The sequence below is a fragment of the Dendropsophus ebraccatus genome, chromosome 10, assembly GCF_027789765.1.
Source record: "Dendropsophus ebraccatus isolate aDenEbr1 chromosome 10, aDenEbr1.pat, whole genome shotgun sequence".
Taxonomy (NCBI): Eukaryota; Metazoa; Chordata; class Amphibia; order Anura; family Hylidae; genus Dendropsophus; species Dendropsophus ebraccatus.
In genome coordinates, this window is record NC_091463.1 from 87,471,090 (window position 1) to 87,534,964 (window position 63,875).

Below are 63,875 nucleotides of genomic sequence, written 5' to 3' on the forward strand. Positions count from 1 at the left end.
ATCCACGTACCTATGTAATGTAGGAAACAGAAAGACACAATGGATGGGGGTCCCCGTCCTATTTATAATGATGAGGGAGTTCTCTGGTACGTATGGACAGCTACTGAATGATACATGTTCCACAGTACATGTTACTACAGCGGTATACCTGTTATTGTCACCAAAATGATAAAGCACATGCAAGACATCTGTACTCAGGATAGACGTGATGCCATGATGAGCGCTGTCAGGCGTCTATATGACGCCTGACAGCGCTCATCGTGGCATCACGTCTATCCGACTTGGTCTCCTGATGATTGATGGGGGTGTAAGAAATGCGTTGAGACCGCACTGCCGCTCGAACCGGAGATGAGTATATTTCATTGATATGTATTCATACATGGAGAGTCTGAGTGGCAGATTTTTTTCTATAAATACTGTTTATTGCGTTGTGTATCATATTTGCAATATGACAGAGACTATTTATATACATCTGTAGCAATTCATTTATTCACACAGTGCATGTGCTTTATCATTTTGGTGACAATAACAGGTATACCGCTGTAGTAACATGTACTGTGGAACATGTATCATTCAGTAGCTGTCCATACGTACCAGAGAACTCCCTCTCCCTTATAGTACCTACCAATGGCGGATTATAATGTGGGCGGTTTGGGCGGCCGCCCGGGGCCCAAGGCTCCGGGGGGGCCCGCGCCGCCCACATTAAGATCTTGCATAGCAGCGCCAGCAGCACATCACTTTCGGGGCCCAATGGGCCCCCGAGTGATGTTCTGCTGTGGCGCGCTGTCGTCGGAGTCCGCCGCGGCACCGCCCCCTCTCTCCTTGCCGTCTTTGCGGTGCCCGTACTTCTCTCCTGGCGGCGTGATGACGTCACATCCTGCGCGCCGCCAAGCAGAGAAGTTCGGGCACCGCGGGGCTGCACTGTGAGCTTCCGGCCTGCTCTCTCTGCCGGAAGCTCACCCTGGCTCCCTGCCGCCCGAATATACCCCCTGCCACCCGGCTGTACCCCTTGCCCCTTAGCTGCTCTCCATGCCGCCCCATCTTCTCCCCCTGCTGCTACCCCCATCATCTTCTCCCCCTGCTGCTACCCCCATCATCTTCTCCCCCTGCTGCTACCCCCATCATCTTCTCCCCCTGCTGCTACCCCATCATCTTCTCTCCCTGCTGATACCCCCATCATCTTCTCCCCCTGCTGCCACCCCCATCATCTTCTCCCCCTGCTGCCACCCCCATCATCTTCTCCCCCTGCTGCTACCCCCATCATCTTCTCCCCCTGCTGCCACCCCCATCATCTTCTCCCCCTGCTGCTACCCCCATCATCTTCTCCCCCTTCTGCTACCCCCATCATCTTCTCCCCCTGCTGATACCCCCATCATCTTCTCCCCCTGCTGATACCCCCATCATCTTCTCCCCCTGCTGCTACCCCATCATCTTCTCCCCTGCTGATACCCCCATCATCTTCTCCCTCTGCTGCTACCCCCATCATCTTCTCCCCCTGCTGCTACCCCCATCATCTTCTCCCCCTGCTGCTACCCCCATCATCTTCTCCCCCTGCTGCTACCCCCATCATCTTCTCCCCCTGCTGATACCCCCATTATCTCCCCCTGCTGCCACCCCCATCATCTTCTCCCCCTGCTGCCACCCCCATCATCTTCTCCCCCTGCTGCCACCCCCATCATCTTCTCCCCCTGCTGCTACCCCCATCATCTTCTCCCCCTGCTGCTACCCCCATCATCTCCCCCTGCTGCCACCCCCATCATATTCTCCCCCTGCTGCCACCCCCATCATCTTCTCCCCCTGCTGATACCCCCATCATCTTCTCCCCCTGCTGATACCCCCATCATCTTCTCCCCCTGCTGCCACCCCATCATCTTCTCCCCCTGCTGCCACCCCCATCATCTTCTCCCCCTGCTGCTACCCCCATCATCTTCTCCCCCTGCTGCTACCCCCATCATCTTCTCCCCCTGCTGCTACCCCCATCATCTTCTCCCCCTGCTGCCACCCCCATCATCTTTTCCCCCTGCTGCTAACCCCATCATCTTCTCCCCCTGCTGCCACCCCCATCATCTACTCCCCCTGCTGCCACCCCCATCATCTTCTCCCCCTGCTGCCACCCCCATCATCTTCTCCCCCTGCTGCTACCCTTCATCATCTGCTGCCACCCCCATCATCTTCTCCCCCTGCTGCTACCCTTCATCATCTTCTCCCCCTGCTGCTACCCTTCATCATCTTCTCCTCCTGCTGCCACCCCCATCATCTTCTCCCCCTGCTGCTACCCCCATCATCTTTTCCCCCTGCTGCTACCCTTCATCATCTTCTCCTCCTGCTGCTACCCTTCATCATCTTCTCCTCCCGCTGCCACCCCCATCATCTTTTCCCCCTGCTGCTACCCCCATCATCTTCTCCCCCTGCTGCTACCCCCATCATGTTCACCCCCTGCTGCTTCCCTGCCTTCCCAGCTTCCCCCCCCCCCCCCCCCCTCCCCGGCCTCATTTGCCCCAGCTTCTCCCCCTGTCGCCCCAGCCGCCTCCCTTCCCCAGTCACCCCCAGCTCCCCGCCTGCAGTTGAGTTGGGGCCGGAGAAGTCTTCATGATGCTGCGCCAAATAGAGAGGAAAGGAAAAAGTGAGCGACGGCAATCGGAGAAGACGTCACCTGTGAGTCATTAGTAACTGCACTGTAATCACTTATAGGCTGGGTTCACACACAGTATATTTCAGTCAGTATTGTGGTCCTCATAGCAACCAAAACCAGGAGTGGATAGAAAACACAGAAAGGCTCTGTTCACACAATGTTGTAATTGAGTGGATGGCCGCCATTTAATGGCAAATATTTGCTGTTATTTTAAAACAATGGCTGTTATATTGAAATAATGGACGTTATTTACTGTTATATGACGGCCATCCACTCAATTACAACATTGTGTCAACAGATCCTTTCTGTGTTTTCCATCCACTCCTGGTTTTGGTTGCTATGAGGACCAGACATGAGGACCAAATACTGCCTGAAATATACATAGTGTGAACCCAGCCCTATAGTGTGCAGAGCCTGTGTACCATTGGGGTCTAAATGGGTCAGTGTTTTGTTTGCGGTAGTGTACTGACACAGCCCCGGGGTCACTACAGTACACTAGCGAAAACTTTTAAACTAGAACCCAACTACAACTGCAGGCACTACAACTCCCAGCATATTATGAGGGCTGCAGACTGTCAGTACATGCTGGGAGTTGTAGTGCATGTAGCTGTTGTAGTTTGGTCCTAGGTGCATTATACACTGGATTCTTTGTGGCATATAAGAATACATAGATCTGTGGGGGCTCAGTGCAGGGAAGTGACCCCAGAACATCACTAATAGGGGATAGAACAAAAACATCCCCCCTATCCCCTATTAGTGATGTTCTGGGGTCACTTCTATATACTGATCCCCCTCAGACCTCTGTATTCTTATATACCCCACACAGCCTGCTGGGGTGGCTGGGGGGGGGGGGGGCCCCAGGTTGGGTGGACAGCCCGGGGCCCAGGGTACATTTAATCCGCCACTGGTACCTACTGTGATACTCCTCACTGTGATATCTTGTCTCTTCCGGGACCGTGGTTATATATCCAATAGATATCTGTGTATACACCCTGTCATTAGTGGATTTAGTCAGTGAGACAGTCCACCACACTAGTATAGAGGTACATACAGGAGTAAGGGCAGGATCCGGTGCGGGGCCGTCCTTTTCAGGACGATAACTCTGCCTAAGGCAGGCAAAGAATAGGACACCAGAGAGAGGGCCAGGTAGTCACACCCACTCTAGACGCCCCACACGTCCATCATTATCTGCCCCGAGTCACTGGCATCATTATAAATAGGACGGGGACCCCCATCCATTGTGTCTTTCTGTTTCCTACATTACATAGGTACGTGGATATGTAAGTCCAGTAATTATACTGGCATAAACGAATCTGGACAGTTGGTACACTAAATTGTGTGCTTTTTTTTCTTTTTTTTCTTTTGTTTTTTTGGGTTTGGTGATGGTTGTTTTTGTGTCACCCCTCACTTTTGATGATCAGTATTTTAATTATTAAATAAACCTTAAGTTTTAGCGTATTCCTTTAGGCAGTGATTAAGATATTTTCCATGGCATCTGCCATACAGTGTGACTTAGCTAGCAGCTGAAGCTGACTGTCAATCAAGTAGGGTAAGGGATAGGAGGGGAAGCGAGGAGGCATTGACACTTACAGCAGTTCAGGGGCATGGGAACGCCTCTTTGACTCTTTACACCAGAGAATAAAAAAGATTTTTCTACATTCTGGAAGCACAAATGGATCTATGAAAGGTACCATGTGCTATCTAACAGTGTCAGCAGTTTGGACCATGAATTACAGCTGAAAACTCCTGCACTTATGTTCCCACAGCGCACAGGACACAGAGTGGTAACGGAAGCTTTCTTAATTTTATCCTTAGCGAGATTTTCTTCAGCTAACCTAATATGTGACATTGTGTATTTGTTAGTTTGGTGTACTGGGCTTAGGACACCATCACTCCAGCCACAGAGCAACAGATGGATATTCATAAGGAGAGGCAGGCTCGCACAATGGATCAGTAGTCCCGCCCCCAGTGCACCAAACCAGATAATTTACATGTTAATTGAACTTAAAGTGTAAAAAAAATGGCAATAAAGTTAAAGGTAGCTTCATTCTCGGTGTTCTTGTCACTTTAAGTGACTTATGTGTAATCATTTCGCCTTTCACCTCAGTTCACAATTAGATAATAAGCAGTGATGAGACTCCACCTCCTCCCTGCAAAGCCTGAGGCTTCATGGGAAATGGGAGTGGCATTAGGAAATCATTACTGGGATTCATTCAAATCAATATGGCTGTCACATTAGTTAAGGCAGATAAGAGCAAACCTCTATATTGCTATAGGGTATAAGCCTTCATTTCATCTCCTTTCATTTATGATTTCTGACAACAACATCCATATTAGTTTTAGTTTAATTCAATAAAACAACATTTTTATTATTGACAAATTCTAAATAATACTGTTAAGACTCGGGCAGTGCGTTCATAGCAGCCAGAATGCTTCTCATGGTTTTGCTATACTCTGCTATTCCTTGTTGTAGCAGTGGCCAGTGTTCTCTCCCTGGCTGATCAGCATAGGTGTTGTGTGTGTTCATTGATTGTTGACTGACAGCTGACTCACCCGCTGGGCAGGACCTGGAGCCTCAGCTCCAATCACGCCAGGGGCTAGGACTACAAGCTCCATAAGTACCATCAAATGTCTCATGATCCTTGCCTGTGATAGAGCCTAGTTCCTAGTGCCTTGATCTAGCGTTACCTGACCTTTGTATTCTGTGGATTGTGACCTTTGGCTTTCGACCTCAACCCCTCTTCTGGATTCTGATTTTGTACTTTAACTTCCTGCATGTTGCCGACTTGGACCTCTGACCCTCCTATTTATTGTGTTTGTACTGTCTTGTTTTGTTTTGTGTTACCACCAACTGTAGTATAGGGAACGTCGCCCAGTTGCCTGCTGCCGCCTAGGGCAGAGTGCGGTAAGTAGGTAGAAACAGCTGGAGTGGGTTCAGTATAAAGGACTGCACTGTCTGTGTCTTTTCATACCAGTTCCTGATAGTACTGCACTGACTGTGTCCCTCCACGCCAGTTCCTGACAAATACGTTGTGATCCACATACAGATAAGAGGGAGGACAGGACTAATTTATTCCTACTGTATATATTTGTAAGACCCCCACTAGCCAAAAGACTGCCAGAAACACATTCTTAGATGCAGGAATTGGTATGTGAACCCGCCATATAACAGATAGAGGAGTCATTCCATCTTTGATCTCTTAGCCTCCGATAAGATTTTAGATCAGCAGGATAGCGCTGCAGATCCACCACTACTAATAGTACAGTGACTATAAGGATGATCAGCAGTAAACAATTAAGAGGCCTCTTCAAACACCTAATTGGTGGGATGCTGGGAGTCAGACCCCTGCCGATCACATACAGGATAGGCCATCGGATTTTAAAGACTGAATAAACCCTTTAACCTGCCCTTAAAGGCTACCTAAAATGTTTCAATGTGACATAACAGACGTTTTGATCGTCTGGGGTCTGGGTGGCTATCACTCAAATTCAGGGCAGAAGTGCTGAGTACTGTGCCCCATTATTTTTGCTTGAATCTCTAAGTAAGTGGTATATAGATTTAAATAGGTGCTTTTGTTTCAACAAACCTTGCATAGATCGATAGTACAAACAAATATATATAAAAAATACTTTTTAATATATCTTATCAGACAAAAATGCTTCATCCTCCTGTTAGTAAGCATCTGCCCTCTTCCTGACAAACTCTCAAAATCAGCTTAGCAACGTCTTTTGTTTTCTAATAATAACTTGTATTCTGTCCCCTGAACTAACTACATGTGTATGGAGGAGGAAGATGATAGAGGGAGTGGAGAAAGAGAGAGAACTAAAAGACAACAGGTCAGAAATAAAAAATCATTACGGGCAGAAGGTGGGGGAAAATAAAGACACTATGCTTACCGCGGCACTGCGGCACTTTGCTCCCGGAACCCGCCGACTGCCATCTTCTCCCTACATCACAACACGGGATACACATCAAAGACTGGTGAGATTTAGCCTGCTCAGCCAATCAGTGTCTGAAGCGGTGTCCCGGCCCACTCTCTGAGTGGCTGAGTGGGCCATCTGTCAGCCATGCCGTGACATAGCCAGTGGGGAGCTCAAAAGACAGACGGTGGGGTCCAGGAGCAGGACGCGGCACTGCGTGGGCACCAGGACAAGTGACTATAACTTACTTATAACTATAACTTACTTCCCAGCTGGACTTCTCCTTTAAGTATAACAAACACTTTAAGCAGTGTTGTTATTATTATTATTATTATTATTATTGTTAGTCATTGTGGTGGTTTACAAGTTTGTATAGAAAAGTAGCTATCATGTAGGTCAATGGGGGATTATCAGGATCTATCAACTTTTTAGGCACTTAAAGGTAAACTGGGGTCGCAGGATAGGGGTACTAGAAGGATAGAGGGGGGTTCACAAGATGACAGTGTCTGGTGATGCTGCACTTACCCCCACCACCACCACCACCCATAGGAAATCACTGCTCCAGTGATTTTCTATGGACATTGGACTCATCTCTTCTAATTTGCATATTGGACGTGCAGACAAGCGGGCCACGATTTCTCTGCAGCGGGATCCGCATAGGATGTGGGAACAGTAGGAGGGGGTAAGTACAAGGGGCTCTATCAGGGGGTTGCGGGAGTTTAGCCCATGGTGTGAGGGTGATAAATTCCCTTTAAGTTATGTTAACCATAAATTCTCACAGTTCGGTCAGGACAGACACTTTATGTGGGGGGGGGGATGGTAAAGAAAGCTCAGGAGGCTAGTCCTAGAGGTGGATATACTGTAGATAGGTCATAAATGTCTCACAATTCACCCATTAATGATCCTTGCAACAGTCATCGAAAAAAAGCTCTAAATGCATGACCATCGAAAAAGCTCTAAGAGCATGACCATTGAAAAAGCTCTAAGAGCATGACCATCGAAAAAGCTCTAAGAGCATGACCAGGGCACTACAAGTATGAGACCTTGTGCTTATCATTACTAATATAACACAGAAAAAGGAAACTAACAGAAGTAAATCCACTGTAACCGCAGGAGAACCATCTATAGATCTACTGAGCTTAACAGGACGTCTTCACAGCGATGGCCAGGAGTACGATCAGGATGATGAAGCAGATGATGCGGGGGATTTCCACTAGGAGGCGCACTGTATAATCGCACTCTGTACAGAGGCGCTCTGTAAAACAAAGACATCATTAGAAAGAAATAGTAATGGAGTATCGGGGTTATGGGTCATATTCAGTAGCGTAATTTGGTGGGGGCCCACTGAAGATTTCGCCAGTTAATGCTGACCGCAAAAGCTATTGCTTTTGCAGACAGACTTAACAAATGTTTATTGGCTGTAGGTGGCCCCTGGCCATCATTTAGTGCTCCAGGGAGGCCCACACGGCTACCGAATGTTTTGTCTGACTATTTAGCTGTATGCGCTTGTATGCGAGGAGAAGATACAGTTGAATGCAGCAGGGTGATTGACAAGGAGAGGAGAGCATTGGCTCTCCACCCTGCCAATCACTGTTGTGGCCAAAAGAGGCTGTTCCCTCCCTTACAGCTGTGGGACATAGATGATGTCACTTGTGTGCTCACAGAGCAGGGAGAGAGTTGACATCAGAAGACTACAGTACTGCAACCGCACAGCAGGTAAGTATGGCTTTTTTCCCCTTAGTTATAGAGGAGGAGACCTATGTGGGTGGGTGGGGCTAACTCCTAGGAAGGATTTCATATATGGGGGTTGGGGTATGGGATGTCCTGGCTAACTTAAAAGGGGATACCTAATTTGGAGGTACAGTACAGTCTACTTACAGTGGTGGTGGTGGTGTCTAACCACCAGGAGCATTACCAGGTAGATTACTGCTGGGAAAGGGGGTGGCCACATGGGGAATACATACCAGGGGGATTACCTAGATGAGATAGTGCTGGAGGGGATTCCTACATGGAGGATACTACATGGAGGTCTAAATACTAGATAGATACGCAAAGGGGTAGCTAACTTCTATATGAGGGCACAGAGGGCCCTAACTAGTACTACATGGAAACAGAGGAAAATAATAACTATATTGGGGCACAGAAGGCCTAACTACAGAGGGACCTCAATACTATATGGGGAAGCACAGGGAGGGTCTATCTTCTATAAGGATGAACAAGGGGGGATAATCTACTATGTTAGGATATAGATGGTGGGCTTTTTACAATATGAGAGCATAGAGGGACCCTGCAAACTATATGAGGGCTAAAATTGGGTCTAAATACTACATGGAGGCATAAATTGGCTGCTTCCATATACCCTGTACACCATGATTATCAGGGCTAATTTCTCCTACATTTTTCATGTATTGTTTCTATGGATTTATAGTAATTATTCCTTTTAGTTATGTTGCAGTCTGGCTTTTTTGTATACAGGTTTTTTAAGTTGCCTTGAACTGCATCGGACTATTTATTATTACCCAGCATTTGTACTATACATTTACTCCGGGCATGTCCAAACTTTTTTCGAAGAGTGCCAAATTTGATGAAGTGAACATGTGCGAGGGCCGACCATTTTACATGCTATATGCTTTATAACACAGGCCGATAATAGCAAGCTGGATACCTGGGGGGCCGTAAAAGTTCGGAACGCGGGCCGCAAATGGCCCTCCGGCCGGACTTTGGACATGCCTGATTTACTCTATTTGTACTCCTTTGGGTGTTGCTAATTTGGTCATTGACCATCAGCTATTGTGTAGTCCTCATGCTGCCCAAAAGATATTAGACAGATAGATATGAAAAAAAGAGATAGAAGAATGGATGGATGGCTAGATAGAAAACAGAAACAGCACCACAGCTTCCTCTATGTTGTTTGTGGTATTACAACTTGTTGTAATCTCTTTTAGTGGAACTGAGCTGCGCTACCACATCCAAGCTTTGGAGGAGAGTGGCGCTGTTTCTGGGAAAAAGGCAGCTATGTTTTAGCAATGCTGGATAACCCCTTTAATTTTTACACGGTTATATATGTGAGATGTAGAAAGTCTTTTCCACTGTTCTCAGTCTCTGTTCACTATGAATAATGTTTTAGAAAATACCCTATATTATTCGGAAATTATTGTCATCTGGTGAGGTTCCTTATGGGTAACATACTGTAATTGGTTGGGGGCCCACTGAGGCTCACTCGCCCCCCCCTAGGCTGAACCCCTAGCTACGCCCCTGGTCATATTGCATCTTAATTATAATATAATATGTACAGATGTAAGAAAAAAGTAAGTGAACCCTTAGGATCCACCTAGATTTCTTAGTTGATCACTAGAGTCGCCTACAGAACTAGATCACCTACATTTCTGAGTTTTGAATAGAAACACTATCAGGCCATGTTCACATGGCGTAAGACACCGGCTGTTCTGTGACCTGGCCGGGTCACGGAATGGCCGGTGTCAGAGAAGATCATCCCGGCCAGTTCTACAGTACCGGCTGGATGATCTTCACTCCTGATGAATGGGGATGCGGGCGCATCTGTGCACGCCTTCATCTCAATTTGGCGCTGCACACAATGGAGCGTGCGGACGGAGCCACTTGCTCCATTGTGTGCACTGCCAGGTTCTCTGCAGCCGCTATTCAATGTCAGTTTTTTGCGACACCGCTAAGGATCCCAACCGGAGTGTATACTGGGGGGGGGGGATGTATCAAGACCAGCGGTCTTATATTAGGCCTCACCCCCTTTCCCCCGACAGGATTCACTAAGAGGCGCACCCATCAGGCGAGCGGGGCATACGACAGGCATACGCCAGGGAGAAGGGGCGAATCTGCACCTTCTCCCTGGCCTACGCCTTGGGGGGACCTTTCATAAATGTTCCCCTATGTGTATACACGCCGGGATTCCATAGACGGCAGCACTACCTAAGTCCCATAGTAATCACAGCCGTTGTTGCAAATTGGCAACAACAGCTGTGATTATTACATAACTTAAATACTGTGAACATAGCCTTAGGGTGGTATTACATGGGCCGATGGGGGCCCGATAATACCTGTAAACTAGCGGTGATCTGCTAGATCGTCGCTCGTTTACTGGACCTATTACACAGCCCGATAATCGTTTAACAAGGGCTACAAGGACATCGTTACCGATGTCCTTGCAGCCCTTGCTTAACTATATACATTACCTATCCACGTTCCAGGGCTGCTGCTGCGGTCCGCTTATCCACGGGTCCTGCGCGCTCTAACTTCAGAATGGCCTGTCAGCTGACCGTGATTGGCCAGGCTCTGAAGCTGGAGCGCGCGGGACCCGGGGAGAAGACCGCAGAAGCAGCCCTGGAGCGTGGATAGGTAATGTATATCGTCAGTCGCCGGCCGCGCACCGCTATTACATGTAGCGATGCGTGGTCGGCGCCCGACGAATATAGGTCAGAACCTATATCAACAATCAGCCGATGATTGTTGTCATCGGCTGAACGTTGTATTTATTACATGGAGCGATAATCGGCCGAATGGGGCCGATGAGGCCGATTATCGTTCAGTGTAATAGTAGCCTTAGACTACATCCAGGTCAGTAAAGTCAGTGGCCCACTGGGATTACATCACAGTTTACGTCGGCAACTTTTTCACAGGTTGTAGATGTATCACGAGGCCAAAATTGGACTATAAATTGGGATTTAGTTTTATTGTGTTTGTTTATAATTGTGACCAGATCACATTTTATTAGTAGTCAATGCAGAAATACAGGGAGTTACTTTTATTTCTCCTCTGAAAGCAAACAGTGAGGAGCAATAGTGGTGCCGGATCTATGAGCGGATACAAGGCTGCGGATATGTCACCCACCCTCGCTGCAAGGGACATGTAGGAAAGAGCAGCGCGGGCACCGCTGCTTAGGGTAGCTTCACACGTACCGTATCGCTGCGTATTTATCATGTGAAAATCAAAACTCACATGTAAAAATCGCACCAAATACGCAGTGTTAAATATGCAGCGATACGGTACGTGTGAAGGCACCCTTACACCGGAAGTGTGGCATAACCAGAGCAATTGTGAGACGTATCAGCATGCGGTGGAGCCAGTTATGGTGCAGTGTGTCATGTTGCACCTGGTAAGTATATATGGTGTATATAAATATATATATATATATATATATATATATATATATACTCATATATATACATATACAGTGGTGCCTTGGATTACGAGCATAATTGGTTCCGGGACCATGCTTGTAATCCAAATCCACTCTTAAACCAAAGCAAATTTTCCCATAAGAAATCATAGAAATGCAGACAATTGGTTCCACACCCCCAAAATCATGATTTATTATTCTGAATAACATGTAAAACAGATGAAACAAACATTCAGAAACAGCAGAATATGTGATATTATAAGTTACTGTACAGTAATGGAGAGGATGGGAAACACAATGGTGGACAGAGACTGCAGGGAGTAGGAAGGAATAAGCAGGGCAGATGTGGGCACATACATGCAGCACTCTCTGTCCGGGGAGAGAGGGGTTACAGCTATGGGGAGATTACCTCCACAGTCCTGTCCTCTGATGTAAGCCCCAGCCTGAAGTGGATCTGCTATGATTTGGAAGGTGAGGGAGACTTTCTGGGTCAGAGTACAGTGCTGTAGACCCCGCTATACAGGACATGCCCCTCCCCCCTCCCCCTCCCACTCAGTACAGGGAGCTCTTATATCAAAACAATGCTCTTTAAGCAAGTTACAATTTTGAAAAACTGTGAGCTCTTAAACCAAAACGCTCTTAAACCAAGTTATTCTTAAACCAAGGTACCACTGTATATATATAGATATACACACACACACAGTGGTATTTTGGTTTAAGAAAAGTACCTTGATTTAAGAGTGTTTTGGTATAAGAGCTCACAGTTTTTCAAAATTGTAACTTGGTTAAAGAGCATTGCTTTGGTTTAAGAGCTCCCTGTACTGGTTGGGAGGGAAGTTTGGGGACGGGCATGGTCTGCATAGCAGGGTCTACAGCTCTGTACTCTGACCCAGGAAGTCTCCCTCACCTCCAAATCAATCACAACAGATCCACTTCAGGCTGGGGCTTACATCAGGGGACAGGACTGTGGAGGTAATGTCTTCATAGCAGTTACCCCTCTCTCCCCGGACAGAGAGCGCTGCTATACTGTGCCCACATCTGCCCTGTTTATTCCATTATGCTCCCTGCAGTCTCTGTCAGCCCTTGTGTTTCCCATCCTCTCCATTCTGGCTATAACCTGCCTGCACTTACACTCAGCTATACACACTGCTGTATAGTTTCTGTCATTGTCCTCCTGCCCAGCTCTGTGATTCTCACTTCCTGATTGGGTAATGCTGAATCTACAAACTGCTGCTGTTTTTTCATTCTTATGCACTTACTATAAATTATACTCCACATGCTGCTTGGCTATACTCTACAGTAACTTCGATCTAATGTGGATTTCTGTTGAGGAGCTGGTTATTATATGTTACATTTAACCCCTTACTGCCATTTATGTAAATTTTAACATGTCCATACGTGTCACAGGTTTAGATTGTGGACTGCAGAACTGAGTAACACAAGAGATCCTCCATTCTGTCTTAGTTACGAGCTATAAACTGCTATTCAAAAACTACCTGCAGGACAGGATCTCGGAGTGACCACCAGTCTGGTTCCCGCTCCAATTCCCATCTCTCCATCAGTTGTCTTTATATGACAGCAGATCCTTCCGGAGTCGTTCTCGGTCACATTGGTGATAGTGATTGCTGTCTTCTGCTCATAGTTGGGTTCTTGCCGGCCGTGTGAGGTCTGGTCAGGATCTAGGGAGGTTATTGTTACTCTGTGTTGGAAACATGGGTGATCCTGGAGTGACACAGTATGATGGCACGGTAGGGTCCATCTCACAGTGTAGCCCTGATACTCAGATGTAAATGAGCAGTTGATGGTCACTGACTCTCCAGCCTCTGTTTGGACCATCTCCGGTTGTGTCACCACCAGATGTTTTTGTCCAATTACTGAAAAACATAAAGCAGCACAAGAATGGTTACACTGAGAAGTGTACAAAGGGGGGGAATTATCAAGACCGGCAAATGGTCTTACATTAAACCGGTAAAAACCGTCCCCTTTTCCCAGGCCGGCTTCGCTTAGAGTCACACACCTCTTTGTAAATCCAGACGGCGGTGCGCCCGAACCTGCGCCCGGCGTACCAAATCTATGCCTGCTTCCAGCAAAGCCAGAAAAAAATTATTTGAGCGATGAAATTCAAAATAAAATGCAATATTTTTATTGGGGGGGGGGGGGGTTGTGTTTATGCCATTCTCCCTATGGTAAAACTGACATGTTATATATGTTCCTCAAGTTGGTACGCTTACAGCGATATGTAACTTGTATAACTTTTATTTTATTTGACGGCTTTTAAAAAATTCAAACCTTTTAAAGAAAACTAAATGTTCCTCAAAATCGCTCCATTCCCATGCTTATAGCGCTTTTATCCTTTGGTCTATGGGGCTGTGTGAGGTGTCATTTTTTGCGCCATGATCTGTGCTTTCTATCGGTACCTTACTTGCATATATGCAACTTTTTGATCACTTTTATGGTGCGTTCACACCTACAGGATCTGCAGCTGATTTTCTGCAGCAGATTTCATTTAAATAACTGAACACAAATCAAATCTGCTGCAGATCCTGTAGGTGTGAACGCACCCTTAAACACAATTTTTCTGGATTTGATGCACATTTTTGCACTTTGGATTTTTTTGCGCTTACACCGTTTACCGAGCGAGAGCAGGCATGTGATAATTTAATAGGGGGATTATGCACAAGGCAATACTAAATATGTTTCTTTTTTTATTTATTTTTATTTATATAATGGGAAAGGGGGAGGGTGATTCAGACTTTTATTAAGGGATGGGGATTTTTTTTTATTAATGAAAACACTTTTTTTTTCCACTCACAATAATTAGAAGAACCCTGGGGGACTTCTATATACACAGCACTGATCTCCTATTGAGATCAATGCTGTGTATATTATAGAGCACCGATCCATCAGATCAGTGCTCTATTATACTGGTCTGCATCAGACCAGATACACAGATTGCCGGGCTGGGATCATCGTCCTTCCAACACGGCCAGCCCGGCCAGTACAACGGATCCCTTCTCCATGATTGCATCGCGGAGGGGGTGGTGTATCCGGCCACTAGACACCAGGGAGAGGGGCTAATGAGGACTTTTAAATGCAGCTGTCATGCTTGACAGCTGCATTTAACTGTCCTATTTAGTCGGTGCGGCGATCGAACTGGGGTATGTAAACTTTTGATCAGGGTCATTTGAATGTTTTTGGTCGTCATTATGATTTAAAAAGAGAAAACACAGTAGTTTGCCAAAAATTGCTTCACCCGACCACTAACCATGAATTTTTGTGTTATCATTCCTATTCTCTGAAAAAAGGACGAGAAAGCAAAAATTCTGCCAGGGTATGTAAACTTTTGAGCATAACTGTACATAGAAATATATCAAATAAAACTACATGTTTCTATATATTTCCATATTTTTATGTGATGATTTCTTTATCACAAGCTGTGTGGTGTTTTTATTTATGATGTATTACTGTGATGTTGTATTCATTGGTAATTCAGTTAGTATAACATCCTGAGAACTGACACTATTTTATTGTAATTTTAAAGTCTATAGTAGGATGTTCATTTATTTGTCAAAAATGTATAACAGGGTGAGAGTGAATGATTTTAGTTTGGTGCTGGACAATACTCAGTCTCTTACCTGGAGTTCCTGAGAAGATCAGGTGCAGGATGAGCAGGCACCGCAGCATAGACGACATCCCCATCATGTGTCTTGGGTCAGTGTCCAGGGCAGACGAGAGCTGACTGTTATCTTAGAGCCGGATACCCTTTCTGACTAATGACTTGAAAAAAAAGTGTGGTCACACCTCTCTAGCTGGCCCCAAGAACTCTCCGGATTTGTGATTCTTGTTGAATTAGAAGATTTGAAGCAATGGAATATTCAACCCCTAAACACATCAACAGATTTGCCTACATTATATACTGTATGAACTTGTGTAGTTTGCTCAATATTTTTTAGCCTCTAAACTATAAGCTTTATATTTCCATTGATAATTTGTTATTTCCAGGACCCATTATAAGTTTTTAATTCAAGACAAAAAAAAAATTTTCACGCAAAATTGAAAAAATAAAAACACAATTCATTATGAGGTAGTGACATGATGGCCTTATGTGTAATCACTGGCAGCACCTGTAACCCAACTAGATGAAGTGTAATGAGGAGACTCCCCACACTCTGCAAACCCTGAGGCTTTATGGGAACTGTAGGTAACGATAGGAAATCATTTTTGTGATGGAATTAAAATCAATATGGCTGTCATATCAGTTAAAGCAGGCAAGCACAAGTCATATACAAGAACTTCCACATTATTTTCTAATAATAGACCATGCTGCACTATATATGTAAAACTTCTTTACAAAACTGTTCTGCTGTGAGTGAAATAAACCAATAAGCTCCTGAGAACTGAAGCCGCTAACATTGCTTTACATTACTGTTGGAAGTGAAGAGGTTTTATCTTCTTAATACAAGTCAAGTTGCCAGTACAACTCTGGTGACTGTGTAGGGACAGCTATAGAGACTAGAGATGAGCGAACTTTTCAAAAACTTTCGGATTTTTCCGGAAAGTTTGGTCCGACCGAATTTCGGATTTCTTCGGATTTCATAGTTTAAAGCATCTATATGATACGGGGGTAGTGTATTTGGTTGAATTTAGGTCTCTACATGTCAGTAACATCATTTTCGATATCTCAAAGTCATTTTTTTTTTAGACTTCAATATTCACCATTACAGGGTCTATGCAGAAAACTCATCATTACAGGGTCTATGCAGGAAACTCACCATTACAGGGTCTATGCAGAAAACTCACCATTACAGGGTCTATGCAGGAAACTCACCATTACAGTGTCTATGCAGAAAACTCACCATTACAGGGTCTATGCAGAAAACTCACCATTACAGGGTCTATGCAGGAAATTCACCATTACAGGGTCTATGCAGGAAAAAGCAGTCACAAATGCAGTGAAGAAGCAGCAGTAGTCATTGGAGGCCAGTGGAGGTCCAGCAATAGTAATTTGAGGCCTGTACAGGAGAAGCAGTAGTCAACATGGAGGCCAGGCAGTATCAGCAGTAGCCAACATGGAGGCCAAGCAGGAGCAGCAGTAGCCAACATGGAGGCCAGGTAGGAGCCAACATGGAGGCCAGGCAGGAGCAGCAGCAGTAGTCAACATGGATGCCAGTTAAGGCCCAGCAGTAGCCAACAAGGAGGCAAGGGCAGGCACACCAGTAGTCAACCTAGATGCCAGTTAAGGCCCAGCAGTAGCCAACATGGAGGCAAAGGCAGGCACAACAGTAATCAACCTGGATGTCAGTTAAGGCCCAACAGTAGCCAACAAGGAGGCAAGGGCAGGAACACCAGTAGTCAACCTAGATGCCAGTTAAGGCCCAGCAGTAGCCAACAAGGAGGCAAGGGCAGGAACACCAGTAGTCAACCTAGATGCCAGTTAAGGCCCAGCAGTAGCCAACATGGAGGCAAGGGCAGGCACAGTAGTAGTCAGCATGGATGCCAGTTAAGGCCCAGCAGTAGCCAATATGGAGGCCAGTGAAGGCCCAGCAGTAGCCAAGATGGAGGCCAGGGCAGGAGTAGGAGTTGTAATGGGGTGACATGAGCAGCAGAAGCAGAATAATGAGGTCCATGGACAGGCGAGAGGTAGCAGGGCAGCAGGAATGGTGGAATGACCAGTAAGGTCTAGTTCACACATAGGCCATAATAGATGCAGAAAAGGTCCTACATCTTGGTGACAACAGGACCAAATCCTACTGTGGTATCAGGAGCAGGTGTCACCAGTGGCGGATTAAATGTACCCTGGGCCCCGGGCTGTCCACCCAACCTGCCCCCCCCCCCCCGCCGGTCAATCCGCCCACATTGTAATCCACTACTGCCCCCCCATGCTGTCCCCAATAAACATAATGTTTGGTCCCTTGCTGCACAGAGGATGTCAGGAGAGGAGGGGCTGATCTTCTAGGGGAGGTCACAGCAGCACAGAGGATGTCAGGAGAGGAGGGGCTGATCTTATAGGGGAGGTCACAGCAGCACAGGATGTCATGAGAGGAGGGTGCTAATCCTATAGGATAGGTCCCAGCAGCACAGAGGATGTCAGGAGAGGAGGGTGCTAATCCTATAGGAGAAGTCCCAGCAGCACAGAGGATGTCAGGAGAGGAGGGTGCTGGTCTATAGGGGAGGTCATAGCAGCACAGAGGATGTCAGGAGAAGAGGGTGCTGATCCTATAGGAGAGGACACAGTGTCACAGCAGCACAGAGGATGTCAGGAGAGGAGGGTGCTGATCTTCTAGGGGAGGTCACAGCAGCACAGAGGATGTCAGGAGAGGAGGGGCTGATCTAATAGGGGAGGTCACAGCAGCACTGGATGTCAGGAGAGGAGGGGGCTGATCTTATAGGGGAGGTCCCAGCAGCACAGAGGATGTCAGGAGAGGAGGGTGCTGATCTTATAGGAGATGGTCCCCCTCCCGCCTTATAGATGGTCCCCCTCTCCCCCTCCCTTATAGATGGTCCCCCTCTCCCCCCCCCCTTATAGATGGTACCCCTCTTCCCCCTCCTTATAGATGGTCCCCCTCTACCCCCTCCCTTATAGATGGTCCCCCTCTCCCCCCTCCCTTATAGATGGTCCCCCTCTCCCCCCTCCCTTATAGATTGTCCCCCTCTCCCCCCTCCCTTATAGATGGTCCCCCTCTCCCCCTTATAGATGGTCCCCCTCTCCCCCCTCCCTTATAGATTGTCCCCCTCTCCCCCCCTTATAGATGGTCCCCCTCTCCCCCCTCCCTTATAGATGGTCCCCCTCTCCCCCCTCCCTTATAGATGGTCCCCCTCTTTCTCCTCCCTTATAGATTGTCCCCCTCTCCCCCCCTCCCTTATAGATGGTCCCCCTATCCCCCCTCCCTTATAGATGGTCCCCCTCTCCCCCCCTCCCTTATAGATTGTCCCCCTCTTCCCCCTCCTTTATAGATGGTCCCCCTCTCCCCCCTCCCTTATAGATTGTCCCCCTCTCCACCCTCCCTTATAGATGGTCCCCCTCTCCCCCCTCCCGTATAGATGGTCCCCCTCTTCCCCCTCCCGTATAGATGGGCCCCCACTCCCCCCTCCCCCCTCCCTTATAGATTGTCCCCCTCTTCCCCCTCCCTTATAGATGGTCCCCCTCTCCCCCCTCCCTTATAGATTGCCCCCCTCTCCCCCTTCCCTTATAGATTGTCCCCCCCTCTCTTATAGATGGTCCCCCTCTTCCCCCCTTGTAGATGGCCCCCCTCTCCCCCCTCCCTTATAGATGGTCCCCCTCTCCCCCCTCCCTTATAAATGGTCCCCCTCTTTCTCCCCCCCCCCCACCCCCCCACCCCCGTGCACAGCAGATAAAACAAAACTAAAAAAAAACAACACAACTAACCTGCCGTCCGTTCCCCCGTCGAGCCTCTCGCCTCCTGGTCTGTCCCCAGCTGATGTGCGGCTGCCGGGGGTGTCCTGTCCTGTCCCCAGCAGCGCGCGCATCAGAGAGCTCCCCGTGCGCACAGCCACAGGCGCACGGGGAGCTCTCTGATGCGCGCGCTGCCGGGGATAGGACGGGACACCCCCGGCAGCCACGCATCAGCCAGGGGACTAAGACTCAGTGGCGGATTATAATGTGGGCGGGGAGGCATGGGCCCCCCCGGAGCCTCGGGCCCCGAGCGGCCGCCCAAACCGCCCACATTATAATCCGCCACTGGGTGTCACAAAGTCCTTATCTATCCATGTGGCGTTCATTTTGATGAAAGTCAGACGCTCCCCACTATCAAAGGACAATCATGTTCTCCTGGGGCTGACAATATGACCTGCTGCGCTGAAAACTCGCTCGGATGACACACTGCTGGCCGGACAGGAGAGTATGTCCAAAGAAAATTCAGCGAGTTGTGGCCAGACATCTAATTTTCCCACCCAGTAGTCCAGGGGTTCGGGGACATTAGGTGACAACGTAGAGTACAAAAACACCTGGACTTGCTGTTTGAGGTGTGCCGCCATGTCCTGCTGCTGTGCGGGTGCTCCTGTTACCCCGGCCTGTGGCTGCATGAAAGCGCGCATCATGGACATCAGGCTCAGACTGGTGCCGCTGCTCATGCCACCCAAGCTGCTAGCATGAATGGCGTGAATGAGAGTGCCGTGTTCCAAAGGCTGCCACTAACTGTGCACCCAGCTCCTCTCTATAATAATTCATTTTTTCCTCCCGTTGGGAAGGGTGAATTAATTCACACAGCTTGTTGCGATACCGTGGGTCCAGTAGTGTGGCCAGCCAGAACTCGTCCCGTTGACGAATCCTTTGCAAGCGTGGGTCAGCCCGAAAGCATATCAACATGCGCTTAGCCATTTCCACCAGGGAGTGGGAAGGAGTCCCCATCTCCATCTCCAGAGCATACTGCCAATGGGTACTGCCTCCATCCTCCTCATAGCCCTGCATATCCTCCTCTGGCCCCCCTCTGGTCTGGCAGGAAGGCTCATCTCCTTCTTCTCCACCCGTCTCCCCTAAGAGTTCCTGTGCGTTCAGGTCCTCCTCCTCCTCCTCCTCAACTTCCTCTCCCTCCTCTTCCGCCAAGCCTTCTTCCAGCGACCCCGGCTGCGACAGTGGCAAGACCTCTTCTCCCTCGCCACTGAGTCGCATCAGCATCAGCTCCAGTACATGAAGCATGGGTATGATGGCGCTCAGTCCTGTGTCTTGCCCACTGACCAGAAAGGTGGCCTCCTCAAAGGGTCATAGCAAGCAGCAGGTGTCACACATGAGCTGCCACTGGCCGAGCTCCAGGTTACACAGGGGGATTGCCGTGTCCGCCTGCATCAAGAGGAAATCAGTCAAGGCCTTCCTCTGCTCATAGAGCCGGTCCAGCATGTGGATGGTGGAGTTCCACCGCGTGGCTACATCGCAAATGAGACGATGGTTGGGAAGACCATTCCTCTGCTGCAGGTCGAGGAGGATGTGGTAAGAGCGACTTGGATGGCTGAAATGGTTACACAGCTTTTGAGCCATTGACAGCACAGTCTGTAAATGGGATGAAGACTTTAGAAAGTGTGTAACTATTAGGTTTAAAACATGTGCCATACACAGGGCATGCCTCATACCTCCTTGACGCAGCGCGGAGAGAATGTTGCTCCCATTGTCACTCACCACCGTCCCAAATTTAAGATGGCGTGGAGTCAGCCACGAGAGAATTTCCGTCTCGAGCAGGCGGTGCAGCTCTTCCCCTGTGTGTCTCCTTTCACCCATGCAGGCTAGATGCAGCACAGCGTGACACCTCCGTGCTACACCCAAGTGGTACAAGGGAGGAACACTGGCGGTTGAGGAGGTTTTTGACCTACTGGAGGAGGTGGAGGAGGACCGCGACACAGGAACCCTGCTGTGAAAATGGGGTGGTGTCATCGCCCTTCCCTGGCCAAGTTGCTGGGGGTCTGCCGGCCACATTACATTTACCCACTGAGCAGTAATGGACATATACTGCCCTTGCCCGTAATTACAGCTCCAGATGTCTGTGGTTAAATGTACATGTCTGCTCACTGCGATGCCCTGGCCCCTAGGGGCCACTCCGCAGTATAGATGGTGCTAACAGGCAGGAACCGGGGCAGCTGTAGGATAATGTGGTCACGGTGTAGGCACGAGGGTGATACAGCTGGAAACCGGGCTCCTGACCATGCGGGAATACTGGGCATGCGATTCCTCGTTGTCCTTAGTCAGGGCACCAATGAACACACCAATGCCAAGGTTCAGAAACAACGGTAGTTGTATGTTTATTGTAACGGTGGTAACTAGTAGCAACAGTCTCTCTGGATGCAACCGGGAATAAGGCAATCTTGAATAAAGCAGAGTAATGGGTGATGCTGCAATAGGCTGTGAGAGTAGCGTGCTGAATGATGGGAGTAGTAGTGAAACTGAAGCTGAGATGCTGGGTGGAATGAGACTTGAATGAAATACTTGCTGTTGATGAGTAGAGAAGATGATGATGAGAGGAACTGAAGAATGACTGAAGAACCCAGATGAGAATCTTGAGACTTGAGACAGGAACACAGCCAGTGGACTGGAGCAGCAGAGCACACGCAGGCCTCTCTCTTAGCAGGGAGAGAGGACAAACACACAACCTATCCCCTATGGGGCAGGAGATAGACACAGAACTTGTCTCCTGAAGGTGGAGAACAAGACTGAGGTAGAACAGGAAGTCACATGGTAACCCCAGCCAAAAGCTCGATGACCATTGGAGTTACCATGGAAGCAGGGGCAGTCAGGTGACATCCAGCCATTGCATCATCACACCATTAGGCATATACAGAGAAATATACATGAGAAGTACTATACTTGAACACTGGGAGGCGACCTAATCCCATTAGGCACTGATACCTGAATATACATGCAATAAATGAATGAAATAGCAGACTTGAATACTGCAGGGGTGACACAATACACGCAGTTTGCAGTGGACCATAGCTTTCCAGAACAGAACTGGTTATAATAAAAGTATGAGCATGAGAAGGGCTGTTCTGGGACACTGCATGGACATATACTGCCATTGCCCGTAATTACAGCTCCAGATGTCTGTGGTTAAATGTACATGTCTGCTCACTGAATGGCTAAGCGAGTCAGCAACCTTTTCGCGAACATAGCTATACATGGCCGGGATACCTGTGTTGGAAAAGTTGAGTCGACAACTTTAAACAACAGAGCTTGGAGCACCAGCAACTTGGCCAGGTGGGCGTTCCGCTTGACTGCTGCGGGATTGCTGGGTGCATATGTCTGCCTTCGGTATAGGGACTCCTTGATGACAGGCTGCCTACTGCTAGCAACACAGGGGCCACCAGCCGAAAAAGGGAGTGAAGCCACACTCCCTTCCACAGAGGAGGTCTGAAAGGCCCCCCTGACTACTGCTGCTTCCTGCTGCTGTTGACCGCGGGTCTGCCTGGGCTTGCTGTGACCCACTATCACCCCGTTTCTTCCAGGTGGAAAGGTGGTGGTGCTTCATATGGGCAGCCATGGCGCTGGTGCCAGGATGGCAACTCTTGCCTCTTTTAATGCGCCTGTCGCACAGGCGACAGATAACCACATAGGTATCCTCCGGGCACTTTTTAAAAAACTGCCACACAGGCGAGTTGTAGAGTCTAGTACTGACAGGCTGCGAGGATCGGCGGGCGCTGACGATACTAGGACCTGCAGTGGAGGAGGTTTCCCCAGTGGTCATCTGCTTGTCCCGGCTACGCTTCCGACTTGTTAGTTGACTACTGCTGCCTGTCTGCTTTTTAGTTGTGGCGGGCCTGCTGGCGGACGGATTCCCGGTTGACGAATCCGTCGAATAAGCCAAATCCTGCCGTGGATCCCATGTAACATCCGATGTAGCATCATCCTGTTCCAGAATGATGCTATCATCCTCATCAGGCTCCTGCCCAGCCCTCTCTCGTCTACTGCCTTCTGCTCTCCTGCCAGGCCTAACATGGGCCTGCTCTGATATCGCCTCTGGCACAGCTATGCCCTGCACTTGATTGTCCCCTGCCCTTTCCTCCACCTGCTCATCGTCATCAAAGAGCAGTTGGCTGCTCATAGACGCCAACAGGTCCCTTCCAGGCGGCGGGTCAAAAGTTAGCGGGATGTTGCTGAGGATGTCAGATGGAGGACGTGGGGGAATTGCTGCGTGCCCGTGCCAAGTCAGGGTCGTGTCCGAGGTACCCACAGATACCTGGCTGGCTGTCTATATGCTTACACCTGCACCAGTTATTTTAGTTTCTCAGGATAAGACGGATTTGTGATATACACACTATCAATCAGAAGGATCCAAGTATAGAAATTGTGTGTATATATATATATATATATATATATATATATATATATATATAGCACTTTTTTAAGATATAATGCTATACACCTGCACCTGGTATTTTTGTCTCTCAGGACAAGACAGATGTGATATACACACTATCAGAAGGATAGGACTTGTATATCTGTACAGCAAGTTTTGGTTCCGTGCACCCTTTTCTGTCCTATGCCTAATCTATCTATCTTTCGCCCTCTCTATATTTCTCTCTCAATCACTAGATGTTTCTCCTATCCGCTTTCCTAATCTTTCCTTTCCTTTCCCACAATATCTTCTCAGTAGTCTGTAGTACACCACAACAACAGCAGATTGCTTCCTCTCTCTCTCTCCCTCTACACACTGCGTGGTGCGGTCATGTGACCGCTACTTTTAAAGCAATACCGACGTCACACAGGGTGTGGGCTAGTGCAAGATCCCTGCTGATTGGATGTGTTCCGGGCATCATGGGAAAGTGCTTTTCCCGCCCGAAACACTTCCTGCTTTCTAGAATGGTGGCTGCCATTTTAGAAAGCAAGAAGAAAAAAAATCAGAGCGGATTTCCAAAAATCCGAATCCGTTCGAACCGGATCCCATACCAGCCAAACCGGTTCGCTTATCTCTAATAGAGACATGACTCTGAGATGTTACATTTCTATTAAATGAAAAGTCTGGTTATACCAAAGAGGACTCACAGTCCTATTTATATGTCCCTTCATATGACCAGCACACAGCCCAGGGACATTTTCATGGAAGCCTGATTAACCTTAAAATTTTAGAGTGTGGGAAGAAACTGGAGAACGTGGAGGAGGCCGATACAGACATGGGGAGGACAGTTTTGTTACATCTCCATGTATTTTGTTGAATCTGAACAAAAAGGGGAGGCTCAGGATAATGCCCCCATTCCACAGGTCGTTTAGAGGAGCAAACGAGCGCTCTTAGCGCTAACATAGACATAGTAGCAGGGCTGGAACATGGACATAGTAGCTGGGCTGGAACATGGACATAGTAGCTGGGCTGGAACATGGACATAGTAGCAGGGCTAGAACATAGACACGGTAGCAGGGCTGAAACGTGGACATAGTAGCTGGGCTAGAACATGGACACAGTAGCAGGGCTAGAACATGGACATAGTAGCAGGGCTGGAATATGGACATAGTAGCAGGTCTATAACATGGACATAGTAGCAGGTCTATAACATAGACATAGTAGCTGGGCTACAACATGGACATAGTAGCTGGGCTAGAACATGGACATAGTAGCTGGGCTAGAACATGGACACGGTAGCAGGGCTGAAACATGGACATACTAGCTGGGCTAGAACATGGACATAGTAGCTGGGCTAGAACATGGACACAGTAGCAGGGCTAGAACATAGACATAGTAGCAGGGCTAGAACATGGACATAGAAGCTGGGCTAGAACATGGACACGGTAGCAGGGCTGAAACATGGACATAGTAGCTGGGCTGGAATATGGACATAGTAGCAGGTCTATAACATGGACATAGTAGCTGGGCTGGAATATGGACATAGTAGCAGGTCTATAACATGGACATAGTAGCTGGGCTGGAATATGGACATAGTAGCAGGTCTAGAACATGGACATAGTAGCTGGGCTAGAACATGGACATGGTAGCAGGGTTGGAACATGGACACAGTAGCTGAGATGGAATTGCCTTACACTTAAACACATGCAACTTGAATAGCAACTATCCTGAATATCTCAAAGGGGTAATATAAGTAAAGATGCTAACTACAGTATATGGCTATGGGTGGTGCAAAAGTTTAAATAGGGAGGCTGGAACCCAAGGAGATCCAAAATTCTCTTCTGTCCTATATGAGGAGACCTGTGCCGTAAATGTCATGATACTTGGGGGCTGTGTTACAGATTCCGCATCGGGGCCCAGAGGCTTCAGGTTACACCCCTGGTCCAATAGATGCAGTAGGAATCTCTGTATCTTCCATACCTAAATTTTACATTCAAACTGTAGACAATTAGTTCTCACATTTTTTGCTTCAGCAAGGTGTCTGCTTCTTGTGCCCAGCCTTGTGTCCGTGCACTGAATGCAGCACAAAACACACGATAGTGTCGTGAGCGATGGTCACCACAGGATATAACACAGCAATGAGTATAAGCATGCTTCTCACCCGCCAACTATAGAAGAGTGTAGCCTGAGGTTTTGTATTACTCACATAGAGTACAAAAAACAAAACCACAGATAGAGATTACTGGGGACATTCACAGTGAAGCCATAAACAAGTGACCACGTTTTTGCTTCATTTTTTAACGCAACATACATTAGATAAAGCTTAGTGCTTACATACTCTTCAGGTAACAGAGCTATCACATTGTGGGTACAGGGGGTGTTCTCTATATCTAGTGAAATTAATGGGATTTTGCACCATAACCTGCCAGAAGGCCGGACAGACTTGGCTGCCAGGGGTCTGAGATGTACCCAAAGAACCGGGGAAGCAGTCTATGCACAGGTTAAAACCTACAGAACCAGCTAGTCGGGTCAGTTATAGAGAGAGGCATCAGGATAGATTCAATAGAGTCAATAACAAGATGAGGTCAGAAGCCAGTAGATAATCTCAAGGACAAAGTCCAAACAAGTGGAGAGTTAGAAGCCAAGTTAAGGGCCAGGTATCCAGGTGGGACCATCAGTATCCGAATCAGGAGGCAAGACAGGAGACCACATAGTCAGACAAAAAGGTCAGTACAGAATCGGTACACAGTAGGTCCGGGACACACTGAGATACATAATGATACCAATCACAGACATCTGTAACTAACAGATACCTGCTTATATCTAAGGGTCTGTTCACACTACGGAATCAGCGACAAAATTCCGCCAGCGCTAGATCCTGCCTGCTATCTCTTTCAATGGAAGGCCTTGCATGGCTCTCCGTGCCTCTCCGCTCAAAGAATTGACATGTCAATTCTTTGGACATAGAGCGGCGGCGCACGAGGCCTCCCATTAAAAGAGATAGCAGGCGGGATTCGGCGCAAAGTCCGCGAGCTGGGGTTTAGTGCAGAATTTTGGTGCCGATTCTGTTGTGTGCACGGGCCCTCACATGCTCCAGGAAACATGGGACGCCAGCGTTGGCTGCAATGGCTCTGTGGCTAACCAGAGGTTGGTATTCATACCTACTGAGCTCTGGAGCATGCCCAGGTAAGTATGTTATGTGTATGTTCTCCAGGTATCCCAGCAAAGACTGTTCTTTCCTCCTGTTCACATCCATGACTTTGAGCGCTGCTATTACACTCAAACTCTACGGAACGTCTGGAAGGAGCTGAAACGCTGTGACGAGACATCGCTAAGACTTTCCGGCATTTCCCATGACAATATAAAGTAGGTATTCAAAGTTTTTCAGTTTTTTTCTTTTATTATTGTATAGATCTAATATAAATCATGCAAAACAGGGTGTGGTGACATTTTCACAGCAACTATATTAAGCTGAATTTTATTTTCTCTATCAGAGGAATAGAATAGAAAAACTGACATCAGTGCTGGAACCGTTATATGGCAGACACCAATGGCCACAATGGACTGGTCGCTGTGGGAAAAATCAGATAGTATGGCTTTCAGGCACCTTGATAGGGCCATAACTAGGGATGGTCCGAACCGAGTTTGGTTCGGGTTCGTACGAATCCAAACTCTCGGCAATGATTCCCGCTGTCTGCCCGCTCCTTGGAGAGGGTGGATACAGCGGGAGGACCGCCTGGAAAACTGGGATACAGCCATAGCCATAGGTTGTATCCCAGTTTTTCAGGTGGTCCTCCCGCTGTATCCACCCGCTGCACGGAGCCGGCAGACAGCGGGAATCTGATGCCGAGCATTCGGGTTCATATGAACCCGAACCTCTGCAGTTTCGGACCATCCCTAGCCATAACACAAATAACAAAAAAAAAGTACATTTTGTTTAATATACATATGACTTTTAGGAACGCAATATATTAAAAAAAAAATCTTTGGAGTACCCCTTTAATCCGGACTTTAAGCAGAATTGTGAATGCAGCTCTGCAGTAGACTGTACTGTATATTGATATTGTGAAAGAATTCACATCAGCAACAGGTCAAGGTAATTTCCTGATTATTACACACAGCAGGACGATGATGATGATGAGGCATGCTAAGCGGCCGACCTCTATCCACATACACACGGTCTGAAGAGAACATTCTGTGGATAAAAGAAAGTTAAAAATGAACACTCAGTCTGTAGTTATTTAATGTAACTTTATAGGTCCAGATATGTAACCATGAAGAAGACCACAGAGCCGTGGCCAGTGATTGGCAGTGAGAAGCGTGCCAGTTCAGAGACGGCTCTAAAGCTACAGCGGCAGCTCCATGAAGCAAGCAGAGGGCAGAAGATCACCAGGGGTGTGGAGAGGTAATGTATACAGTTGTGGGGTTTTTTTACGCATGGTCGGCGGCCAACTATTTTAGGTAAGGACTAGAGATGAGCGAGTAGTGAAATATTCGACTTTCGAGAATCCGAATCGAATAGGCACCGAGGTTTCGACTATTCGAACGAATATTCGATCCCCTAATAGTCTATGGGGAAAAAAATTGCGGCACTTGGAAATCCAAATTCGACCACTTGGAGGTCAACAAGTCCCCCATGAAACCTCTCTAAACGATGCCAACACCTCCGGAATGACACTGGGACATTAGGGGGAGCATGCCTGGGTGCACCCAACACCCCAAAATCGCAGTATAATGCCACTCTCCGTAGTTGCGAAGGAAAAATATTTGCGAACGCTTTACGAACGTTTATGGCAACGTTCACACATTTCATTCGTATTTCTTGTGCAGTGTTACATACATGATACCAATGTGCGTCTGCAGAGCGTCATGTTATTCGCGCGTATCACGCGTCATGCTGCACGAACGTTACTGGAACAGTATGTATGACGTGCCTTTTTCTGAGCTACTGGAACAGTATGTATCAGGTGCCCTTAGTGATGTTAAACAGGGACATTATAAGTCACTTGTACACACAGGGTACTGGAATGAATACACCTGCTGATGCTGCTGTTATATCATCTGTGTCTTAGCACTGAGAAGCTTTGGATTCAGAGATGACTTTTCGCTGGATCTTAGCCCTGAAAAGGACTTTTGGGTTCTGTAGTAATCCTGCCCAACCAAACGCTACTAAAACCTATCTCTCCCTAGTGCAAGATCTCTCCCTGGCTAGGTTGAAAGCTCATCTGCGGTCGAGAGGCGGGAGCCAAGTATTTAAGATTCAAGGTCATGTGGTTCAGCCATCCAATGAGGGTAGACGCCATTTTTGTGCTGCGTGCGTACTCTCACGGCCTCCCTGCATGGTGATTGGATTAAAAAAAAGCGGCAAGTGCGATGGGAGGGCTTTCGAATGTTTCCCGCGTATTCGCTCACTACTCAATTGAATTTGAATCTTTCGAATACCATCTCGATCGAATCGTATTCGTTCATCTCTAGTAAGGACCAAAAGATACGATCAGCCCATGATTGTTGTCTTCGGCTGATCATAGTCTCTACTACACTGAGGGACAATCTGCAGAATTGGCCTGATTTGAGCCCTTATCACTCTTTATTATTGGGCCCTAAAATTTAGAAATGGAGTCTGCAGGGGAGATGAAATGCTAAAAATACAGGAAACTCTGGATTTTATATACTGATATTACTCATGTACACACACACATTGGCTAATTCTGAGATTCAACTAGATCTGTCATACGGTGCCCAGTGTCCTGTCTGTGGTTACAGTGCTACAGAGCAGCGGACTGATATTTTTATAGACAGGGGTGAAGTATAGGCCGGAATGTACATTATTTCAGAGGTGTGAAAGGTCTGTACGTGTTCTCATTCCGCTGCCCAATAGAGAACATGCAGCACCAAAGCCCCTGACCAAGGACAGGAAGAGCCGTCTACAGGAGGAAGTTGTGCTCTTCGCTGTTCTTCTTTTATACTGATTTACAATCACATCATGTTTCTCTGCAGTTTTTCTTTTTTCTATTCTAGAGCTGGTTTATATTCTACACGTTATCTTCATATTTCCAAAGATTTTAATTTGGGCAATAAAGGAACAAAAAGCGTTTGACAGGGATATAAATATCCTGACAAGTCTAATAACAACATAATAAAAGCACGGTGGTTAGTACTCTAGCCGGGCAGCACTGGGGTCCTGGGTTATATCCCATCAAGGGCAACATCTTTAAAGAGTTTGTATGTTCTCTCCGTGTTTTGTATGGGTTTCCTCCCACACCCAAAACATACAGATAGGTCAGTTTAGACTGTGAGCCCTAATGGGGACAGGAACCAAAATTGACAAACTATGTAAAGTGCTGCATAGAAATCACTTGGCACTATACAAATAATAAAATAAAATCATTATAAAAAAAAGTCTGATAAGAGATGAGCGAACCTGGAGCATGCTAGAGTCGATCCGAACCCGAACTTTCGGCATTTGATTAGCGGTGGCTGATGAACTTGAATAAAGCCCTAAGGCTATGTGGAAAACATGGATATAGTCATTGGCTGTATCCATGTTTTCCAGACAACCTTAGAGCTTTATCCAAGTTCAGCAGCCCCCGCTAATCAAATGCCGAACGTTCGGGTTCGGATCGACTCGAACCTGAACCCGGTTCGCTCATCTCTACTCATAAAGTAAACACATCTCTTACATATACAATTACTAAAGGTATTAGGAAAGAGGAAAGGCATGGGGATAGAGATACATAGTTGGGACACTGTTCTCACAGGTAGGATAAGTTGATGTGAGAAAAACAATAGAAGAAAGGGGTAGGGGGGAGGGGAAGAGACCACAGAGTGACAACATTCATTGTACAGTATATAAAAATATTACCTCATCACATCAAACAGCAGCAGGGGAGAGAGGGGAGGGGACAGAGCTCATGGCCTTACCTCCCTTCCATTCCCCGTTGGTCCCCATAGCCAAGATGACGGAAGACTGTGGCTTCCGGTTTCCATGGCTACCATCGGGGCTCTGCAGTCTTTAATTTACTGTGTTACACTTGACGGATGAGATATAAGATCCCTTGTTAGAAGTACACCCATAACCACAGGCCCAGCCAGAGATTCCTAGTAAATATCCCTCACCTCCTCCTTCTTGCAGCTCTAGGAGAAAATACAGGGAGACCGATAAGTGTTGAAGAAAGTTGAAAGGAGCAAAGTACAGAGATATTTCTAATGAAAATCTGACCTAGAGGGTCTGGATCTCCGACTGGGCCCAAGGTTCACCTTCCAACAAGAAACAACCCTAAGCGCACAGCCAAGACAACACAGGAGCGGCTTAAGGCCAACTCTGAATGTCTTTGAGTGGCCCAGTTGGAGCCCTGCCCTGAAACCAATGGAAAAATTTTGGAGAGTTGTGATAATGGCTCCACCCTGACACAGATTGAGAGGATCTACAGAGGAAGATGGCAGGACATCCCCAATTCCAGGAGTAATCCTTGTGGCCGCATAGCCAAGAAGATTGGAGGAGGAATCACTGCCAGAGGTTCTTCACCTACGTCCTGATCAATACTGTACTTATACAATGTCAGATTTTATTTTTCTCTTTTCAATAAATTAGCAAAAATTTCCCAAATTGTGTTCTTACTTTGTCATTATGGGGGATTGAGGGCAGAATGCTGGGGAAACTGGATTTAAGACCTCAACATAACCAAATGCAAGACTCTCTGAATGTATTGTAGGCTTTGGGAAAGATTTCTGCACACCAGCTCCACCACAGACCAGACCATTAGTATGGCTTAGAGGATCAGCAAACCATAATTTTTACATTATATGGAGAAAAAAAATTACCTTTCTGCTTTACTTGTGAGGCTATAACATTCAGTAAGGTTCCATTGCCAATCCCTGTCTCGCCATCGGCTGTCAGTACTTCACAGCAGTATTTATCGGAGTCCTGTTCTGTCACATTTACAATTGTAACCTCCAGAAAGTTAGAGCTTAGCTTTACTCTGTCTATGTAACTAGGATGCTCAAGGAAAGACTTTAGTGGGCTGTAACACAAAGTCCACTTCACAGTGAAAGAGAGCTCCGTAGTGAAGAAGCACAAAATGGTCACCGATTCCCCGGATGTGGCCTGGATGAACGATGGCTGCATCACCTCCAGCTTTTTCTGGTTACCTATCACATGAAAGGAAGAGGACCATTCATAATTGAAATTTCATAATTGATAGCCGTTTCAAAAAATTTATAGTTTTTTTTGTAGTTGTGACTACTCCCTACAGCTTGGTCATAACTTCCATGCTTCTGCTGCTTTTCTGATGGTGCACAAAGACAGTGAGTGGAATTACAGCGAACGATTAGCAAACGATTAACAATAATTTTAGGGCCCTATTACACGGGACGATTATCGTGAGAAAAATCGTTAAATGGTTCGAATTTAAAGATAATCGTTCGGTGTATTTACAGGCAATGATCGAAAAATCGTTCTTATGTCGTTGATCGTTGATTTAGATCTGAACCTAAAATTATTGTTAATCGTTCGCTAATCGTTCGCTGTAATTCCACTTTCGTTCGCTCAAGTTCCGCACTTTTTCACTAATCGTTCAGTGTAATAGCACATTGCCCATTGTTTTCCTGAGATCAGAAGGAATAAATGATCGCAATAACGATCGTATCTAGCGACTATCGTTCTGTGTAATATGGCGAACGATTTCAGGTTAACAATAAACAATCTCGTTTGCGATCGTTTATCGTTAGTCGTTAAAAATCGCACCGCGTAATAGGACCCTAAGGCTCCTCCGACCAGCTCTGGGAGTACTGAAAATGACAGATTTAGATTATACCGCAGATATCTGCAGAAAAAAAAAATTGCACCTATAGGATATATAATATCCAGATATAGTGCTTCTCCTCATGTACACACACACGAGAGCTTATCCTAAAAAGTCACCGGAAATGTCAGGCATGCATATATATCAGTCTGAAAACTGCTTTTAGAACAGAGCGGTGGTTGGTAAGGGTGGGTTCACACTATGTTTGTTTCATCTGTTTTTTCAAAAACGTACACAAAAATGCGGTCATTTAAAAAAAAGGATGCGTTTTGATCTTTTTTTTCTTTCATAATGGAATTAAATGGAAAAACTTCAAAATGGATGCATACAAATGTTATGTGTTTTTTTTTTTTTTTTTTTGCAAAAACGATTGCAAAACGTAGTGTGAACCCAGCCTAACCTAGATGAGCTGTGAGCAATGGGAGGAAAATAGCAGCATATAATTTGTTATAAACAAGTTTACATACATTAGTTGAGATATGAATACTCCCTTAAGGGTCTATGGGGAAAATTTATTGTTGAGTCTAAAGCTGCGATTTTTCTATGTAGTTTTAGCCGTTTGTATTTCGCCTTGGAATTTTGGTGAATTAATTGAGAATTGCACACATCTTTAAAAAAAAAAAAAAAAAAAATGCGCACAGCTTAAAAGTTGCATACATTTTTTTTGTCTTAGAAACAAGTGAAATGGTCCTAGTCTGGACCAGACGTAAGCCGGGGCCAGTAGGTGCAATTTTTTTTTTTTTTTTGCGCACATGATAAATAAGGCGCAAAACCCGAATTATGTGAATATTTAAGTGAATACACATAACAGATTATTACACAATCACATCTAATAATGATTCCCACGGTAAATACTGGTTCATAAATGCTACTTGGACCAAAAAATGGGCGCAACCAACACTAACCAACCACCGAAAAATATGTGCAACGCCCTTGATAAATGTCCCTCAATGTGTTTCGATCCACGTATTTTCTTATGAAGCTAATGCGGAGTACTTCTATTTTATTCTATGGTTAGACTATAGACTATATATGCAGCTATTGAGGTTAATAAGTTCTGTTTGAACTGATGCAATAACATTATTTTTTAAATAATATATAAATATTCTCATGCTTCCTAAAAATTGTATTGTAAAGAAAACTGATTTAACTGTATTTTCCAAACTCAATTTTTTACGTGTATTTTCTTTTACACCAGTAGATTATCCTATTTAGTAATATAACAAGCTCAATGAAAATACAGTAAAAATATAAAAATGTAATTACATTTTTTTTGTATGTTACCTCGTTTTCTTAATGTGTGACTTGAAGTTTTTGTGGACTAAATGAGAGCCGAGTTGGTGCAATCCCTTATAGATTTTTGTATTGAGATTTCAAAATCTTTTGCTTATTTTACCTCTGTTTTAAACTAAACTATTATTTTAGATAAAAATTCAATCTTATTGAATTAATTTTATTTTGGGTAATAAAAATGATAAAAAAAAGGTATTTAAGATAATAAAAATAGAAATCTATGTTCTTAGCTGCCACCAGCAACTTAACATGAAATGGATTGTGTTGGTGTTTATTAAATCTAACAAACTACAAATGTGAAGAAAAAAAAACACTTTTTCTTTCTATCACCTTTTTGACATAATAGTTTCTTGTCACTCAAAAGTGTGATCTTCTGCACTTCTGAAAAGTAAACTACATTTGGATCATTTACCGGGTACATCTTTCTGAAAGTTTGCCGAAAGGTTAATTTTCCAAAAACATTCTGCTATCTCCTAAAGTGAACCTACCCTTATATACAATTACTACACATTTTGGGGAGGAAAAAGCAGAGTTGATTTTAAAAAAAAAATTACATTTTATTTCTAAACTCTAAAATATTTTATTGTCTATGTAGTTCACTGTAAAAAAAAATTGGTAATTACAGATTTGTTTTGTAATTTTTTTTTAACTGATTTAAAAAATTCGAAATTGTATTTCTACAAATTGAAATGTTCCAGTGTTTGTTTGGACAGAACATTTTAAAAGAGGTTGGTAATTTTTTGATTTTTAAACAATTTGTTTTTATATATATCATATTAAGGACAGGTTTGGTATACTGTGAAAAAATAAAACTAACTTTTTAGTTTTTTTTGTGTAGCGTTCTAACATTGTATATTGTCGTCTCTTACCTGTACTTTCGTGGAAGATTAACAATAGAGCTAAGATGACCCCAGGAAGAGCTGAAGCCTTCATCTTGCATAAGAATGACTTCAAAGCCGATACAACTGATTTGTATTTCTTATGTGCTTAGAAAGTTGTGAATAGTGATTTCCTGTTTGACCTATGGGCACAGCTATTATATACAGCGTCACCTAGCCCCTCCCCAGTGGTTGCATGTGTTTTATGTTAAACGGGTTACACATTGCCTATGGTGTAAACTAACCCCTCCCCAGTGGTTGCATGTACTTTATGGTAAACGTGTTAAGCCATGCCTATTTTTTTTAAGCCTGAAACTGATCAGCCCCCTTTTTCTCATAATGGTCTATAGGAAAAGTGACCTGACATCAAAAATTAGCTACAAAATATTCAAATTTCTATGTAGAAAATTAGACTAAAGGCGTTGTCCAGGGCTAGATTTTTTTTAAAGGGGTTAGACAAATCTAACTTGATGATAGCCTCCCATAGCACCGGGGACGCTGAGGAGGAAGTTATGTGTCTTACCTTCCTCCTCTGTGCCGGTCTCGCGCTGTTAGATGGGGTAAACTCCACTAGGAGCACTAGGTCTGCCCCTTCTAATGATAATCAATGGAGGGGCGGTTCGGATGATGTGGCAGTGCTCCTGAAGGTGCCCCAGAGTGGAGTTTACTCCGAATAACAGCGCAGGACGGGCGCAGAGGAGGAAGGTAAGACACATACCTTCCTCCTCAGCATCCCCGGCGCTATAGGGGGCTATCAGCAGCATCGTCTAACCTGCTGATAGTTCCCCTTTCAGAGATCTAACTGGCCCTTTTGTATCACACAAGAGATGCTCACTTAGCTAAACACTGGTCATAGTGGATAAGTCCCTGTCAAGAAAGAAATCTGGAAGTGCTGGAAAGAAGAGATCAGGCACCATATGAATGGCGGTGGCTCCATGTGGATGGTGGTTACAGAGGATCGAGCAAGAAAGTTGATAGCTCAGACAGCTGTAATACAACATCCTTTGAATTTCTGTATTATAGCCATAACTCCCACATCCCTATAATAATCAAGGCTCAGTCCAGTAAATTTGTGGGTGTTGTCCAATGCAACCTAATGAAGAGTTGATGGGTCTGACTGATAAAAGTGATCAAGGAGAAGCTGAGGATGTCCTGTAGTGCCCACTGAAACATTTTACAAGGCATCACAAGTATTACAAGGCACATGGGCAAATAACACATGGGAATAGTAAATGGAGACTAGAGAGGGAAACTCCCGCTATGATGTCCATACGTCCTAAATGGGCATAAGGAATGGGATTTAAAGCAAATCTAGCGTAAATGTTGCTCATGCAAACCTTTTAGTGTGAGCAGATTGGCGCTGTGACACTGAATCCACCAATATGCCCCTTTTGGTAATCTGAGGTCCAGTTCTAGAGATATTAGCTTAGTTCTTGGTATGGTAATGCCCTAGATACATGAACATTATAGATACATGTACATGGTTCTATAGGGAACATCACATAATTTCCAGAAATAATAATACAGAGCGCACCGAACTTTTGTGAAACCCCCACCACCAACGGCTATAAAGCTGTCAGCACTGGCGTATTAATTCCTATAAACAGCCTATAGTAATACCTTTATAAGTTGTCTATGTGTCTTGATAGGGAAAACAAATTAAATTTATTTATTCGTGAATAGTGTCAAAGGTGTGGCCTTAGGATGTCTGCCTCCCTGCATACTTACCTGCCTCAATCCCTCCCCACTGCTACTCCTCTCTTTCCTGCCTCTCCTGCTTCTTATGTCACATGGACCCCTCAGGAACTCCCTGCTCAGCCAATTACTGGTGGTAATGCTAACCCACATTGGCCGGTGATTGGCTAATAGGGCAGCTCTTGTGAGATTGATCTGTCAAAGAAATCAGAAGGCAGTGCTGAGCCACAGGCACTGGGAGCATTGGAATAGCAGCTGCATTGGATTGGGGCAGGTAAGTATGACTTTTTGTTACCTTTAGGTCACTCTTTGCCAGCTGAAACATTTTTGCTGAGGTTGGACAGCCACTTTAAGAACTACGCTTGAGGTTGGACAGCCACTTTAAGAACTACGCTATATGGTCAGCTTAGGAATTATCATATGCAATTTGGTGAACATTTTACATTTTGAAACATTTTACAGGAGGCAAAGAACTGTCTATTGTTTCGGTAGATCCATTGTATCATTTTATACAAATCAATTGGGGGGGGGGGGGAATCAAGTGGTCTTTTAAACAGGATAGCCAAAAATGATGTGGGCAGACCCTAAGGACCGTATTACATGGCACGGCTGTCAGGTCAGCACTTGTTTCTTCCTCGTACCCTGCTCACTACCTGTGCTATTACACATACAAACAGTGAGCAGGGAGAAGTGAGGGGGGGCACGGGGAGCCGCAGGAGGGGCTGCCCGGATCATCTTTAGATTGTCCAGGCTGCCCATTGAAGACAGCGGCGGTCTACTGCTGCTGCTTATGTTACCAGGAGCGACGGCCAGCTGACTGTCACAGTTATTGTTTTTATACAACATGTTAAAAGACAACGATCAGCCGACATTGTGTATGTTGGCTGATCATTGACTTTTAACATGACCTATTACACCAACCATTATCGTCCGGAACGTCCAGTAATTGGCCAAGTACGGTCAAGAATCGTGTGGTGCAATAAGGCCATAAGACAGATAGATAGACAGACAGAAATGTTTTTTTTTTCTATTTAATTGATCTCATTTTTTTACATTATAATGGGGGCAACTACTGTATCATTTAGAGATATGCTTTACAGCAGTGGTGCACAACCTGTGGACTTGAAACTGTTACAAAACTACAATTCCCTTCATGCCTAAAAAGGCAATGGGTGTCCAGGCAAAATGGGAATAGTAGTTTTTTGGAGGGCTGCAGATTGTGCACCACTGCTTTACATTATGGACATAGGCAACAATAGATAGAAGTTTACCTATTGACATAAAGTGGTCATTTCACAGGGAGGGGGAGGCTGAGCTGTGAACATTATCTAATGTTCCCTCTATCTGTTGGTGTCATCTCTCACTTTAATGCTGTTAGGATCCCTTTCCAGCAGCCTCCTCCTTATCATCACAGACTAAACAGGAAATATCAGTTTAGTATAAGGCTTCATTGTGGTAAAAAAAACCAAAAAAAAAACCAAGATTTCTGAATTATTTTATAATATTAAATGGAAGACAAAAAAAACCACACCAAAATCCTAAAAATTATGTATAGCATAAAAACTTGATTTAAACAGCCATTTTATGATGACACATCCCCCTTAATTATTATTTTTTTTTTTTACAGTTTTTTTACATTAAAAAAGACAGATATACCAATATGCTTATAAATATTCACTGTGTTGTATGTAGTGCAGAACCCTAAGGGGTGGAGCATGACTCAGGGATTCTCTTGAATCATGCACCATTCCTTTAGGCCCTGTGCTGGACATAACACTGTGAATTATCCTTGCGTTCCTTAAAATGATGGTTTAATGTAATTCATATTCTTCATTGGTCCGATGTCTTCCTTTTGCAGACTTGACAGCTGAGTAGGTGACTGCATCCACATTGATTTTAGCTCTTGGATTTTGAGGGAAGCTCTTCTTACAGATCTCAGCATACTGAAGACTTGAAGGATCCAAATGGAGACCCTGAAAAATCGGAATGATACTGCATCAATTCCCATTCTAGGACTCCATGTCTGCCATAGTAAATCTGCTGAAAGGATCTGCCTCAGGCAGCCTCTACCAGCTAAGCACCAATTTAACTCATCAATGCTATGCGTAGAATTTTAATCCCGTACTGTAAATGGCATAAACGGAAAAAAAAATCCAAAGGCCAAAATTGCAGATTTTTGGTCACTTCATATACATAAAAAAAAAATTAAAAAGGTGCCCATCTAAAAACTAAACCAAATGCTAACAAAAAAAAAATAAAAATATATATATATATATATATGACTGCGTGAGTCAGAATAGAGCAAGTTTAAGCTACCGTATTTTCCGATGTATAAGGCGACTGGGCGTATAAGACGACCCCTGACTTTTATGAAGATTGTCCGGGGTTCGCCTTATACGCCAGAAAATGTTAACCCCTGCCTGATCGCAGGTTAACTGCAGCTACATTTTTTTTAAACAAACATTTAACTCACCTAGGGCCCATTCCCAGCCTCCGCGCACCTCCCGTACCGTTCCCGACGCAGGCAGTGTGATGTAAACTACCTGCTCCGGAGACGGAGATCGACGAACCTCTCCCGGGCAGCCGAGTGTCTCATCGGAGAAGCTCAGAGACGCTCGGCTGCCAGGAGAGCTTTGGGAGAATGAGATAGGCGCCAGAAGTTCCCAAAGCCCGAAGAGGTTTGGTGATCTCCGTCTCCGGCGCAGGTAGTGTACGTCACACTGCCTGCGCCAGGAACGGTACGGGAGACCGGGAACGGGCCCTAGGTGAGTTAAATGTTTGTTTTTTTTATAATGGTCGCCCCACACGGTGGGGGTGGGGCCATTTTTTAGCCCCCCCCCCACCGTATGGGGCGACCATATCCAGTGTATAAGACAACCCCCGACTTCTAAGAAGATTTTTCGGGGGTTAAAAGTCATCTTATATGCCGGTAATTCTTTTTTTTTTTTTTTTTTTAGGAAAATTTTTTTCATTAACAGTAGTAAAATAAATAATAAAGTTGATTGTCGTAATTGTAGGGACCCACAGAATACAGATAACATTGTGTCAGTTTTACCATAAGGTATTCTATGTAAAAAACTAATAGTTGCAAAGGAGCCGTATAAATCTGTAGATGAAAATGTAAATAATTGCTTCTAAATGGCGAAGAAGAAAAAACTAAACTACACAAACAACAACTGGCTGCATCATTAAAGGGGTTATCCAGGTAACAAAAACAATATTCTAAACGATCCCCCTTCCCAATACCACCCTAGGTCTAATATACATGTATAACATATCTTGCACCCTTTCCCTGTTTTTTTCTCATATTTACCCGCTCTGGATGTCTAAAATCCTCTTCTCTGTGTCCTCTCTGACAAAACGCTGTCTATTGACTTGGTAACCTGACCCCCAGGCGACATTATCTGCATTATCTCCATGCACCTGTTCACTAGTTAAAGTGTGGCTTCCATAATTATAGTGCCATCTCTGCTTGCTGTCAGTGAATGCGGACATATGTATTTGTCTTTGTGTCACAGCTCTGTATGTTGTAAGGGTTATGTTATGTTCTTAGAGTCTGGGTGGAACTAGAATGTTTTCATTCACAGAGAGCAGGCAGAGATCTAAACCTACACTACACCCCCCCCCCCCCCCCCCCATCACCCGGTAAACAGATGCCTGTTATGCAGCACATAGCTACCCCAGCGATGGGGTAATGTGATGCAAAATCAGTGGGAAAAAAACTGTCCTGCGTTTACTGAGCAATAGTAATGACAGCAGTGGGCAGGGAGGAAAGCTAAGGAGGCGAGTACACAAACGGACCAATCAGGGAAATGCATGATGGGAAATGTAGTTTCCTGTCCGGCGCCATCTTGGTTATAGATCGGCTTTTACAAAAACTTGTAACTCAGGAATGTCAGCAGCTAGAAAGACAGGAGATGGCTCAAAATACTCAGGGGAACTTGGTGAGTAAAACCACCTCACATATTTTAGCTCTTAGGTCGATAACCCCTTTAAGGGAAAATGAGTTCTGGTAAAGACCACTGCAGTAAACAGAAGCTGTCATGTGAAAGCCGCTGTGTTGGTAGAGATAATAGATGTCAGAAAGGACCTCAGAAGAGACCTCTTTTTAGGTAATTCTTACAATCACTCATTTTATTTCAGTCTCACTCTCGGCTGCCACGTGGCTGCCTGTCATCATCCTCGGCTCCTGGAACACTAATGTGTGCTGGGCTGCTTACAATGAAGCGGCCCCGCACACATCAAAACCGCTTCATCCGCAGGAGAGACACCTAGTGGGATCAATAACTCTTAAACATCTGAGGACATGTCACACATTACTGGAAATGACAGGACTGGTTTAAATATCCACCCACCTGGTCCTCGGATCTAGATGAACCTGTGAAATAAACAAAATAGTTGGTTAAATTTTATGTTATTATTATATTAATAATAATCTTCATAATAATTTACATAGATATGAAACTGGCAGTAGTTATGCCACTAGCCCCCCATGCTCTAAATCTAGAGGGTTGTTCTTAATCACCCATAGACTTGTATGGAACATCTTCCAATCCATAGACTGGAGGTCACACAAATGTTCTAAACTAGTCTAGGGCTATGTTCACATGATGTTTTTTCTTTTCGTTTATTATTTTTAAAATGAACTCCATGAACTCAGTGCAATGACGGCTGTTGGTCCATTATTCAAGCTCATGTTGACTGATTGGCTTTTCGATGTGTTATTAATTGAATAGACCATTGAATTTAATAGCAACTAAGGTGAAAGGACAGGTAAAAAAAAGTTGTGTAAACAACTAAAAAAATTACATCTGTTGTTTGCAAAAGACATCCGAAAATAATTGTCATGATTGTTATTTTGACGTCCGCTCAAACAACGTCTGTTATTTTATACACTGTATGTATTAGGGCAGTGCTGCTGCTGCTGTGTGTAGTATGGAGAGGAGAGAAGAGACTTCACCTCATGTCAGTCACCATTATATCTATTTCTTGCTGAGGTAACAGAATCCTGGCTTATTGACCCCCCACCCACCAGTAGGATGGCTACTGTAGTGTATGTGTAATCCAGGACTACAACTCCTATCATGTCCATGTGTGCTTTGGTTTGTAGTCCTACAACAGATAAAAGGTTAAAAAAAACCTAATGCATTTGATAATATAAGTAATTGGCAGACACTGAGCCACCATGCTGCTTAAAAGACACTTGTAGGAAGACAGACATTTCCTGCCTATAGGTAAAGTGATGGAGCTAGATTCATAGAGGAGGGGGTGGGGCTAGATTCAGAGAGGAGGGGGTGGAGCTACAGGCTTGCATAGCTGTGATGTCACTACTGACCCCTGTGACCTGGAAGTCCTTTATGTAAACAAACACAAATCCAAAAAGCAGCAGGAGGAGGAGAAGGCCTGGGGACACAGAGGAGGAGGCCCAGGGACACAGAGGAGGAGATCCGGGGACACAGAGGAGGAGGCCCGGGGACACAGAGGAGGAGGCCCGGGGACACAGAGGAGGAGGCCCAGGGACACAGAGGAGGAGGCCCGGGGACACAGAGGAGGAGGCCCGGGGACACAGAGGAGGAGGCCCGGGGACACCGAGGAGGAGGCCCGGGGACACAGAGGAGGAGGCCCGGGGACACAGAGGAGGAGGCCCAGGGACACAGAGGAGGAGGCCCGGGGACACAGAGGAGGAGGCCCGGGGACACAGAGGAGGAGGCCCGGGGACACCGAGGAGGAGGCCCGGGGACACAGAGGAGGAAGAGGCCCGGGGGCACAGAGGAGGAGGAGGCCCGGGGGCACAGAGGAGGAGGAGACCCGGGGGAACAGAGGAGGAGTCCCAGGGACACAGAAGAGGAGGATGCCCAGGGACAAAGAGGAGGAGGCCCAGGGAAACAGAGGAGGAGGCCCAGGGAAACAGAGGAGGAGGCCCAGGGACACAGAGGAGGAGGCCCAGGGACATAGAAGAGGAGGATGCCCAGGGAAACAGAGGAGGATGCCCAGGGAAACAGAGTAGGAGGCCCAGGGACACAGAGGAGGAGGCCCAGGGACATAGAAGAGGAGGATGCCCAGGGAAACAGAGGAGGATGCCCAGGGAAACAGAGGAGGAGGCCCAGGGACACAGAAGAGGAGGCCCAGGGAAACAGAGGAGGAGGCCAAGGGAAACAGAGGAGGAGGCACAGGGAAACAGAGGAGGAGGCCCAGGGACACAGAGGAGGAGGCCCAGGGAAACAGAGGAGGACGCCCAGGGAAACAGAGGAGGACGCCCAGGGAAACAGAGGAGGAGGCCCAGGGAAACAGAGGAGGAGGCTCGGGAACACAGAGGAGGAGGCCCAGGGACACAGAGGAGGACGCCCAGGGAAACAGAGGAGGACGCCCAGGGAAACAAAGGAGGACGTCTAGAGAAACAGAGGAGGAGGCCCAGGGAAACAGAGGAGGACGTCTAGAGAAACAGAGGAGGAGGCACAGGGAAACAGAGAGGACGCCCAGGGAAACAGAGGAGGAGGCCCAGGGAAACAGAGGAGGACGCCCAGGGAAACAAAGGAGGACGTCTAGAGAAACAGAGGAGGAGGCCCAGGGAAACAGAGGAGGACATCCAGGGAAACAGAGGAGGAGGAGGCTCGGGGGCACAGAGGAGGAGGAGGCCCGGGGGCACAGAGGAGGAGGAGACCCGGGGGCACAGAGGAGGAGTCCCAGGGACACAGAAGAGGAGGATGCCCAGGGACAAAGAGGAGGAGGCCCAGGGAAACAGAGGAGGAGGCCCAGGGAAACAGAGGAGGAGGCCCATGGACACAGAGGAGGAGGCCCAGGGACATAGAAGAGGAGGATGCCCAGGGAAACAGAGGAGGACGCCCAGGGAAACAGAGTAGGAGGCCCAGGGACACAGAGGAGGAGGCCCAGGGACATAGAAGAGGAGGATGCCCAGGGAAACAGAGGAGGAGGCCCAGGGACACAGAAGAGGAGGCCCAGGGAAACAGAGGAGGAGGCCAAGGGAAACAGAGGAGGAGGCACAGGGAAACAGAGGAGGAGGCCCAGGGACACAGAGGAGGAGGCCCAGGGAAACAGAGGAGGAGCCACAGGGAAACAGAGGAGGACACCGAGGGAAACAGGAGGAGGCCCAGGGAAACAGAGGAGGAGGCCCAGGGAAACAGAGGAGGAGGCCCGGGAACACAGAGGAGGAGGCCCAGGGACACAGAGGAGGACGCCCAGGGAAACAGAGGAGGACGCCCAGGGAAACAAAGGAGGACGTCTAGAGAAACAGAGGAGGAGGCCCAGGGAAACAGAGGAGGACGTCTAGAGAAACAGAGGAGGAGGCCCAGGGAAACAGAGGAGGACGCCCAGGGAAACAGAGGAGGAGGCCCAGGGAAACAAAGGAGGACGTCTAGAGAAACAGAGGAGGAGGCCCAGGGAAACAGAGGAGGACATCCAGGGAAACAGAGAAGGAGGAGGCTCGGGGCACAGAGGAGGAGGCCCAAGGACACAAAGGAGGAGCCATGAGGACACAGAGGAGGATGCCCAGGGACACAGAGGAGAACAAGGGTAGAGGAAACAACTAAGGGAAAGGGACAGTTTATAAATTATTCCCTTTTCCAATAAGAAAAAAATGTTAGACAACCTCTCACAGACCTAGGCCAAAAGGAATTTTACGATTAAAGGGATTATCCAGCGCTACAAAAACATGGTCACTTTCTTCCAGAGACAGCCCCACTCTTGTCTCCAGTTTGGGCGTGGTTTTCTTGCTTAGTTCCATTGAATGGAGCCTAATTGCAAATCGCACCTAAACTGGAGACAAGAGTCGCGTTGTCTCAGAAAGAAAGTGGCCATGTTTTTGTAGCACTGGATAACCCCTTTAATTGCAAACCACTGAGGCTTTCTATTGCTGTGTTATTTGAACCCTGAATGGCAGCTTTAGCATTGTTTGGGGAATACTGAACAGCAGTGGACACTATATGGTGGTATATTTTGGATACGGTATGTTGGCACTTATAAAGCTCTAAATGATAGTACTAAGTGGAAATTGCATATAACTATTATAGTAATGGCTGTACAGTATATAGGACACGGAATTGGATGGATACATGATATTATTTGCTGTTGAGACATAACCACTATAATCTCCATAGACTGAATACAGATTTTAACTTTACACAATTGTAAGCAGTTCTGGGAGGATGTATCACACCTGTAATAACCAACCTATATGTTATATACCGTCTGACCAGACGCACTAGAGATCCTAACATATATTCATACAAACCTCGGAGGCGATACCTAATAACCACAACCATCAGGATTATTATAACAAATGCTTCAGCCCCTATGGCAGCGTAGAGAATGAACATTATCAGTTGTGGTTCTGGATCACCCTTGGGATCTAAGAGACACAAATAAAGTAGAAAGTACATGTGAATGTCCAGAATTCAACTTCAGCCGGCAATAAAGTATATAGACCGCACCAATTTTCCTTTTTCTGTTTTCGTTTTTTCCTCCTCCCCTTCTAAGAGCTCTAGCACTTTCATATTTTTATCTACAGGGCCATGTGGGGGCTGCTATTTTCCGGAAATAGATGTACTATGTAATGGCGTCTTTCATTGTACCACAACATGTATGATGGAGCCCCAAAATATTATTTATGAAGATAAAAATTGGTAAAATTTGAAAAAAGAATGCAATATGGTAACGTTTGGGGGGTTCCTGTGTCTACGTAATGCACTATATGGTAACAGCGACATGATACTATTATTCTATAGGTCACAGATTTTCTGATAATTTTTATTTTTTTTAATTGAAATTCTTTTTTTTTTTGCAATTAATTATTAATAGAATGGCCCCATTGTGACTCTTATAGCGGTTTTCGTTTTTCACCTATGGGGCTGTATGGGGCGTCATTTTTTTGCACCATGATTTCTTCTTTTTATTAATACCATATTTGTGTAGATCGGACGTTTTGATCACTTTTTATTACATTTTTTTTATATATAATGTAACAAAAAACGGTAATCCTGGCGCCTTTCTTCCTCTTTTCGTTTACATATGGAATGATGATTGTTAAATTTTAATAGATCGGACAATTACGCACCCTACAGTATATAATATGTTTATTTATTTATTTTTATATGTTTTATTTATATAATGGGAAAGGGGGTGATTTTAATCTTTTTTGGGGAAGGGGCTTTGGGGTACTGTAAAAAAAAATTACTTTTTTTTTACACCTTTTACGTCTTTTTACATACAATTATTAGATTACATACACTGATCATTGCTATGATGATAGCATTAATCAGTGTAATAGGCGTTCTGCTGATTGAGCCTGCCTGTGAGAGACTCAATCAGCAGAGCGCCGGTTGGACTGCTTGGAGGAAGGTAAGAGACCTCCGGTGGTCCGTGAAAGCGATCGGGACCCCTGCAGTCACACTGTGGGGGTCCCGATCGGTAAGTGACAGGAGCTGCTACTGTAACTTACACTTAAACGATGCGGTCGTGCCGTTTAAGGGGTTAATGATCGCAACGTTTAAGAGGTGAAAGACCGGCTGCAGCGTGATTGATGCAGTCTGTCATTAACGGAGAGGGTCTAGCTGCTCACTGCAGCCGGCTCCCACTTGCTATGAAGTGCGGAGAGCAATTCATAGCTCCCTAGACACCCAGGTCGTAAATGTATGTCCAGGGTCGTCTGGTGACAGACTTCCAGGAAGTACATTTACATCCAGCGTCGTCTAGGGGTTAAAGTCTTATTAGGTGCAATCAAGTAAATACACAATATTTTTTCTTTTTTTATGTGGACATCAATATTTGATCTTTATTGTTACCAGTGATAATTGATGATCACACATGGATAAGCAACCCCTTAAGACCTGCAGCTAACCCCTAAAAATTACATGTTATTATGACTAAATAGCCTAGGGTGCCCTGATTCTGCATCTTCTCACAGTTTCTTGATGTACTGTACCTTCCCATTCCGGAGATATAGGGGTCTATAATTTCTCTGATAATTCAGTTAATGCTCAGATGGGCGTGGACTTCATTTTAATAATGGGAGTGAATATCAAGTGATAGGCAGATTATCCTACCTCTTCTGCTTCACTTCCTTCCTCTGCCCGTCTCTGGTGATAACTTCCGCAGGTGAGAGGGGTGGGAGCATGTTGCAGGCAATGATCAATAACTGCCCCATGTAACATGTCACATCAACATCAGTCAGCTATTGGACATTGGTTTTGCCCACAAGCAATGTCTGCTTCATGCTCCCACCCCCCTCTCATCTGTTATCACCAGAGAAAGACAGAGGGAGGACAGTCCTGGAGAGAAGAAGAGGGAGGACCTTTTCTGCTCTCCAGATAACCCCTTGGGGGCTATGTTCACACTGCGTATGATTCCGGCCGCATTTCATACGCCGCCGTACATGTGCGTCTGAAACTACGGGCGTGGGAAAAATAGACATGCGGCCGGATGCGTACGAACCGCGAACATACGCCCGTAGTAGAGTTATGCTTCCCTAGCTTGTTTCGAAGCGATCTGAAACAGGTCATTTACTTGGAAATCTTCGACCAGCCCAATAAACCACACAGAACCTTTTGGATCGAAAAATCAAGTTCAATTTGGCTTAAATAAGTACTCCATACGGGACCGCATGTAAATGCACGGCCGTGAGTTTCAACATTTCCGTCCTCAAACAATGGTCTTGTTCATTTTTCACTGCGCCGTATACGATCCGGCCGTAAGCTCATACGTAGTGTGCATTGCGCGGGCGTATATCGTATACTTTCAAGCGAACGCATCAACCTCAAAACTACGTGCGTATATTTGCGGTTCGCACTACGGACGGAAACATACGCAGTGTGAACATAGCCTAAAGGTGTTATTGTTTCCAAGCAACTGCCATAAATAATTGACAGTTCACACACTGTGTGGCTGTCATGCCATCCGTAGTGGTATTGATTTGTATTGATTTCCAGGCGCACCCATATGGCTGGCAGATTTCAATCGGCTTTAAAGGGAACCAATCACGTTAAAAATGGCTATTCAGCTAGGGAAATGTGCTGATAAATCACTCAGCACACTTGCCATACATGTTCTTATATCCTCCATCAATGCAAAGTAAAACGTATAAACTCAATTTTAAAAATTAGCGTGCCAGTTATTAATGATCCCCAAGTAGTCATCTGGGCGATGGGCTGTTTGAAGGTAGTCACATCCCCTGGGAGGGTCACCAATGTAATCAGGCCCCTCTGGGCGTGAGGGGCGTTATTCAAACTGCAGTGAAACTGTGATGTCATCCAGAGGCGTGCTGTAGCACACAGCGGCGTGCCAAGTTCTCATCATGCTGCACATACACAGAACAGCGAGTCTGGATGACGTCACGGCTTCACTGGAGTTTGAATAACGCCCCTCACGCCCAGAGGGGAGTGATTACATCGTCGAACCACCCAGGGGACGTGACTACCTCTAAACAGCCCACCGCCCAGATGACTACTTGGGGATCACTAACATACAGCACGCCAATTTGTAAGGGGACGTCCCTTTGAAGGGACGGAGGATATAGGGACATGTGTGGGAAGTGTAGTGAGTGCTTTATCAGCACATTTCCCTAGCTTAAAAGCCATTTTTAATGTGATTGGTTGCCTTTAAATACTGCTGGAGGAACATGTTAAACATCGGCCGTTGCCTGACACTGCAAACAATGGCCGCATCACACAGCGACTGCTGTTTTACAGTGTGTGAACATATCCTAAAGTACACAACATGCTTTGTAACATTACATGTAATCTGTTGATCCAGTTGGGGTCATTTTTTTTTCTTTGCCTTTCCCTTAACTAGGGTGAATTATTTCTGAATCCCGGCATACAGCACTTACAATGTAATGGATGAAGCTATAAACTACTACTGATATAATACCTGCAGGACAGGATCTCGGAGTGACCACCAGTCTGGTTCCCGCTCCAGTTCCCGTCTCTCCATCAGCTGTCCTTATATGACAGCAGATCCTTCCGGAGTCGTTCTCTGTCACATTGGTGATAGTGATTATAGTCTTCTGCTCATTGTTGGGTTTATGTGTGACGTGTGAGATCTGGTCAGGATCTAGGGAGATTATTTTAACTCTGTTTTGGAAACATGGGTGATCCTGGAGTGACACAGTATGATTGCACGGTAGGGTCCATCTGGCGGTGTAGCCCTGATACTCAGATGTAAATGAGCAGATGATGGTCACTGACTCTCCAGCTTCTGCTTTGACCATTTCCGGTTGTGTCACCACCAGATGTTTTTGCCCATTTCCTGTAAAAGAGTAAGGTATATAATCATTGACTGTGTTATTGAGTCAAAGGAGTAATAACTCTCCTTAAGGAGAGCTTGTCATAAAGATGTGTGGATACTTATGCTGCGTTTACACGGGGTGATAATTCGCCCAATCAATCGTTTAACGTTTTTGAAGTAATGGTTTGGTTTTTATAACGATCAGCATTTAAATGAATAAATCGTTAGAAAATTTGTAAGAAAAATCGTTATTGCGATCGTTTTAAGATCGCTTAAGCCCATCTCACACATAGGGTAAATTGGTGAAAGACCGTTTACACGAAGCGATCTGTGAATTTTTAGCAAACGATCAACGATGAATGATTTGACTTGAAGGGACATTTCTTTGCCTAAGAGGTGTGAGAGCTATTTTGCATATCCTTTCTTCCCTATGTTAGTGAGAAATTCATGTGTGTATGTCTTTGCACAAAAGGATAAGAGGAAGTGCGGCAGCTCACCAAAATCGGTTAAAAGATGCTTTATTTGAACATAGAAGGGATCAATAGCAGGTACTATCCACAAATAAACAGAGCGACGGCCGTTTTACGTATAAAACGCTTCTTCTCGGCTCACAAATACAGCATGCACCTACATCACTTTTAAGCTGCTGCTCCCTTCTGGACACCCCCCCTATCACCATCGTAGCTTGCACTCTGGCTAACTTATTTCTGGCAGTATATGAAAAAAGATACATATTTACAGAAGAGAATCCATTTATACAATACATAGTCACCTATTTGAGATTCATGGATGACGTGTTTGTAGTGTGGTCGGGCTCCAAATCCCTTTTTGAGGAGTTTGTAAAATATCTAAATAGAGGTAATAAAATGAATATGCAATTTACCTCAGTGTACGGGGGCCTGGAGTTGGATTTTCTTGACGTGAGGGTGAACATTATAGATGGAAATATAGTTACCACGGGCTTTAGAAAACCAACTGCTACTAATGGCCTTTTGCATTATGAGAGCTTCCATCCCCCTCACGTCAAGAGAGCCATCCCATATGGGCAATTTCTACGTTTACGTAGATTAAATAGTGATGATGAAAAATATAAGTGTCAAGCTCAGGAACTATCTACCCGACTACGAGAAAGGGGTTACCCCGAACAAGTCATAAGTAAAGCATACGAAAAAGCTAGTAAAAAATCTCAGTATCAACTTCTAAGTAACCATTCACACAGGAAAGAAAAAGCAGACAGGAGATTTGTGTTTTCCTTTAAACACACGCCTATAGACTAAGCTATACAGAATGCAATAAGACGGTACTGGCATATCATAGAGAGGGATCCAGACCTAAAAACTATAGCTGTAAGAAAACCGTTGTTTTCATACAGGAGAAATAGAACTATAGGTGAGCGGATAGTGGCCCCAAAAGCACAGGAAGAGGGAGCTACCTGGTTGGAAAAAACTTTGCCAAAGGAAAATTTTAAGTGCGGTTCGTGCTCTATGTGTAAATATAATGGTGAAAGAAAATGTATCCAGGTGGGAGGAGTCTCATGGGAAATTAGATGTTTTATAACATGCAAAACTTCCTTTATTGTTTATGTTATCACTTGTAAATGTGGCGCTTTTTATATTGGGAAGACTATCCGTAACATGCATGTAAGATTCAGAGAACATCTAAACTCCATTAGGACTGGCTCTGGTTGCCCGCGCTTAATTGAACAGATAAGCAAAAATCATGCAGGTAATACGTCTGTCCTTGATTTCACAGGCTTGGAATCTGTACCTGCGGCTGCAGGTGTGAACAGACACAAAAAGCTTCTGAAAAGAGAAGCCTACTGGATCATTCGGACAAACGCTATGGGACCATTGGAACTTAATGACAAAAACGATATGAGTGTCTTTCTATAAAAATAATCTGTCTTTATTGTATTTTGTGCACTTTGATGTTCCTTCATGTACAGATGTATGATTTTTTTTTTTTTTTTATTAAATTGTATTTTATATATGCTTATATGTTGATAAACTGCATCTACTGCTCTCATTCTGGTACACGGTGAGTTAATACCCTCACAGGCAGATGGTGATAGGGGGGGTGTCCAGGAGGGAGCAGCAGCTTAAAAGTAATGTAGATGCATGCTGTATTTGTGAGCCGAGAAGAAGCGTTTTATACGTGAAACGGACGTCGCTCTGTCTATTTGTGGATAGTACCTGCTATTGATGCCTTCTATGTCCAAATAAAGCATCTTTTAACCGATTTTGGTGAACTGCCGCACTTCATCTTATCCTTTTGTGCAAAGACTTTACTGGACTGTTTTCTCAAACTGAGCACCACCTACGGTAGAGTTACACAAACCAAGGGAGAGTCACGGTGAGGTCCAAGCAGGGCCTATCCTGGGGTCTTTGCCGCCTGAGGCTAACCTCAGGTGGCTGCCCCGAGTGATGGCCAGCATAGCCCCCCCCCCCCCCCCCCTGCCGGACCGAAAAATCTGCCGCCTGAGGCGGAAGGCTCATTCCGCCTCATGGCAGAAGCGGGCCTGGGTCCAAGCTTGGTTTCCTAAAACTGGGGACAGTGCCAGCATACACATCTTGTGTGAATTCATGTGTGTGTGCCTGTGATATATCAGCTACACACTGCCTACAATACATTGTAAGAATATGATAAGTCACCACAGGGTTCTAGGACGGTATATGAGCACAGGACTGCAGAACATTTATACAGGTCAAAGAATATAGCTATATAATGAGTATAGCTATAAGAGGTAGAGGGATCTTCTGCTTTGGGGCCCAGGTGCCTCAAGTTTTCCCTCTGAACTCCAGGATGATTTGTAGCCTTTCATAACTTATATTACGACCTGTTTTAGAACCAATTTTTGACAAATAAGAGATTCCTGTGCATTATGGATCGGTTAATATCAAAATGCATTTATACAAAAAGAAGATCTGCAGCAGCCGGGGCAAAGAACTGTATATTACACATGACAGCTTCAGTAGACCATGGCGATCTAGTTCAAAAACTCTTGGGGAAGATTTATCAAACTGGTGTAAAGTAGAATTGTCTTAGTTGCCCCTAGCAACCAATCAGATTCCACCTTTCATTTTTCAAAGAATCTGTGAGGAATAAAAAGTGGAATCTGATTGGTTGTAAGGAGCAACTGAGCCAGTTTCACTTTACACCATGTTTGATAAATCTCCCCCCCAAAATCTACATACATGATCACAGGCTCTTGTCTATTGCTGACCAGCAATTCATAACCTGTATGCATGTGCTCCCATATGTATTTCTTTATTTCTAGCCTGTGTACAGTCTTTTGTTTGTTTGTTTTAGTTTTTTTCTGAATATAGGGCTTTTCAGTTCCCGGGACCTATTACTTGAGCTGAGAATAAAAGATAAGATAAGTGGAAAAAATATGTTAATCACATAGACCATCGAGAACTTAGAAGAAACTCCTGTGGTCATGATACTGCTGCATGACCCGCTTCAGCTGACCACCAGCATTAGGTGCTATATCAGACATACATATTGTATACGTGTGATGTGGTCAATAACCCATTTCTACAAAGGTTCCCATGTAAACCCACTACAATAAAAAGAGACTGAAACTCACGACGACTCTGCGGACAATGACAATGCGGATATCACTGTGGGTACAATGTCTGCTATACTCTGTGCACACAATACGAGAAGAACAGGGTTATCAACCATCTTTAAATTCATCGACCATAAGTAAAAAATAGGTTTGCCTTGTCTGTAATAAAAAGAGAAAGATGGCTTTGTGGGGCTGAAGGATCTTGTGGAGTATAAGGACCCTATTACACAGAGCGATAATCGACCGATTTGGACTATTATCACTCCTTATAATGGAGTCAGCAGTCAGCTGATGAAACGATCATCGGCTGATCGTTGGTTTAAGTTTGGACCTAAAATCGACGGGTGCCAACCACAAATCGAGGCCGACAATTGTCTAAACACCTGACACCTTATCTCTCCCTGCTCCCGATCTTCTGAAGCAGATCTGTGCTTGTGTACTAAAATGATCGGGCCGTAGTCGGTCTAAGGAGTATATAGGCAAGGAGGTGTTCAGGCTGAGAGGAAACCATAGTCAGAGGACAGAAGTCAATATCGGGTGTGGAACCACAGGTACCTGGAGACGGGAGCGTAATCCTAGAGCAAAGCAACGTAAGGGTCAAGATCACGGTCAGGTAGATAGATAGCAATAAGAACAATAGCAGAATAGCCAGGGAATGATGTACAGGTCTGCAGGTAAGGAGTAGATGTGTAGGCCGCCAAGGCTGATGTCATTCGAGAGTGCTGGTAACCCAACTTGTTTGGCCAGGCTGAAAAGGACAGCCATGATGGAAGACAGAAGCCATTACCGGAACATAGGAGATATTTGTCTGCTGAGCATCTCCATGTAGTTGGTGTTTGGCTGCTCACTATGGCCACCAAGGCCACAAATGTTCACATTATTATCTCCCCTTATACTTACATACTTGTAATTGTGTTTATTAGCCGAAAAATGCATTTTTATCATGAAAAAGCAGTTTGAAGCTCTCCCCCCTGTCTTCATGATTTTTTTATGGAGAGGGGAGGGGTGGAGGGAGATAAGGCACCAAAACAGGACAACAAAGAGTTCATTTACAGCTACATTACGGGGCTATCTCCTCTGAAGTCAGCACTGACCTCTCTGACCTCTGAATACCGGCTTTCACACAGCTCCCACTGTGTAATCCTTTGCTCTCTGCTGGCGACTAATCTCTCTCCTCCCTCTTCCCCCCTCCCCTCTCCATAGCACAGACAGGAACCCGTCTGATGTAAACAAGACAAGATTTCCTGATAATGAGCAGTGGATGAGAGAGAGGAGGGGAGGGGGGACCTGTGGAAAGGCTTTTCGAATGCAGATAATGGCATATTTGCCTAATAAATCCAATTACAAAGTTTATTAAAATCGCCTGGACTATTCATTTCTGCAAAAAAAAAAAAAAAAACGAAAGTAACACTTTAAACTTTTTTGTCAATGTACTTGTTTTTTTTTTAGTTTTGTTTTTTGTAGGAAGGAAATGCAAACAGCAAATCCATTTCTTGTTTTGCTGATTTAATAGCAAATCGCTGTGGGTGTTCTACATGGGAAGTGCATTTGCACAGACCCTATGCAGTTTTGCTAATCTGGATGACATTACATATGAGTAGCAAGCTATTGGATCTGTCTGGACTGTGATTATATTAGCGGGTCCCTCTATTATATATGTAGCACTATATGTGATTATATATTGCTTTTATTTTGTAATCTACTGTTTCGGTTGACACAGGCCAACTATTATGCCATGTCACTGGTGTTGCAGGACAGGACTGACTACCCACAGTCATTGGTACTGACCATGTCGTATGAACTGGTTAAACAGTAATCAGCAAAAGATTTTACTGGTTACAGATTGACACCCTTATGCCCAAGATGGTTGCCAACACTCTGGGCATCTGTACTGGACAGCACATTGAACAGCAATCTTCTTCTGAAACACACGCGTAAAAGATGGCGCATCACAATTATCCCCTAAATGACTGCATGTGAACTATTGGAAGCCCATAAGACGGTAACTCGAGTGTGGTGGAACATACGAAGTTTCGAAGAGTATACAAAAAACTCCATATTCCCAAGGGGCCTCAGAGTGCAAATATTCCCAGCATGGGAGGTGACACCGGAATTTAAGGGCACGTGGGAAGTAGGATTGAAGCAGTGTAGCAAGATTATCACCACTATGCTTTTGGACCATGATAAGGCTGTCATAGCCGAAACCAAAATCAAAATTAGGGATTTGGAGCATAAAATGGAGAGCTTTGATAAAACTTTATTGGACCCCTTTTATGCCAAAATGAAGGACACTTTGGATCGTTATGAAAAGGAGATCATGGCAGGAAAAAGTCAAAAATTCCAGCGTGATAAAATGGACCATGACAAACATCAAGCGTATCGGTGGAAACATAGGGGCAATACACAATCAACAGCTGTGGGCACTATATGCACGGACCAAAGTACTAGTGAGGATTTTTTATCCTCAAGCGACGCAGACGGAGGACCAGGCGGGGCAAACGTAAACCCAGACAGAAAAAGGAAAACAGGACCACGGAACTACCAGGCCTCATACCGGAAGTTCAAGAAGAATCGTTAATTGCTGCCCCATTTGTGGGGCAAGATTCCGCTGATTCCACTGATAATTTACAGATCATCAATTTGTCTACTCACATTTTGGAACCAGCGGAAAGGTCGGTATTGCAGAAGGGCCTCACTTTTTCTCCCACAGGAAATCTGGATAAGTTTACATTTGTAAAGGATGTATATTTATTTTGCAGGTCCTTGGTATTTAGACTCCTGTATGATCAACCCTCGATTGTATACGATTGGCCCATGGAGGACAGACGTGTTTTTCAGGATCTGTGGGATCTTCTGAGAGAAAATGAAAATACATCAGGTAGGAGATCTTTTACGCAACGCAAGCCTTCCAATTTAACACCATCCTTGGCCCTGTTCCCCCCGATACAAATCTTTTTCAACTCTGTCCTGAATGCTATAAAAATGTTACCATCAAAGAAAAATGCCCCCAGAAATATCACTAAGCAGGAGGAACGGGCAATTAAAAGCCTTGAAGACAATCCGTTGTTTATCATCAAGGAGGCAGATAAAGGGGGCAATGTGGTGCTTTGGCCAAGGGATCTATACCTGGAGGAGGCCCGTAGACAGTTATCTAATAGCCGATTTACACAGCTTTACCTTCTGATCCCACAGAGATATTTCAGAACAAATTGCTGTATCTTTTGGAGAGGGCTTTTTCATAGGATGTCATCCATCAACAAACGAGAATTGGAGTTTCTAAAGGTCCAAGATCCAATAGTACCTACGTTCTATATGCTCCCCAAAGTGCACAAGCACATGACCAGACCCCCGGGAAGACCGATTGTGGCCGGGATAGGGGGACTATGTGAACAGGCCTGTGTATATTTGGATTTCTATTTACAACCACTGGTTTAGGGAGGGCGAAACAGCGTAGCATAGTGGCAGCCCGTACATGACTGGGTGGGCAGTACGGGGTTAACAGTGCCAAGGGTGGGGGGGGAGCAGGAGAGAGGTTACCTGTAGTTCAGGGTATAGTGAAATAAGGGGGTTGCTAGGTGAGAGCCAATGGGGGTGGTGGGAATAGCTTGGGGAAGGAGGGGGCTAGCTAGGAGTTGGAAGTGAGGAGAAAGAAACTTACCAGTCTTCTGAAGCTACAGGACCTGAGACGGAGCATGGATACTCAGCCTGCAGCAGACTTGTCAGCATTCATGGCATCCCTGAGGGGTGTAACGGCTCAGCATGGGGCCGCCTGGGTCCAGGCTCAGCTTGCCCAGGTGATTAGGGAAGCGGACGGGGGGTTGCAGTCCCGGGGGGCCCGCCCGTCCGCACGCCGCCGGCGCCCGCCGGAGCGGCTCAGCCCTGGAGTCCCCAGCCGTTCCCGCCGCGTAAGGAGCCCTTCACAGGACCCTCCGGCCCCTCCTGGCAGGCACAGCTCTCCCCTGCACAGGAGCCGGGCTGGGAGGAATCCTGCAGCGCGGCGGGGTTCCGGGCGGCAGGGGGAGGGTCACGTGGCTCCTTCCTCCCCCTCCGTTACGGCAGCAGTAACAGGACCTGCGGCGGCTGGCCCCTCTCACAGCAGGAAGCAGGGGGCAGCCCAGCGACGAAGCAGAGCCGGGACCCGGTCCCAGGGGGAGAAATTGCAGCCCAGAGAGGTGAGGAGAAGGCGATCCCGGGCAGCAGCTGATCCGGGGGGGGAGGCGTTCCCCTCCACGTCTCAAGGTGCAGGGCGGAGGGTGGCCGACGGAGTAGTAGTCCCCAGCACGTCATCCGTGGCGGCCAGCCCTCCTGTCGCCGGCGGCTCATCTGGACAGCGAGTTCAGGTGGCTCCGCTCACGCTGGACGTTGCTGGAGAGGATCTGGGAGCCGGGCCATCTTCCTTGGACGACGAATCTGACAGCCTGGAGGAAGGAGAGGTTCGTGGTGCTGCGACAGCAGGGGTGCGATCTCGGATAGCGGCTGTTCCGGCGTCCGCTGAGAGTCAGCCTGGTGAGTCTTTTTCTATGTCTGTGCTGTCCCCTGTTTTGTCCCCTGTGTCTTCTGGTGTGGCTGGAGGTGTCAATGTGCGTGTAGGGGATCAGTGGTCGGGGGGCGGGGGACAGTTTGCAGGGATTGGAGAGGCAGTGGCGCAGTTTTTAACTAGCATGCGGGGGTTGATGGTACAAAGCGTGGGTTCGCATGCGACAGTGGCGCCGCCAGCGGCAGCATGGGTGGGTAGCGGTGCTGGGGCGGTGGGACAGGGAACTCCGGTGGCGCAGGCGCCTGCAGCTGTTCAAGCGGCACCTACGATGGGGCCCGCGGTCAGCGATGCCTCTGTCCGCTTGGATGACTCGGCACGTGGGGAGGTGTATGTATGTTTTGATGGCCCGCTGGGGGCGCATTTGAAACAGGAAGTGCGTGAGAGGATCTGGAAGGATGAATACGTGGAAATATTCTCCCTCCTTCCTCTGGAAAAATTTAACATTGAGAAGGGTAAAGCAGATGAGAGTAAGAAGGAGGAGGAGGAGAAGCGGCGGTATCGACTGATACCCCGCACTTTTACGAATTGGCTTCAAGCATTCGCCATTTTGGCGAGTGTAATTGGAGAGAAGGCTCCTCAGAACTGCTCTGCTTTATTCGGCTATATGGATGCTATAGGGGAGGCTTATCGTGTTTATGGCGGAACTGCTTGGCTGCGGTATGACGAGCAGTTCCGCCAGCGTAAAGCGGTAAGGCCGGCGCTGCGTTGGGATCACAAGGACATAGCATTGTGGATGCGGCTGATGGTGGCATCACGCGCGCCTTCTCAGTCGTTTCGGGCGGGGGCCGGGGGTTCGTCTGGGTCAGCTGGGTCGGCCGGAGCCTCGGCCTCCCAGCGCCCGGGTTGCTGCTGGCAATACAATGAGGGTAACTGCCGGTATGGGTCCAGCTGCAGGTTCAAGCACGAGTGTGGAACCTGTGGGGGGAACCACCCTCAGTCCAGATGCTTCCGGAAATCCAAGGGTCGTCCCGCCGATGCTGGCCAAAAAGGGACAGACGCCGGTGAGCATAGAGGCGATGCTGCCACTGCTAAATGAATACCCTGACCAGAGGGCGGCGCAATTGTTGAGGGATAGGTTTATGTGGGGCTTTCGTATTCCTTTTGCTCCAGACGCACCAATTTTTCGCCCGCAGAATTTGAAGTCCGCCAGAGCGCATCCGTCTATTGTGAGCGAGAAGTTGGGCAAGGAGGTGACTCTTGGACGCATGGCGGGTCCGTTTGCAGACCCGCCGTGGCCGTACTTGCGGGTCTCTCCTTTGGGTCTGGTGCCAAAAAGGGAGCCTAACAAATTTCGTCTAATCCATCATTTGTCTTATCCGGAAGGTGCTTCGGTAAATGATGGAATAGACCCGGAAGCATGTTCGGTATCATATGTCTCATTTGATCGGGCGGTGGAGTGGGTGCGGCGGTGCGGGCCGGGGGCGCTCATGGCAAAAACGGACATTGAGGCCGCATTTCGGCTCCTGCCGGTGCACCCCGATAGCTTCCATTTGTTGGGTTGTATGTGGGAAGGACAGTACTATGTGGACTGCTGTTTGCCGATGGGGTGTTCCATTTCCTGTTTTTACTTCGAGGCTTTCAGCACGTTTGTGGAATGGGTGGTGCGCAAGGAGTCGGGGTTGCAGTCGGTTTTGCATTACCTTGACGATTTCTTGTGCGTCGGCCCGGCACGGTCGCCCATTTGTTCTGTCCTGCTGCATACAGTGGAGCAGGTGGCGCGCTGGTTCGGCATTCCTTTGGCCCCGGACAAGACAGAGGGACCCGCCACTGTCATTTGTTTTTTGGGCATCGAGATTGATTCGGTGTCAATGGAATGCCGGCTGCCACCTGACAAGTTGTGCGAGCTACGTGCGTTGGTACGGGAGTTCCTGGGTTTGCGAAAAGTGCGGTTGCGCCAGCTTCAGTCCCTTTTAGGCAAGCTTAACTTCGCGTGTCGCATCATGCCCATGGGGAGGATTTTTTGCCGGCGCCTAGCCGCTGCCACTGCGGGAATCCGTTCCCCCCTGCATTTCATTCGGCTTACAGGGGATCATAGAGCAGATTTGTGTGTGTGGAATGAGTTTTTGGCACAATACAATGGGCGTTCGGTTTGGCTGGATGACTGGGTTGAGAATGCGGACATGGAGTTGTTTACGGACGCATCTGGTTCAATTGGCTTTGGTGCATACTTTGGGGGAGAATGGTTTGCAGGCGGCTGGCCTGACGAGTGGCGCAAAAATGGTTTGGTACGCAACCTGGCGTTGCTAGAGTTGTTTCCCATAGTGGCGGCAGTGGAAGTCTGGGGGCCTCGATTCCGCGGCAAAAAGGTGCGTTTTTGCTGTGACAATCTGGCAGTTGTTCAGGCCATCAATAGCTTGTCGGCATCCTCGCCGCCGGTGGTGACTTTATTGCGCCGGCTTGTTTTGAGGGGGTTGGAACTGAATGCATGGTTGTCTGCATGTCATCTTCCGGGGTGCAGGAACTCCATTGCTGATTCGCTTTCTCGTTTCCAGTGGGACCGTTTTCGGGAACTGGCGCCAGAGGCGGAGCAGCATGGGCTTTCCTGCCCCGATCATCTATGGAGCCTGGTTTGCGGACTGCATTCGGTCTGATGGCAAGGGCGGTTAGCCAGCCTACATGGCGGGGGCGTGAGGAGGTGTGGCGTGAGTGGCAGCAGTTTTGTAGGAGAGTGGGGTCGGATGGGGCGAGTGGTGAATTGATCCCACTGTTGCTGATGTTTGTCGGGGATGCGTTTGGAGCGGGGGCTTCGGCGGCCGGTATCGCCAAGAAGCTCTCCGGCCTTTCGTTTTGGTTTAGAATGATTGGTGTTCAGGACGTGACGAAAGATTTTTTGGTCCGCCAGGCAATGGCGGGGTACAGGAAGGCGAGGGTAGCAAGGGATTTCAGGCGGCCGGTGTCCTTTAGTATCCTGGGGGATCTGGTGAGAGTGTTGGAGACCTTGTGTACGGATGGGTATGAATGGGTGTTGTTTAGGGCTGCTTTCTCGTTGGCATTCTTTGGGGCCTTTAGGATTGGCGAGTTGGTCAGTCGTTCCTGTGTGTCGGGAGATGGATTGCAGGTAAGGGATGTAGAAGTGGGAGAGGGGAGTGTGTCCTGCTGGCTTCGTAAGTCGAAGACCGATCAGGCGGGGAGGGGGAAGCATATAAGGCTCTATGCGATAGGGGATTGCGCGGCATGTCCGGTCAAATGCGTATCAGAGTACTTGAAGGTTCGCTCGGGAGGTAGGGAGGGACCCCTCCTGCTACATAGGGATGGTAGAGCCCTCTCTCGTTTCCAATTTGTGGCAGTTTTCCGCAAGGGTCTGGTATGCTTGGGTTTGCCGGCAATGGAGTTTGCCTCTCACTCCTTCCGGATTGGCGCGGCCACGGAGGCGGTTAGATGTGGTTTGTCTGAGAGTGTGGTTCGTCAGATTGGGAGGTGGGAATCTGCTCGCTTCCGGTCGTATGTGCGGATGGACATGATTTGAGGGGAAGGAGGCGGTTTGTTCTGTTGGTGTTCTTTTTCCCTTTGTGTTTTTTCTTCTTGTTTTTTTTTTTTTTTGTTTGTTTTTCCTTTTGTTTTCTTTGGTTGTTTTTCTCTCCCTAGATTGTGCGTGCCTGACATGGATCCTGGGGCACTCGTACGTTCGCCGGGGGGCGGCACGGGCAGACGTAAGAACCAGCGGTAGACAGCTGGGTTTTCAGAGGAGTGAAGTCCGCATCCGGTGGATCGGTGTCGGGGGCTTATTGTGGAGCGGGGTGTTACCAGAGTTTCATTTCCACGCTAGGCTGGATAGGCCCCGAGACATATTAGTCTTGCACGTCGGGGGCAATGACATCGGGGTGCGTGCTTCCCGGGAATTGATACGGGACATTAAATTCGACATATTGAGGCTGTGGTCCATGTTCCCAGGGGTGGTAATAGTGTGGTCAGAGGTGGTGGCTAGATTTGTGTGGCGCCAGGCCCGGTCGGTGGACAAGCTTAACAGGGCTCGGGGGCGCATTAACAGGGAAGTTTCCCGCTTTGTGGCACGTGATGGTGGCGTAGTTGTTCGCCACAGGGAGTTGGAGGTGCCAGCTTGGGGTTTTATGGATGCTGACGGGATTCACTTGAATGAGGTGGGGACGGACCTTTGGTGTTCAGATTTGCAAGACGGGATTGAGAAGGCCATAAGGGTGTGGAGGGACTCGCAGGCACAAGGTGTCGTCCCTGCTCGCTGTGGCGGAGGGGGGGTCATCGATGGCTCGGACTGAGGGGGTTATCAGGAGGCCCTGTGGAGGAATGGGGAATCCACGTGTCTAGCTGGCAGCTAGTGGGAGTACGGAATGTGGTTACTACTTGGGTGGGATGATATGGTGATGGGCAGTACGTGACAGATTTGTCAACCCTGAGTCGGTGCGTAGCGACTGGGGATCATTATTCTAACTGTACTGCCATTTATGGGCCATCCGTGACCTCCTCGGGATATCAGTGTTATGGTTATGATAATGGGTTGTTATTGAAGTTTATAGGTAATATGTTTATTACAGAGTTGGTATATATATATTTGATATCCCTGTTATTTAATAAATAGGCTGCTGTGGCCATTATTCCAATTCTACATGGTGTTTGGTGTTTATTTAAAGGGGCTAGAAGGGGGAGGAGGGGAGGTGTGGTTAAGATATTATTCCCTACCCGTAATCTGCAATACCCGGGTCAAGGGAGGGCGAAACAGCGTAGCATAGTGGCAGCCCGTACATGACTGGGTGGGCAGTAAGGGGTTAACAGTGCCAAGGGTGGGGGGGGAGCAGGAGAGAGGTTACCTGTAGTTCAGGGTATAGTGAAATAAGGGGGTTGCTAGGTGAGAGCCAATGGGGGTGGTGGGAATAGCTTGGGGAAGGAGGGGGCTAGCTAGGAGTTGGAAGTGAGGAGAAAGAAACTTACCAGTCTTCTGAAGCTACAGGACCTGAGACGCCCGCCCGCCCGCCCTTATTGATACTTGGCCGGTGGGTGGTTGGCCTGGGGTTCGCGATGTAGCACTCGTCGCGGCAGCTGGCGGAGGGGGGGTCATCGATGGCTCGGACTGAGGGGGTTATCAGGAGGCCCTGTGGAGGAATGGGGAATCCACGTGTCTAGCTGGCAGCTAGTGGGAGTACGGAATGTGGTTACTACTTGGGTGGGATGATATGGTGATGGGCAGTACGTGACAGATTTGTCAACCCTGAGTCGGTGCGTAGCGACTGGGGATCATTATTCTAACTGTACTGCCATTTATGGGCCATCCGTGACCTCCTCGGGATATCAGTGTTATGGTTATGATAATGGGTTGTTATTGAAGTTTATAGGTAATATGTTTATTACAGAGTTGGTATATATATATTTGATATCCCTGTTATTTAATAAATAGGCTGCTGTGGCCATTATTCCAATTCTACATGGTGTTTGGTGTTTATTTAAAGGGGCTAGAAGGGGGAGGAGGGGAGGTGTGGTTAAGATATTATTCCCTACCCGTAATCTGCAATACCCGGGTCATGGACTTGCCATCTTTCTTGCGTGACTCAATGCATGTGATCGAGAAACTTAAGGATGTTGTATTGTCTCCAGGAACCTTGATTGTTACATGTGACGTGGAGTCATTATATTCAAACATTGCACACAAGGATGGAGTGTCAGTGGTTGGATTCTTCTTGGCAAAACGGACTTTGGAGGACCACACCCATCATACATTTTTGGTGAGTCTTTTGAATTTTGTTCTCTCCCACAATTACTTTGTTTTCGATAGAACCTTCTATCGGCAGGTGTCTGGGACCGCAATGGGTGCATGCTTTTGGGTTGGTGGGAGGAGTGCAGCGTGTACCCGTCGCAAGGGTTCCGTGAACATGTTGTGGGTTGGTATTGATTTATCTACGACCTTCTGTTCTTTTGGGATGGCACGGAACAAGAGTGTGAAGTATTCATTATTCATCTGAATACTAATCCGTACAACATTGTTCTGACATCTAAGGTATCTCCCTCGGAAGTAGAATTTTTGGATTTGAAGATCAGAATGAAAGGGCAAGGTGTTGAGACCAGCATCTACAGGAAGAGTACTGCCACAAACAGTTTATTACATTACACCAGCTTTCATCCGCAGCACGTCAAAGCAGGAATTCCTAAAGGCCAGTTCCTAAGACTCCGGCAAAATTGCACTCAGGTGACTATGCCATGGCAGCCGGCGATCTGACTAAAAGATTCAGGGCACGAGGTTACCCCAAACGTCTAATTTCTCAGGCTCACATGGGGGCCCTTTGAGCAGATCGCGGGGATTTATTAAGACCTAGGCCGAGACCAGAAGAGAACAGGGTGAGATTGATCACACAGTTCAATAACCAGTGGTCGGATTTATACAAATTGTTGAACCCATACTGGCAAATACTCACCTCTGAGGAGAAGATTAGGAGACATATTCATGAAACACCAACTATTACAGCATGTAGATCCCGCAATTTAAAGGACATGCTGACCCAAAGCCACTATTCCAGACCAACAAACACTATGGGACGAGGTATGAGACAAATGGGTTCATTCCCATGTGGAGGTTGTAATGTGTGCCAATTCCTTATTGCTGATGACCATTTCTTTTCACAGGATGGGAGAAGATGGAAGCTTAAACATTATACAAACTGCAGAACCAGGAATGTGGTCTATGCCTTGCTTTGCCCATGTCAGAAATTTTACGTTGGACAGACGTCGCAAGAACTACGTAAGCGAATCCAGAAGCATTTTTCCACTATCTCTTTGGCCAGACGACACGCATCAGCGGACAAGGCATTGACCTCGGTGGCGAACCACTATTTGCGATACCACCAGGGGAGGTATGACAACACGAAGGTTATAGGACTAGACAAAATTTCTACAAACATCAGGGGCGTGGACATGACAGGAGCTTTGTTACGGTCTGAGGCGCGATGGATTTATCAATTGGACACCATGGCGCCACGTGGTTTGAATGAGGAACTACTTTTTTTCTGGATTCTACAAGAAGTAATATAACTCTGATGTATGTTTTATTATTTTTTACAAAAAAAAATTTTTCTGCACATGCTAATATTTTATTTTGGTGTTAAGGGCTCCAGGGCATTCTATTAGGCTATATGTGGGGGGTATACCATGGGGCAGGTTATCATTTCGGGTTGGATTTCACAGGGAGTGAGGGGATTCAGTTAGGGGTTTTATAGGGGTTCACATTTTTGCTTTGGGGTTGTGGGAGGGGGTTTTTTGATTCACATGTGGGAGTGTGGTGTGAGAGAGAGGGGGGTGGGGTTGGATGTGGGTAGGGACAGGTGTGGGTGTGTGGGTGTTTGGGGTGTGTGTTTTGGGGGTTGCACATTAGACACAGTCATATTTTAGTTTGGGCTACATTTTTTCTCACCACAGGACCCACCAC

General features: G+C 46.5%; 1 protein-coding gene and 1 long non-coding RNA gene across 2 annotated transcripts; one reads left to right on the forward strand and one right to left on the reverse strand.

The window, feature by feature from the left end:
* Nucleotides 1–37,728: 37,728 nt before the first annotated feature.
* On the reverse strand, nucleotides 37,729–44,503 carry LOC138766272 (uncharacterized). Its single transcript, XR_011358712.1, has 3 exons — nucleotides 44,395–44,503; nucleotides 40,502–40,524; nucleotides 37,729–38,119 (listed from the first exon to the last, which is right to left on the reverse strand). It is a non-coding gene; the product is annotated as an uncharacterized lncRNA (long non-coding RNA).
* Nucleotides 44,504–54,768: 10,265 nt separating this feature from the next.
* LOC138766514 (uncharacterized) lies at nucleotides 54,769–59,976 on the forward strand. The gene is made up of 3 exons (XM_069944105.1): nucleotides 54,769–54,832; nucleotides 56,200–56,460; nucleotides 58,984–59,976. Exons 1-3 carry the CDS (start codon nucleotides 54,769–54,771, stop codon nucleotides 59,955–59,957), a joined length of 1,299 nt encoding a protein of 432 aa, XP_069800206.1. The 3' UTR covers nucleotides 59,958–59,976.
* Nucleotides 59,977–63,875: the final 3,899 nt, after the last annotated feature.

Excerpts from the sequence above, each read along its gene's own strand:
- LOC138766514 (XM_069944105.1), top strand. The coding sequence starts at position 54,769 with ATGGAGGACAGACGTGTTTTTCAGGATCTGTGGGATCTTCTGAGAGAA. Across the intron at positions 54,833-56,199 it reads AGAAAATGAAAATACATCAG|GGCGGAGGGTGGCCGACGGA; the intron begins GTAGGAGATCTT and ends CTCAAGGTGCAG. Across the intron at positions 56,461-58,983 it reads GTCCGCTGAGAGTCAGCCTG|TGGGACCGTTTTCGGGAACT; the intron begins GTGAGTCTTTTT and ends TCTCGTTTCCAG.